We start from the raw sequence: 71,604 nt of genomic DNA, 5'->3' as shown, positions 1-71,604 counted from the left end.
TTTTATTAATGGTAAAAAGTTCCGCACAGCTGCTTTAATGCAGCAGTTGTGTTTTTTCTGAAAGGAGCCAATCAAGAGAGGTATGCTGTGTTCAAAATGACATACTAACACGTTATTCATGCTATCTATGGCATAAAACGAGGTGGCCTATGTAGTGCTTTCATACTGCATAGTATGTGAATGTTGTGTATAAGGTAAAATGCCTGTATTAAGCAAGAATTCCTGAGTACGAGACATGAGCTTACTGGACATATTCAACTGCCCCATGGTGCATTTTGAGCCAAGCAAAAGTCTATTAATACGTCACTTTCGTAAGTTTGAATATTATTTCAGGTGAGAGAGTAAGTTTTTAGATTCCCCAATATGTAGTTGAGTTATCCAAGTAATGTCTGTTTGGAAATTTGTTGCTCTTGGTCCACCCAGTCTCACGCCAAAGTCGTCCAAATCCAGCACCTGGGCAGTGACTTGCCGCATCACAGACTGACCAAAAAAGCCATCCATAATGTCAGCATGATATGTGGCAAGTCACCATTATAGTTTAACTATAACGCTCAGTGGTGTCAGGGGGAAATGCAGCAGGACAAGAGTGAAATTAAGGTGCTTAAAGTCTGGGTAAGATGGGCAGGGTGGATGGGTCCAATAAACACCGACTTTCACCCTGGAGTGCTGTGTTTGCTTCCCACAAGATTGTAAAGCCAAACCCTGTTCTTTCTTCCTAAATGTAACCTTGTGCTTTTGATACCTAAACCCAACCACATGCATTCATGTGATGTAGTGCTTTTTTTTTTTTTTTTTTTTTTTTTTTTAAAGGGAATGTATGTAAAGGTTAAATTTCCTGTGAAATGGAAGTGTATTTTAAAAGAAGACAATGCAGGTAACAGGCGGAACTTGACACAGCATCCCAGAACCTCAACAGCCAACCCCCCAGAGTACCTTTCACATCGTATGTGGAAAGTCCATGACCAAAAGTTTGATATGTGACAAGGTAGGAGTGAGAATGTGTTGTCTTTGTAGATGTGAGACCCACTGGCCGTCAGTCATATGACACGTAAGCATTCTTGAGTGTTAATAGTTTGTTGGTAATGGCACACATAATCATTTATTTAGTAGGCAGCATGCGCTACATACAGTCTGAGTGTGGTGGGCAGTGTATATTGGTATGCTACTTGAAACACAGTGTGAGTGTTAAATAAAAAACAAGACCACATGTTTTGAATGTTGGACTGTTGCTGCTGCAGCAAAATGGATTCCCGCCTGTGTAAATGTTGGAGCAAAGTAGTGAGTTCTTCTGTTCCAGCCAAACAACATTGAAACCATTATATCTCCATATGACATCACAGTATTTACATTTGGTCCATTTAGGAAAAATACACAAAAAATTCCAAGGTATATCTTTCTTAGCAGTTTTTAACAGTGTCCTGGGGATTTAAGTTGCATTCTTCCTTTGAAAGCATAATCCAAGATCAATATACAGTATTTATACCTTCTGTTTTTTATCTAAAGCATTTCCATAGCATATCACAAGAATGGGGCTCTAGCACAAAAAAGTTGTGGTTGAAATCCAATACATATGAAAAGAGGCATTTAGCCTTCCAGAAAATCTCCAACATTTGCTCTTTCCTTTGCATTTCTTCTCTTCCTCTGCAAACCTTTTCATCTTATGGAGGTTTCGCCGCATTACTACAGGGACCTTAAACCGCAGGACCAAATCCTCAAGGTACACAGTACACAGGCTCCGTTCCCACAGACCTCAAAAACCCATATCAGCCCATGTCTGCACATCCCTCCCTTACATCTCCCTTGCAGCCTGTAAATCACCAAAGCTCACTGGCGGCCCGTTGAATAAACATACTGGAGTCGCTGACTAATTGATAGCGTTACAATCTGAACTGGTTCATAGTGGCGCTAAATTGAAAACACCGGGGGAGGAAGACAGGGGGATGTTGGTAGCAAAGACAGGGAGGACAGGCTTGTGAGGAGAGAGATGGAGCACAGAGGGAGGGAGAGGAAGAGGTTTTGATGATAGAGAAACAGGAGGAGGAGGAGGAGAGAGAAGAGGGGGTAAATAGGATGCTGATATAGGAGCAAGGGAGGAAAGACTGCTGAGGAGGAAGTTCAAGGAGAAACAGAGTAAAAGAGAGGGAGATGGCCGGACAGAGAGGAGAAAAGGGAGGAGAGGAGGCACAGTATCATCAAGATAGAGCAGGAAAGGCCTCTGAGTTGTTTCGTAAACATCACTGCCTACACAAAAACCAAAGAGGTCCTTCATCTTCTTTCAGTCACCACAGTCACAGATCTGCGAAACAGATCTCAGCTGGTGAAACCTCCATTCTGTCCCTTCCTGATTCATGTGTGATCACCTACACTGCATTCAGTTGTTCTCATTTTTATACTTTTGACAATTTAAAGAGTACAGAGTTGTCTGTTTTTCTGTTGACCAGAAAAAACAAGTGCTTTAAAACAAACGGTTGTTTATAATTGCCCTCCAGAACATTTCAGAACAAGCGTTTTCAGATCTAATAGCCGTTACAGCAGCTTTTTGTCAAACATGGTAGACCTGAGTCAGATGATTTACTCAAGTCAGACTTGAGTCCCAAATTTGAGGACTTGAAACTTGCTTGACTAGACTTTAGCTTGGTATTCATGACTTAAGACTTGAGACAGATGACTCGAAAGGCCTTGACTTTGTTTTATCAAATATTTGCATTTTTCTAGATTTTGAGAAGTTACATTTTATTTTTAAAACGTGGTTTGGTGATTTCTAGTGCAAGGGCCATAAACTTGACAACCTATTAAATGTATCCTCATACAGTGGTTTGTATGACAAAAATCTACACACAACGGTTCATATGATATGCTCCGAATTAGCACCCCATGAATGATGTTAACTCCTTAACATATAAAGTAATTAATGTAAAGTTATGGAAGTTTGCTTAACGCAAGTAAAATTTTTGTGGTCTTATCAAAGACTGACACATGGTGAGTACGTACATTAAAATGGCTTAAAGTTCACCCAAAGTTCATACGGTTCCACACACTGGTCTCCTGGGCAAAGTCCTGGGAAAAGTATTTTGTGACCCAACCTGCCTCCTAACTAGACATAGTCATATGATTGCAGCCCTCCAACGTACGCATTATGCACGAATCAAGGGCTCAAGGGTGTGATATGTATGAATGTTCGTGCTATACTTTTTGTGGGAATATGTACAAACAGTGCATCAGAACAGCCTGACCTATTCGTTCGTGGCAGACCAGCTGATAAATCCTCATACAAGGGTTTGAAAATGTACAGCCAGGTCTAGCCAGGTAAAGTTACTTTGGCTAGGTCTAGGAAAAGCAATATTGTGACGATGTATCTTAAAATAACTCACTTGGGTTCACACAGTTCTGAACACCGGTCTCCTGGGGGAAAGTCCTGTGTCTGTTTGACCCATCCACCACCTCAACCTGCCATTAAGACTTTCAGTCTTTATACTGCTTCCTTCTTTACTCCTGTGAGTGAATTGGTCACGTAATTGCAGCCTTCCTGAATATGAGGCTTATACACAAATTACTGACTTATGATTACTTGGGTTATATATTAATTTTGGTACATTACTCTTCTTAGGTATACGTACATATGAACAGCGCATGAGAACAGCCTGGACCAGCAGAGGCCAATGCACAAGGCAGCTATCCTGGAGGGGGCTACTCCAAAACTAAGAAAATTTGGATTCAAAGATTGTTTCTTGATGGCAGTAGTAATGAGAAAGCAGCAGTGTCTGTGGCTTAAAATCAATGTTTGCCTTTTTTTGTGTTTCTCTTTTGGCTGTTTATATGTCCCCATACTTGTCTTCATTTGTCCTGTTATGAATGTCCTGTCAGAATTTCATATGACTCGACTTGAGTCTCACCACAGTAATTTGGGACTTGCTTGAGACTTGAGGGTTAAGACTTGAGCCTTGCAGAAATACACCTCCAAAAGAAAAGCCCACATTTCTGGTTGGAAGAATCAACACACCGACCTTTAAACACTAAGAAGGACTTGGATGACAACAGGTTTGGAAATGCGATAATATCGCAACACTGACCTTTTTTGAGACAGCGTTTGAATGAAAGAGGGAGGCAGTCCAACAACTCTGCAACTGTTAGGAAACTTTGAAAAAAATCTATTTTGATGCAAACACGCAAAATAAAAAGCGACTCCAGCTGTTCCGCCTAAACGCTATGTTAGAGCATGTTAATCAGAGTATGTACAGTTGCATGTAAACAGCCACGTAAACAGCTATGTAGGAATATTGTAGTTACTGTTGCCAATTTCAGTATTGATCCACTCTTGGCAACTCTGCCATATGTTATTCCCTTTTCTTGCTCTTTCTCTCAGTCTTCATTTCCAGTTGTCTCTGTGATGTCGACTCTCGAATAAACACATGAAAAAAGGACTGATCCTCTCTGTAGACTATTTTTCTAAAGGTCAGTTTCCTTGTGAGGAACAACGTGGGCTCAGTGTGGACAGAGGGCAAAAACAGAGAGAAATAGATACACTTGCAAATTTAAAGTGTAGGCATTCCCTTAGAGGATGTAGACAGAGAGCAAGGAAGAGATAGAGAGACAGAGAGCTGGATGTAGAGACGGAGAGGGGAGGGGGGGAGCTGTCTTTGATCTTAGTGCATGTTTGCCATGCTGTTTTCCTTCAAGGCTTCCTGGTAAGTTTCAGTAGACACCAGCGGGTCCACTCTCAGGGATCGGAGGCTAATGGATCAGTTAAAGGGGCCTATGCTTTATGGCCGGGCTAAGTGTTATCATCTGGGGTTAAAGACACTGACCATGGAGCAAACTCCTGCCAGATAGCCACTCCTCTGGGGGATTACAGTAGGCCCTTTGCCAAAGTAAGGAGGCAATTGAGGGAAAGTGGTGCTCATTCTTTGTTTTGTTTTGGTTCATTTATCTCACTTAGATCTCTTTCTTCTATCTCATTTTCCCTTCTATCTCTCTCTCTACCTCTGTTTCTTTCCACTTCTTCTCTTGTTCTCTCTACAGACACACATCAGGGAATACCTCTCTAAAGCTTCCTGAATGCTGTTTGAAACCATTTGTCAGTTGCGCAAGACAGAAAGCTGACGATGGATTCCAGAGGTTGAGGTGACCCCTTTCATACAGCAGTTTATCCGTGGGACCTGTCAGGGCCGACTGCTTCAAATACGACGCAGGACCCGTCAGATAAGGATCACAGAGACAGAGACATGCCTCCTAAAGTGATCGTTCTCCGTCTGTGTTTTTGTTTAACGAGCGCGCCGAGGGCTGGATTGACAGCTCATAGACTCGCTCTAATTGAATGTGATAGATTCAGTCATTAAGTTAATTGGCAGCTGGTTTTGATCAGAACCTGTCACACTCACTCAGAGATTTTATGGCATAATTTTTGTAGTCAATTGGGAAAGTGAATACCAGGTCTGTGAGAACGCACCGGACCTTTCAGTTGTGGCTTTTCATCACGTCATGTTAACAGCATGTGCTGTGGCAATGTGTCGCTACTGATGCACAGGCAGCATGGATCAGTGGGCCAGGTACTGCCTTAATGTTAACACACAAAAAAATGTGTTAGTTTCTCAAATCTAGTCATTATTAGTGCCCTTTTTTTAAGTAAAATATCATCAAACTTTTTGTCCTGCTCTAATTTCTCAAATATGGAGATGAAAAAACTAGAGAGTAATGCAGCAGCATGGTCTTAAAAGATAAGTCTAGTGATATTTCTCTTATTGACAACAAGACTGTTCAACAACAATTAACTGATCTTACTAACACGTGGCACCTGTAGACAAAGACTGATATATCTTATTCCTCTGTGCTACAGACATTTTCTGTTGTCCAGAACTATTAAAAAATGGTTAATGAGCCACACTGGTTCATTGAGTGCCATCATCCCTCATTAGGATGAACATGGTGACTGTGGTTTATTTTGAATCAGTCCCACATAAGCCCTCCTGCTGCTAAAAATACTAACTAAATCACCAAATGTGTATTAATCAGAAGCTAAAAACACTTCCCAATAAATGTACTACTTCCTCCTGTTTGGGTAACATTCGATAAAAACTGTAGTATCCAGCTGTTTTAGGAAATTACTGAGCGTTTTTTTTAAAGTGGAACTATTTTTCGTGTCCCATTTTTGACATATGAATGTCTTCACTACGAACAAATGGTCTTCGGGCTGATTGCAGGACAGAAAAGTCAGAAATCATTCAGAGGTAAGAGAGACTTTAAAAAATAGTTGATATTGATCTGTCAATGGCATTTGTTAACAATAGCAAAAATATTAAATATCACCAGCCCTGTGGTGTGTTTGAATGCACGTTGAATTTTTTGTGCTGACTGAGATTGTACAACTAGGAAAGGGGGACAAACTTTGTCTCCTCTTGGCACACACATATCTACAACTCAACGTCAGGACAAAGACGAACAGGACAAAGATCGCAGAGGGCTTGGAGAAAAGTGAGCAAAGCCATAGGACCGCATAGTAACTTCTGAAAAATATTGATTTGTTACCTAATTCCAGCTATCAGTTGTATTTTGTTATGAAGCTAGTTAGCAATAATGTTAGCATTAGCTGCCCTCCCCAGTTATTTAGCACAACTGTTAGCACAGCTGGCTTTCCCAACATACTTGTCTGGCTTAATAGTGATGCATGTTTACATGTGTTTCCTTTAAAGGCAAATATTTCTGAGTTGCAAAATCTCCAAAAAACACTCCAATAGTCAATTCATAAAAGAAACTTGAGGCAAAATTTTGTTTTGCATTTGGTCTAAACACAACTTAATCCTTCAAATGAGGAAAACAACTGTGTCGCAAAATGTCTTTGAAACACTGATCCACAACCCTAAGCTATATTACTGATTCGAAAGAGTGAACAAACTAAGGAGATAAGCCTACTTTCAAAAAGGAACCCTTTTTTTTTTTTTCTTAAAGAGCATATTTTCTGACTTACCTACGTAGACTTCATTGTTGCACCTCTTCCTAACTGAACACGATGAACAAGCAAACATCAGATTGTTTCAGTTTTTCCCAATGAAGATGTCCTAACCTGCTCAGTGCATCAGCGAACAGGCTAAGTGATGTGTTCCCTGCTTGAAATGCTCGCCCAGGTTCTGTTTTAGCAAAGCTTCATGCACCTCCAACCTATTTCAGAGCAACAACCGCTATTCCTTAAACTGGATTAATAGGCTACTTGTGTTGTATGCAGAGCCTATGCACGTGGCCTACGGTGTAGCCTATGTACGTGGCCTATGCCGTTATGAGCATTTATACATGCTATACGTGCTGGGGTGTGTCTGCGTCACTCTGCAGCTACATCTCCAAAACGCTAGTTGCCGATGAGGTTTCTGTGAAGTGCTGTAAAGTTTAGTTGAGTCAAAACACACATTAAACACACAAATCAGCTTCACTATAACTCGCAGACAAAGCACTTGTTTTTTCCTGGATAGATTTTCCCCACAAAAACAACATGCTAACGTTTTTAGCTCAAACATTTTATATTGTATAAATTAGCCTAGCGCCTAGTGGACTTTTCCTCTGCTCATATAGAGCCAGGGACAACAGCAACATTTAACAAATGTAAGGTAATAGAATTGGCTCCATTACAACTCACAAGGTTCACTGACAAAACAACTGCTTTATTCTAAACACGTTTTTCAAACAAATACAACATGCTAACATTATTAGCACAAGCCTATGGGATTTTATATGGTATAAATTAGCCTAGCCACAAGCAGAGCATTCCTCTACTATAAAGCTAGGATAAATCACTCACAAGGCTAAAAAAGCTATTTTGTGGAAGCTTTATTGTCTTCACAATTCTGTGAAAGTAAATAAAAATGTTGTTTCCACTGAGGGAAATGGTTTCAGCTTACAAAAATAGACAGGAGGTCTGCGTCGTTGTGACGTGAAGTTACAGTTCTGGGGAGGTGCATGTCAGGCTACGGCGTAGGCTCTACGTCAACGCAGTGCCTACATTGTAGGTATGGCATCAATTTGATGCAGAAGTATAAATCTCTCATTAGGCTTGATGGAGGCTTGATCAGGCTCCCAGGCTTTAAAGCCAGTTTTCGCAGTGGCCAAACAGTGTAATTACACCATCACGTGACACTATGTAGCCTCATATGATTTTTTTCCATTGACTTACATTGTGAAATTTATGTCTGTAAATCAGTGGATACGTTTGTTTCAGTGTCACAACCTTCATGCACCACTGAGGAACTGTGAGCACCACAACAAAAGTTCTGTTAATTCAAATTGTATTATACAGCTAGGTCATGGACTAGGGATATGTGAGAGAAATATGTATAATTCTGAATTTGGATTTACCAGCCCTTTTAGGTAAAAAGGTAAAACAACTTATTACTTTTTAGCATATATTTCTCAGATGAAATACACTGAAGACTCATTAAAAAAAAATAAACACTCTTACACCAACTTTGAACCACCGTTTCTTAATTACTAAAACTGTCACCCAGGAAATGTTTCTGTCTAAACCTTAAAAGGTCTCTGTAACACGCCAAAACATCTCAGTCAAGTAGACGAGGGGACCTGTTGTAAAATAGGCAATAACACGTGTTTCAAATTGGCCATTGGTTATAGATTGGTTTACAAGGCTGGCTGGTTATCGGCCCAGTGGCATTTCCCCGTGTTGATAAAGCACCAGGGAGTTGTGGGTCAATTAGTTTGCCACAGCAGAAATTCCTGCAGACAGCCAATTAAAGCTCTCGGCCTGCAGTCATGAAGCGCGCTCTTCCTGTTGACGGCTCACGCAGTTATTCTGAGCCCCCAGCAGCTCCTCGCTCCTGCCAGGTTAAAATCTTATTCTAAGTCCAGTGCTATTAAGAGAGCGCTTTAGGAAATCTCCATAGATAGCTGAAAATTACTTTGAAAAAAAAAACAAAAAACGCTGAAGCATGTGTGTTTGTGGGGTTATTCATTGCAACGTAGTGATTGAGTTCCCTATTTTCTGCTTTTAAGTCTCTGGAAAGCGTATATGCAAGAAGATAAACACAACATATAGGGAAATAAACAAAATCAAAAAGGGTTAAAAGGAGTTCATCTGTTCAAAGGAGCAGTCAGTGCTCAGGGATGATTGGAGTGTAGGCCAAAGTGGTGCAGAGTAGACAAAAGACGACAGGAGATGATTGCAGGGAATCAATTTTCCATTCTGCTCGGTCTGCCATCGTCACAATGGCCTCCGAGAGCAAACCTATCCTCTGCAACGAGGAGGATCAACTTTTATCTTTTTCCCTTTGCTTCTGAGTGAAAAAAGTGCTCGCTGTCACAAGCTTTTATTATGAAGTCTTTTGTTCGCGTACGGGCTGCAAATTGTTGTTTTTGTGACGTGACGCAAGCGGAGCATAACAGTAAACACTGGTCCATTGTGGGAAGTCGGCGGAGAGGATTTTTTGTTTCTTTGTGAAGAGCAGCGGCTGAGTCATAAGCTGACGTGTGTGTGTGTGTGTGTGTGTGTGTGTGTATGTGTGTGTGATGTATAAAAATGACCACTGAGCTCTTGTTCTCCAGCGATCATTATCATCATCCTGATAAAAACCCAAATAACGACAGAGCTTTCCACCACACAGGTACCTCTGCACTTTTTATTTCTTAACATCTTGATCACTGTCACAACCATCCATTTTACAGGAAGTGTAAAACATCAAAGATGAACCATATAATTTCATCAAATTCAGTTGCAAACTGAAGAGCAGCCTATCTGTCTGAGTGCCAGGGGCCCTCAAATCAAACAGAGCTGCTTCCTGGGGATCGCTGTCATCCTCGCAGCTACGACTACATGCACAACCACTTATGATCACTTATAACAAGTCGACAGACACGCCGGGCGTCAGCTGATCCACGCCGACAGGCACAAGGAGCGGCACCCCGGGAGAATCCCCCTTTAAAGCCCAATTATCCCGTGGAGCCCGTGTCGTTTCAAAAGGCCAACAGTAGAAGATGTTGGCCCCTGATAAGCGACACATGTGTTCCATCACACTTAATTGAAGCAGCGTTTCCTGAAAAAGAAACAACCCTGGAGCGAAATGACAAAACAAACAGATTTAAGGACATAACAACTGTATTTGTAATAGGAACGTTTTTCATGGTGCATGGAAATTGCTTTTCGTGGGGCACATTTCCTTATGAAAAAGTCATAGTTCAACACAGCGTGGTGAATGTGTTTGAGTATTTCTCCTTTTTTTTTTTTTTTTTTTACTGGACATCATTCTGTCTTGGAGAGCGCACCATGACGATAGGTTTCCAAACCTTCCCAAATTTGATTACAGGTCTGCAAAAACCTCAAACAATGCCGTGGCAAGCATGTCACTTACGGTCACAAGCCAAACTCCTTCTCTGTTTTTTTCCCAGTCTCCTCTCTTTTCTTTTCATCCTTATGATCTGAAGTTAAGAATAAAGACATAAGTCATGTGTTTTAACAGGAAACACGCAGAACAAATTTACAGTAAGGAAAAAAAACGAGCCGAACTGCATGGAGGAAAAAGATAAAACTTGATTTGTGAGTAATGTAAACCAAAAAAAGCAGCATATAGTGGCTTTAATTTTGGGAAGAGTTCATCAAATCCTGGCTTAGCAATTACATCATCTTTTGTGTTTGGATGCACATATAAAAGTTTGCCTTTAAATTGTTTTAAGGAGATAAAATAAGAAAAAGAAGGCTGAGATATGTAGTTATGCTGATGCAGCTTTACTCAAACGCATGAGCCTGAGTATCTCAAAGCACAGTGTTGCTCCCAGCCTCTTCCCAGGATCTGTAGGACGTATTTAGCATTTACAATTTCTCATTTACGGGGATATTATTACCTCTCTGGCACCAAGCCCCGTTTTTGGAATCCCTCCCTTTAATGTTAAATCATGTGGACATTAAAGTCTTTCCTTGACTTACAAGACATGACATCTCTGGAAACATACAACCCAGGTCAAAGATGGAGCTCGTTAAAGGATTGCACACGACCACAAATTCACAGAGAGAAAAAGGGGATAAAGAGAAAAAAAAATTGTTTAGTTAACTCAGACTTCAGTCGTCGGGGGGAAGCACGGCTTTGTAACTGGCCCGCTGGAGATGAGAGACAAAGACAGTTTTGTGCAGACTGCTCAATAAGGCTCCCCTGTCGTACTCAGTTTATCACGGGAAAATTGTGTTTGTTATCGACAATGGCTTTTAACAAGCACCACAAGCAAGGAGGGGATATGACTGTAAGGAGATAAAACCTCAGAATAACGCACACTGTACTTTTCTCCCTCTGATGTTAAATTAAGACCACGTTTTTTAAAAAGGTCAGATATGATTAAAAGCCGCTGCGTGCAGCTATTTGATCACAAACTGTTTCCCCTGTTTTCAGTGGCACCTAAGTGATGCAATATTGGCTCTTTTCTTTTTTCTTTCTTTTTTTTTATCAAGCAAATCATCCTCCTTCCTCATGCCTTAGGTATTCATACTCCACCTTTAATCATCACTAAACAAACTAATCTAAAACACACTTTATACACATCATTCAGCCAACGATTCTCACCTACAGAGTACAAAGTAATCTCAAATTGACTCGTTCAGTCTTCACAGAGTCCACAGCCAAGAGTCAGCCAGGCGTAACTACAGCTAACTATTTGTCTCATTAACTGCAGTTTGTATCCCATTAAACCAAGCCAGGGGGACACTTAATGACCCCACAGGCAAGCAAATTACAGAGTTTATATTGTGATCTTTAATTAGACTTTACTAGCAGCTTCAGATTTGGAAAAAGTTATTTTAAAGTCTTATTTTTCCGTAGAAATCCAATAGACGAGGCTACAGCTCCACGAGACGAGTTTACGCATCCCATAACCGCTCAATAATCTCATTCGCGTCGTTTGGAGTGCTTTATTTCCCCCCTCTCTCTCTCTCTGCTAAATTGCCCAACATCATGATGCAATTTGGGTTTTTTAATCACCGTTTTAGCAGTTACAGCGCGGCTGTCCGATTTCCTGCAACAAAAGTGTGTAGCGCCATTAGCGCGAGTAATTCCACACAGCAGGCCTCCAGTTGTGCATGCGATTGGACGAGAAGAAAACAACAAGGTTCACAATGGAAAACCTGAGCTAATGTCCTCGACCGTCCCACCTTGTTGTGGTTGCTCTCTGGGGCAATTACATTCTGTAGACATTACGGGGGAGAAATAACCGCAGATGGGATGCAATCCCTCGGTTGTGTTGTTCTGTGGGGTGTGTGTGTGTTTGTGTGAGCTCACACTGGATTTCAGGTGTGTTTAAAGTCATGCCGTCGCATGTGGAATACTGAGATATGTGACAGTCCCATAAGATTTGTCTAAATGGGTCTGGAAGAGTTATTGCAAGGTCAGTGGTGAGTCATGGAGCTGATGGCAGACCACTGGGGAGTGTGGTGCAGCGCTGGGATAGTTTGCTACTGTGTCATCGTTGCATTAAGGGATGTCAAGGTCGGGCTTTTTAAGTGTTTCCACAAAGGATCCCCTCTTCTCAATGCGCTGGCCTGCACAAGTCATTTTGTGGACAACCATGCACCTATAGTAAAGTGTATTTTTACATACACCCAGGGCCATATGCCTGACAACACGGAGGCTAACCTCACCATTTTTGGCTCGCTCCACCTTTCAGTCCGACGCAGAAGTCAAATAAGCAAAGCCACGCAGCGGGTCAGATATTGAAAATTGTGCACTTATAGAGTGAAAAGCAAAACAGAGAGAAATTCTTGTCCTGTTTTAAACTTTGTCTTGTATAAACCTAGCCAGGGCCGGGGTGATATCTGATAAAATAGATCAAAATTACATTATTGGCTTTTATAGCCCACTGAAAACATAGCCCAAAGGTATGCTATTTGGCAGAGAGCAGCTCGTAATATGTCTAAGAATTGTTACCATCTGGCTTGACTGCAGGGAATGCTTCTCTCTTAAAAACCTCAAAGTCAAAATGATACAAGTAAAACGCAGCATTCATAACCAGGTTGGCTTTTTATGGACGCCTGTCCACATCGATTTGGCTCCACAGTGTCTTGAAGATAACTCATGCTATTTAGAAGTAATCTTTTTTTTTCCTTCTAAAAGTGGGTTTCACCATTTCTCCGTGATGCTACGGCATCCAAATACAGTATCATATTTGAAGCCTGGGGTTTCCTGTCGTTAAGAGGAGGTGTTTTGGGGGAAATTTGTTCCCTTTTTGTCCTAAAAAGCAGTCCTTACACATGAAGAGTGCTGTAGAGACAAAGAATAAAACAGATATCAGTTGTAAATTTTGCCTGGCTGGTTTCATAACCTCCCAAAAACACAAACAATACAATGTGCAATCCCAATGTCTGGACAAGAAAATGTTATCCCCTGACATTTTAACCCCTTTTTTCAGAGCTACACCCTTCTAATCGCACTCCTGTACACAGTTTCAGCCCCCATTACCTTATTATGAGATTACAATGTCAATGTGCTCAGAATTGTGACAATTACAGTAAGTGGTGGAGTAATTTTCGGCATTAAATGGGGTCTTTGTGCGCTATGTTGCTGTATATTTCCGCAGACTGTCATAGGTTGAAAGAGGGCATGCTGGCGTCGAGTCAAGTACATTCTCATATGTTCAGTACGGTAAGCAGGTACGCAGATGCATGTGTATTATATAGGAGGATTATGCCCACATAAGTGCAGATATTCATATTAGCAAACACACTCAGAGTCACACTGACAAGCTGCCATGGAGCAGGAATCCCAGTGTGTGTGTGTGTGTGTGTGTGTGTGTGCGTGTGTGAGCGCTGAGGCCTGTGGCATATGAAACATGAGTCCCTGTTTAGCAGTGTGAACCGTGGGGGAGAGGGAAGGGGGAGGCTGTTTTCTCAATGCCTCCTTGACCTGTCACTATTGATGATGTGTGTATGTGCGCGGATCTGTGTGTGCACACGCGTGCACGTGAGTGTGTGAGAATCCGGCAGACATCTACAGGGGGACAGCCACCCCCCTCACCCTCCTCTCCCTCTGCCGATATCCTCTCATGCCACCACCACCACCCCCCAACCCACCCCTCCTCCCCCTCCCAACCTCTCTGCCTCCTCTCCTCCCCTCTCCTGGCGCCCCGGTATGAGAGAGAAAGCTGTTGTTAATAAAAAGTTTTCAAAGAATGGGATGAAAAGGGAGGTGAAATTGAGCGGCCCTGGCCGTATTATTTCTTCTCCGTATGGGAGCTGGCCTCTCGCGGTCTCTCCGACGCTCTCGGACCGGGAGGGGGTCGCTGGCTCGGTGACCATTACTGCCCCGGGGCCAAAGCAAATGATTTGCCTCTCTGAGGCTTCAAAGGGGAGCAATTACACTTAAGTAACCAAATGAAAAGATAGCCCAGCTTGGCAGCAGTTTGGGGGAAACAGTGGAGGCCTTTGAGGGAAGAGGCACCACACCTCAGGAGTAATATGTAACAGCTCGCATCACAGAGAGAGAAAAAAAAGAGAGGAGAAGAAAATAAACAACAGAATATTCTGCCACTGAATTCAGAGGAGAAAGGGTGCTGAAACCTGCCCAAACCAAAACAACAACATCATTTAGAGCGGTTTACCAATCCAGCCGATAGCTTTTAAAGTAATTGTGGAGATACAGAAACACACCCAACCACTGGCCACTTCGGCGAGCATATCACATAAACACACACTGTATGCAACATTATGTCGTGGCAAATTTGAGAGAAATCAGATATGAATATTGTTTTATTGTTCCTCAAATGTGCTGTACTATATTTTCACTGTTTTGCTTTTGTTGGTTGATGACGAGATAAGCCTCAGAAAAGGCCCAGTCTCCTCGTTTGTTTCTGTGATGCTTGTGCGTGCTTGTTTGTGGATATTGTAATGACTGTATACACAAATCTGAAAAAGGTAACGTGAACATCTTGCATCCCATTGAGGAGATGACGCTAAAACAAGATATAAATCACCCCCGCGCTGATTTAAACTGCTTGCATGACACAATGAATAACATTAATTGCAATCTTGAGAGCCGTGAATTGCGGTTCTGTGAGTGGCACACATAAAGTCAGCCTCTCCCCACTGATAAAAGACTTGGAAAAAGGCCCTATTGAGTGAAGTGGAGACTGGGAGTTTGGTAGGGGAGCTCACCTGTGGAGAGGAGTCTATAGCTGCATAGAAGGCCCAACAGCTGCCAGGGTTGTAAGTCTAGGCACCTAGCAGAGCCGCAGAATGGGAAATGCAAGGCACTCTTTCAATGCACTGCCACTTAGTAACAGAAGGCATGTGCCAAACTTGCAGAATGAGAATGAAAACTCCCCCTTTGGAGTTCACTAAATATCAGCAGCGACTCTCTTTTTATCCCCTCCCCTCCTCTCTCCCCCCCCCCCCCCCTCTCTTTCTCTTTTCTCCCTCTCCTTTAGTCTATTATAATTCCTCCATAAAAGAACAATGGTTGACTGAAAGACCCCCAAACCACAGAGATATACCAACAATCGGCAGGGAGAAGGAAAAAGGGGGGACTCAGCTGAAGTGTGGAAGCCATCAATTACTGAGGGCCTAAAGTTAACATCCCAGCAGGATATGTGCATTAGAATGCAGATATGGGCAGGCTATGGGCAGCAGATGCCTAGCGGAGCGGTCAAAAGAGCACTCTGAGCTCATGAGAGGACATATGCAATGTGGGAGACTCTCGCCTCTCGCCTCTCGCCTCGCAATCTACAGAAGAATAGAAAATTAAATTGAATGATGATTGTAGTAGTGACTGAAAAGAGCCATTGTGTGGAACTAACTGGAATTATGGGGTTGAAATGTGACAAACAACTGACATCTCACATAATGGATGCCAGTGCACATGGCTGTGGTGCAGCCTCAATAAATCTCACACATCAGCAGCGAGATTGCCATGGATGTGGAGTTTATCGCTGCAACAAGTGGCCCTCCAGTCGGGTCCTTAAACGCACCGTGATTCCTCCACATGCACTGCCCTAACAGGATTTTCCCCACTCACCGCATCTCTCTATTCTGGCCACTCAGCAAGACTAAGCCCTCTGGGCTTCCTCGCGCTGCTAATTTACACTAGCCTGCAGGCTACCTTCACAGTCAGAACACTGCAATTGTATTTTCAGGCTCATTAAGCAATAGCACAAAAAAGGGGGAGCTCCTACCCCCCGTCTACTTTCCCGTCCACGCTCTGTTCAGCAGGAGAGAAAGGGGAGTACAGCAGAGATAAAAGGTGGGATAAAGACATGGAGCAAAGAGCTAAATTATAGTTGTGAGGCTCTATCAGGTTGTTTGTGTTTACTACATCAGTCAGTTTGGGAGCCGAGGATGAGAAGGAGGAGGGGGAGGAGGAGGAGGAGGAGAGCCTGCACAGTCGCTGCTCTCGATCTTCTGAGAACCAATCCGGCTGCTCGGTAGCAGCCCCATTCAGGATCAACCCATGCTTGTTTATTGAAAGAGACCCCGCTTTTTAAACTTCCCACCCTCTCCATTGTCCCACTTCTCACGGGGAGGACTTTGAAATTGTAATCTCAGGATATTCAAACACACACATTTGTTCTGACCTTTGGTGACTGCAATAACATTATTACTATCAAGACAGGCATCGCCAATTTGGATCTACGCCACATTCAGACACTTGGGCTCAAACGCTTTTGTCGACTTATAAAAGATTTATATGGTGAGTTAGATTAAGAAACGAGGGCTGAAACATGTGACAAACTTTTTTTTGTCATTAAAACTAAATTACAGGAAGCTGAGCAAATTTAAATTAACCTACATGTGTTTGAAATGCGTGAGTCCTGCGACAATTATTTCCAGTTTATTTAGTGAGTTTTTCAGTGTTACATTTTATGAAGCACTAATATAAAAACCAGGGAACTGAAAACAATTGTCAAAATAAAACACTTTTTTTTAACATGCACACATTTTACCTTGTGAGAGGACACAGTTTCAACAACTTTCTGACATAAAGTTCTTTTATCAGTTTCTCTCATTATTGCTGTGATGATAATTGTTTTCATTTCTTTTCCAGAGCAATAAAATGATACATCTGCAACTTATCAATGTAATTTATCTCCCTTTAGGTGGAATTTGACTGTGTGAAAACTTTGAATTTGCCTGCATTCAACTTTATAAAGAGAATTATCATCTCAGTTATTAAATTTAATGATGAAAAGAAAATTGGTTGCAACAAATTTCACATTTTCTTCTCACTCACTTTAAATACCAGCTAATGCATTTTTATGACCTGCAAAAGAAAAGATTTCATACAGTATATACCAAATTGCTGTAATTTATACAATAGTTGCTGGTTTTGGCCTCACTGGGATTCGAGGCCAGCAGTAAAAGAGAAAATTGATGCTGCTGCCTTGGTATTTTTTTTCTTCTTTCCTCAAATCTACTGCATCACAGCTTTGGCTGCTAAGAGCGTATGAGATTGTGGCGACATTCTTCGGTTTGTGAATGAGACCACAGAGTAGCCACACAAAGTTCCTCGTCCCCAGTCCTCAACCTAACTCGCCCACTCGTATTGTCTCTAGACTTTCCTCAAGAATGTGGATTTCTATGGCCGACGGCAAGCCAGACAAAATTGCCAATTGCATTGTCACCTCTTGTGGTTTTTCTCCTTAACAATCTCTATTGGCAGTAGAGTTCAGGAGGAACCCTCTCAACGAAAACATCTGTTTTTGAAGATGCTAGAGGGGAAAACGGTGTTCAAGATGTTTTTGTTTTTTTTAATTTAAAAATGAAGCCATCAGTGTATGAGAAACATTAATTTCAGCTTGAGTTCAAAATGTAAATTTCAACAGCTGAAAGAAATAAACCCTGTTGTGTTTAGGTTTGAGTTAAAAACAGCAGCTATAACACCGCAGGACACTCCATGCCCTGATTGCTTTTTTTACAGTCCAAAAAACAACGCCATGATGAAGGCAGCTTGCTTCCTTTGCTTCAGCACGGCAAGACTTATTTCCCTCATTACCCTGCATTCAAACACAGGGCGCTCTGATGCCACAAGAGGAAGTGGCTTTGGCAGAAAATGTCAAACCAGCGTTTAAGTGCAGGATTGAAGCGGGTCTGATGTGGACTGGATCAACTTGTTAAGTCAAATGAAAGGTCAAGATATTTTTCCACAGCGTCAAGCAGCTCTAGGAACAGCTATTTAAACTGCCGTTAAATGGAGAGTGCTGTGCTGGTCACCTTATGTGAGGAAAGCACGAGTTGAGTTGTTGACAGAGGCAGGAAATTAAAACAATACACAGAAAGATAAATAGTTACCTCTTGCTTTCATGCGGAAATGAAGACTAAATGCCCTCACAGAAATGCCCCTCTCTTACAGGAAAGTGACAATGACGTGTTGGGATGATGTTGAGAGTAGCGCTCTCGCTTGTCCCCGTCCACTCTGCGCTGTCATGTCAGCAAAGTGTCCATCTCGTTGAGGCCTGTAGCTACAGGTCTTTGTGCCACTGTCGACACATCTCACAGGGATTGGGTTCCACAGCTTGCTCGCTCCTCTAAATGATCTGTTTGTTTGTCAGAGGGCCTCGCTACAGCAGGGAATTCACACACTGTTGATGGAGGACAGACACCAGCTCACCTGGACTCCCACAAAGTGTGAGTTCATCAGCTGGTTCACCTGAAGAGCACAATCCTGACTGGACTGTCTTTTCAAAGACAACTAATGTGCGTTAAGAGAATCGAGTTGTAAGCATATCAAATTGTTTTTCACTTGGCCCTTTGCTCTATTCGAACTGGCTGAGCAGTTTCATCGAGTATTGAAAACGGCCCCCTCACGTACACGAGAAGAAGTTTTCATTTCTGGTGCCAGCTGAGGGGAAAGTGCTTCCCATTGAGCTCGCACCGACCTTGAAGGACAGATCTGCTTTCAAACTCACTAACACCTTTTGACACAGCTCACTCGCCTGCATGCTGTTACAGAAATGTCTTTTGGGGTAGGGGTGAAGGGGCTCCGAAGCTAAATACACTGGGCCAAACACCAGGGGAGGAGAGGGAACTGTACTTCTTGCGTAGATTTATCTCTGGGTGTACCTGTATCGGATGAATCACCGTATGAGTCCATGTGCTCCGCGGGGCCGAATCTCATCCCCTTTTTGCACGACACTGCTGAGATGAGATAGAGGGAAGGGTACATGGTCGCTGGGATTTAAACCCAAACCAGCTGGGTGACGAGAGGCCCCGGTGTGTGAGGAGAGGGCCGGCTTTGTCAGATAGAAAATGAAGGAGCGGACTCCACATCAGGATTTACTCAAGCTGAATCATCAACCAAAGTTGCGCCACTTGCCTGATGAGAGGTTAACTGTTCTTTGCACCTGAGGGCTTTGATCATTCGGGATTTCAATAAAGTATTCTTTTGTTGTCAGTCATTTTTATGACAGCAGCTAATTTCAATAATTCCAGTTACACGAGAGTCATTTCAGGCTGCAAAACACGACCAACTGCTTGTGTCAAACAGGCTAATTAATCATTGTTACATACAATTAAGCAATTAAGCACACAAGAACTAATACAGTAATTTGATGGAGTGATAGAGAGTGGAAAAGTGAAGTTCTCAGATTAACCATTGGCACAGATCAATCCATCTTCTCACTTAACCACCTTTTAATCGTATATTTGATAGTGTTGATGAGTGTGGAGCTCTCAGTGGGGTGTTGTGTTGGGCTGATGATGTCCAGGAGGCCGCAGAGTGCCGCTGACACGTTTAATGTGATATCAGCTCAGTGAAAGGGAAGAATTTAGATGACAGACATTATGAAGTTTGAGAGAGTTTACGTCTCCTGTTGCAAAACAATTAGCTTCTTAAGAATTATTATGTGATAAAGAAGAACTAAATGGACTTACATGAACTTTATATGTCTACATCACTAAGCCTTACAGGCAAATATTGCACTTTCAGTCCACTGCATCTGACTTAGCAGTTGCTTTGCAGATTTTGTTTAGGGTGCAGGGTGGCCCACTGACCATTTTGTATTTACAATTAAAATATATTTTTTCTACTTTGAATTAAAAAAAATAAGCCACAGTGTACTGAAAAGCATCAAAATGATTTGTTTATTCAAAAAAGACAAAAAAAAAAAAAAAGTGTCAGGGGAGGATTCCCAGACCCCCTGACAGAGGTCTGGGCTGAGCCCCAAATGTCCTCAAATCCCAGAAACGCCCCTGAATACATGTGCACAGCTGCTGTGACTGGATTTGCCCGGTTTATTCATTTTATCAGATAATTATTAGTAATATTTGTTTATTAATTGGCTCCTGGCCTGCTGTCATTTTGCAAAAGTGGCTCTCGGGCAAAGCAAGTTGAGTATCCCTGGTGTATAAAGTATTAGCACATCAACCAACAAGTGAAATACTATAATGTTCATGTAACTGTAATAATTATCATATAATGTCATAAATATGACACAGATGGGGCTATTCTGCCTGATGAGTACTTTTACTTTACAAGTACATTTTGCTGATTAGCTTTGGTAGCTTTTTACTCAAGAGAAATTTTGAGTGCAGGACTTTAATAACTTGTAATAAACTGATTTTACACTGTGGTATAGAGACTTCAGCTAAAGCAAAATTATATAAAAACTGACTTAATGAACTTTTATTCATCAGTTATTGTCAGGAAAGTGACCTGTGGCCAATATAGCGGATTTAGCTCTGCAAAAACTGACAGCTGAGCACAATAATTGCACTTCTATAAAGACGTTTGTCAAATAAATTCACCTTAACTTGATTTAATCACCTTTCAGACTTAACAAAATGTATTTTTCTACCTGTTTCGAAGTCAGTGTGCTGATCCTGATGATTTGCAGTAAACACCATAATTTAAATAAAATAAACTGAAAAGAAAAATGTCCATATGAATTAAATTCCGCCCTCGTCACTCTCAGCCTAGACGTGAAACAGTTAACTGTCAGCGCCTGCTTCCTCCCAGCTCCATGCAGTGGACTATGAAATATTTGGAGGACAATTGGTTAAGTGGAGTTAACCGTTGCCTCTTTCTCCCCGAGGTATCTTCCTTTTTGATCCCGCCGAGCCTGGCGCCTCGCAAAACACAACTTGTCTGGCTTATTAAATAGTATGACCTGGAGAAAGAAAAACGCCTGTTGCTTCTCAACTGAGGCCATTGTGAAGCGAGAAGAGCTCATGACAGGCCTTAAATTGCTGTAACGCTGTGTGACCAACAGTCATACCTAATCAATTTCTGACGTGGCTGCGCACCTTTTCTTATTTGGCTGAATTGTTTCACTCTTTGTTTTTATTTTCACTCATCTGATTACTTTATGCAGCATGCTTGTTCGTTTAATTTAATTGCTGAATATAATTTACGCGTATTGAGATTGTTTAATCTGTTGAATTGAGAGAGTTTGCTGGGTTTTTTTTTTCTGCGTCTTCTGCTTCGATTACTTTGATATTGGCATGTGACTCCTTCCTGCCTACAGAGGGGGAATAATTCATGGGATAGCACCGATGAAGTGCCCGGTTAATGGATGTAAATGGTCAGGAGAGTCCACCCCACTGGTTAATTGCGCTAAAATTGGTCTAAGCTACTTTGTGAGGGCCATCAATGGCCCCGCACCGCATGGGGTCTGTATGATTAACTTCTCCTTCCTTTCAAAGGCCTCTTGATGTTCCCTTGGAAGGCGACGGGCCAATCAAACCCGCACTCGCTGACGTCACGAGGCCAACGTGCCGAGCTGATTGGTGGGAGCGGGGAGGGGGGAACAGCCCTTGTCCTTTTATAGACGACCCCGTACAGCGCGTAAAAGCTACTGGGCACCGCTGACAGCGCCGGAGACGCACATTGGACACAGTACACCTCAGCGACTCCATTCCTCTGAACGGGCCACACGGAGGTGCATGGCCCCATCCCCTTGTGTCATGATGAATCCTGTGCAGGGGTCGCCGTCCCAGGACGCCAAACAGCTTCATCAAAAAGAGGAGACGGACACGGAGGGCGAGGAGCTCCAGCCTAAAGACATGACCACAGAGAAAGGATACAAACTGCAGCGGAGCAGCCTTCCGTTTAGCGTCGAGTCGTTGATTTCAAAGAAGACCACCTGTCGGACTTCTTATTCCCCCACAGATTTAGCTCTGGCCCTGCCGAAGCCCGTGGCCGGACAGGGCGTGCAGTTCTCTCCAAGGACTCTTTACGCGGAGAGCAAGGTTTCCTCCGCGGAGAGCTCGCAGGGTGTTTCCAGCAGCTCCAGCGAGGACAGTCCACAGTTTTGTGAGAAGGATCAGAGCACTTGGTTCCAGACGTCCTCCTTTTCTACTCCGCCTCGTAAGTCCGTCCCTCTGCTGCTCTCAGAGTTTTGCACGGATACTTTTTCCATCTTAATTCATCTTTTACTGTCGATCAAAGCTGCAAGAAAAGCGTAATTACGCAGCAGATGCACAAAATAACAATGTCCTTGTTGTGTCACAGTCACGTTAATAATGCCCCGAGCTGCAAAGACTGTGCGTAAAGTTCTTTCTTGCATTTTCCTTTTTGTTATGTACAAACTGGAGATATATGATGGTCTCACTGAGCATGTGAGCACATATCTGGCTGCTGAATTTGGTCTTTATACATTTATTAACATATTTGATATTTACCTAAAGATGCAAGTGTTCTATGAAAGAATATATGCAGCACCTGAGGATGATTGAACCAGACAATGCATGTGCGCACGACTAAATGTGATCAGTTTGTGATGCATATACAGGCTTTATTTATCATCTTAAAATATAGTGTTTAGTTTAGTTTTTATTGATATCAGTATCAGAAATACTTTATTGATCCCCGGTGGATGTGTGTTTACTTGCAGTCTTTGCATCAATATTGGTGCCTCACACGTTCACCTGCTGTGATGATCAACAGTTAAGCTTAAACAGAATCTAACCTCAGGTATTTCTCTGTGTAATTTCTCTCTAACAGGGAGCTCAAGTCCAACTCAGTGTACTTTAAGGAAACACAAAAACAACAGGAAACCTCGCACGCCCTTCACTACCTCGCAGCTGCTGGCGCTGGAGCGCAAGTTTCGCCAGAAGCAGTACCTCTCCATCGCCGAGAGAGCCGAGTTCTCCAACTCTCTCAACCTGACGGAGACTCAGGTCAAAATTTGGTTTCAGAACAGGAGGGCCAAAGCCAAGAGACTGCAGGAGGCCGAGCTGGAAAAGTTTAAACTGGCCTCCAAGCCCATCCTGCCCGCCTTCGCGCTGCCGCTTCCCCTCGGTGCGCACATGGGGTCTCCGACATGGGGCCCGTCAAACGCCTTCCCGCGGCCCAGTCTGCCGGTCCCAGGACTCTTCAGCGGACCCGTCACTTATGGGATGTACTATTTGTCTTAGTATTACCGTGTGTGTGTGTGTGTGTGTGTGTGTGTGTGTGTGTGTGTGTGGTTTTTAGAGAAATTTGTCCTCTGTCATGCAATACACTTATAAAACAAGGACGGTGCGTTGTGTACACCTCGGAAACATTTTTTTGTATTTTCAGTTTGGAGTTTAGAGAAATTTTCTACCCTCCAGAATAAAAAATAATTAATTCTGGGACACATTTTCATGTATAATTGTGTGCGTAATTGGACTGAGTGAGGTCACTTGCTCTCCTCATTTTCAGACAGCTCTGTGGATTGTGGATTCACAGGCCTAAATTACAGAGGCAATACTCCAAAAGTAAATGTCAGGTTTTTAAACGACATGCCTTAAATATGTGCTTCCAGTCCACGCACCGTGCTCCGCAGCAGTCTGTGAAAAGCGGACATCTAAAGTGTGTCCAGACATGAAGGCGATCATCTACTGAAGCAGAGGTTTTAAAAAAGCAACAGAAAAGTACTTAAACGGTGTCAGTGCCTTAAGACCAGTGTTTCACTTGAACTATATTTCTCCTCATTCAGCCTTGACTGTTTCTGGTTTAACTGCAGTTTTCCTCCGAGTTGCTGTTTGAATGTTTGTATTTCCTCACAGCAGCTCCACTCACGATTTCTACATTTTGTAAACATGGAGCAAAATGATATTTTAGGGAAAAAAAACACATGTATTAGATATGTTTTTACTCTCACAACATGGCTTGTACGGGAGTGATCATAGATTTTCTTTGAGGATTTTTTGCTGTACATGTAAATAAAATGTGTAGTGTTCATAAAGTCCTGCAGCCTCGCTCGAGGAGCAGCAGGGAATGTGGTATTTATTGAATATCTTTGTATCTGTACTGTGTACATACATCACTCTATCTAAATGTTCAGTTACTTGTAAAAACTGATTTTAGTAAATAAACATTATACAAGACCTGCAAGTGTTTTACAGCTTTTCTCACTGTTTTTTTTTTTTTTTAATTATTATTTACATGAATTATTTGGCTTCTTATAGTAGAGTTTGATCAATCAGTGGAGCAGGAGTCCATACAGAGTGTTCCTTCAAGAAATATGACTTTATCAAAGGTGGCACAGACTTAGATATTTATTTCTTTAAATGCATTTTTAGCAATCAAATAATTCTCAAGCAAGGTAAGCACGCCAAACCTCCACCGCTGCTGCCAAAAACCTTGTGTCCTCCCACGTAGTTATCTAATTTGAAAATGCTCCAATAATTATGCGATTTTTCCAATTTTGTGCAATGTACCTTGCACAACTTAAATTAAAAATAGCATACAGACTTTAATGTACTCATTAAACACTTTGGAAATAAATTGTCGAGGAGATTTCAATATGAACACAATGCGAAGACGATGCAACATCAGTTAAACCCCTGTTCTGATAAAAAGGATTTGTAATATTTTTGCAAAGCTTTTTCTTTTCACATCACACATTTGTTTTACTGTTCAACACAGCCTTTATAAAAGTCAACAGGCCTACATTTTAATCCAGCACGTGTTGTCATGTCTAAAAGATACACAAATGCGTTTAACGGGCAATTGAAGGAGTATACACACATACCTCCTGTCCAGTACAAATATTTCCATCAAGACAGCTCCAGTGCAAATGTGGTAGTATGCTACACGTCGGTGCTGCGCACACCTGCGTACACTGCCCATAATCATTCACAGATAATACCAAATAAGCACAAATGATCAGCTCTGTACAGTTGGTGGAAATCATTTTTAAAAAATGGCACATCTGGTGTTTAACGTGGTGCGTTTTATTGATTCAAATTCGGGTGTTGTTTGGTTCACTTGTAACACACTGATGTAGTATGTTGCACTGCAGCCCAGCTCTAGGCCTTCATAAACAAATTTATAACACAGATTATATTTAAAGTAAAGAAAAAACTTTTCTCGTTTTGATTTTGACGCTCTTTTGCTCTCGTCACACCACGTCTCCAACAAAAAGCGATCCTGTGTCACGTTTATAAGCTAAATATAATCACAAAGAAAACGACGTGCAGTTTAATTTGATGTGTTTTTGGAATTTTCCCCATTAAAGCATTTAAGTGCAGATATTCAGTAAATCATAAAGTTGCAGATGCAACCTTGTATCGACGAGTAAATGAAGGCAGAACAACTCGCTGTGGGTCCTCGGCTCGTCCAGCAGAGGGCGGTGGCGGGACTCGCTGCTGCTCCTGGTGCAGATGAAGAAAAGGGACTTCCGGTGTTCCACTCTGTCCCGGATTACACTTTGTACAGCGAGGTGAGTACGTTAGCGGGCCGGTTTGCTGAATGAAAAACATCTATTGAAAACCTGTTAGAATAATTATCTGTGCAGCTTATACATTTACCGGTGTGCACGATATTAAATAGCAAACTTAACGTTCATCTGGTGTTTTCGTGAACACCTTGGCGATACGGAGAGACTTCTCTGACCTTGGCTATCAAGCTAACACAGCTAGCTCTCGTTAGCTAGCTTTGCAGCGGTCTTGGACAAAATGTCAAGGGCCCGGTGTCATTGATTGCCTCTTGTCAAAAACGTATTATTGCCGTCTTACCTTCTCCTTTAGTTATTAAAAACATGTTTTTACCATGTAGCACCTGCAGTCATGCGTACGATATTTATTGGTGACGTTATTTACTATAGGCCGAGGGCACTAAAACTTAATTTCTAACATCACCTGTCTGTGCGATATAACACAAACTTAAGTGTTTCATCTTGAGACATAGCTAGAGGCTGCAGTCGGTCGTTAAAAGTGAACTTGCCACACTAAATTGAGTGACTGCATTATGACATAATGTCGCAGTATGAACATTTAACTAAAGGTGAACATGTTTTTATCTGGCTAGGCTACAAATATGCTTTACTTGTTAATCCATTACATAACCTTTGTGTCAGCAGCATGGAAATCTTTTTCCTCATATATCTCCACATAATATAAATAGCATGCTATAATACCGCTGTATACTTCTAGTATTACACTTGCCACACGTGCATTACACGCACAGAAATAAAGTAATTGTAATGCTAAAGAAAATTGTGCCACATAACCTGACCACACACACTCAGTATACAGTTAATTAGGGTAACCTTATTTAAACTAATGCAGTCAAATACACGACCATACAGTAAATCCCACCTTCATGAAGGTTAAACTGCTTAACCTTTGTTGAAAGGGACTTTAGAGAGGTGTTGGTTCACCTTGTGGTCCTATTGGAAGCTTTATTTGTACTTTTTGTATTGCATTGAACTGAAATGTGTTTTTAATTTTTACTCTACCCTCACTGATATAAATGGTACAACAAGATATTGGTATCTCGCAACTCAATTCAACAATGCATCATCCAAAATCACTTAAAAAAAAAAAAAAAAAAAAACTTTCTAAAACACGAGCAAAAGTTAAGCCTAGTTCACAAAACTCACGCTAACTCCAAAAACATGTAAGTGAACCTTGAGTTCAGTTTTATGTCAAACTCTCAAATAGCTTCAGCATAAACTGGACATTAACATTTTCTCTCAGCTGCATGTGTCCTGGATTATTTTGATGTTTTTGTTGAGGTTTGGTTGGCCTAAACGAGATTCCTTTACCTTTCAGACCGGCAGAATGGCAGGCCGCCGTGTAGCCCTGAAGGCCATTGACTGGCTGGCGTTTGCCGAGCGGGTCCCACCCAACCAGAGGAGCATGTTCAATGCACTGAAGACTCGCAGTGATGCTATCGCTGCCAAGTTAGTTTTACACAGACAACAGGCTTTAGAAAGTCATGCTCAGTCAGTCACATTATTTTTGGGTTATGCACTGTGAGAGATGTATTTTATTGCTGATTTGCATGTAAATGCTGTAATCCTACCTTTCATGCAGTGAGAGAGTGACACATAAAATAAAAGTGTCCACCTGGCTGAGAAGTTTTGCACGGTGCTGGAGGGACGTTCATGTGTTAATAAATAAAAGACCATCTGCACACTAGAATCTGTTTTTATACAGTTCCTCCCGTGTTGATGGTCTTCCTTTGTATTCGCACACCAGGGCTTAATTCAGTATTTCATTTTTGGCAGTTTGCTTGAAAACTAAAAGAAATAGCTTGGTCAAACTAATGAAGTGCTCAACCTACAGAAGTACCTGTACCCATTATGAGATGTTTGAGAGGAAGAAATTGAAGCTGCACACAAAGCTGTTAAATTAGTGAACCTGTCATTTTATTTATGTTTTGCTTCTTTCGTACATCTTATCAGGTCCTCACCAGTAAGTTGGATTTGTGGTTATTAATTGGTCTCCTGGAAGAACTGCCATCTTCCCACAGTATTGGTTCTTCTCACTCTATTAAACAGAAACAGCAGCTAAGTTCAGAATTCTAGTATGTCTTTACCATGGCCTCGGAAGGTTCAATCAGTATTTGTGAGCATGACCTACTCTCTGTCAAAGCTAGAAACCAGAGAAGCAAGTTTTGAACTTGTGATGCCATTAGATATAAAGTAGCCATATACTCTGGATATTTCCCAGGGTGCTCTGACTGTCATATAGAGCATCTTTCACCATTCATTGTCTTTGGAGCAGCTCCACACTTTCTACTCTATGACATCAGTAGTTTGACTTTTGGCACTCTAGTTTTTGGATTTGAAAGAGTGTTGTTCATATTCACAAAAAAAATATTGTTTGACTGTTTTAGAGCATAAGAATAAAATGTAGGAACTTTGGAAATGGGTATAATTTCCCTCTTTGTTGCTTTTTGTAGTCCACCGAATTATTTTTATCAACTCGTGATCACTTTTGCTCACTCATTAGCTTTTTGCACTGGTTTAATTATTTGATGTCATTTTTTAGTTTGCTCCCTGTACTCACCTTCATTTTCATCTGTCTGTTCTTTTTCTTCCAGACTCTCTGCCCTGCCAGAGACTCCTGCAGCCATTGACTGGAGTTACTACAAGACTGCAGTGGCTAAAGCTGGGATGGTTGATGACTTTGAGAAGAAGGTGAGTTACTGTTTAAACAGCTTTGAGGGTTACAGTGCTGGTGAATAATAGTTGTAGGCATGCAACAGCTTAAATTCCCTTATGGTCCATCTCTGTAAAAATAATCACTTAAGCTGGTGGTTGTGCAGCTTAAAGGTCCAGTGTGAAGGATTTATGGGGATAAATGAACAGAAATGGATATAATACAAAAGGAATGTTTTCTTTAGTATATAATCACCCGAAATTAGTTAATCGCTATGTTGTCATTACCTTATAATGAGACCTTTATAGCTACATCAAGAGTCGCTCCTTGTCCATGGTGTGTGCCATGTTACACTGCCATGTTTCTACAGTAGCTCAGATTGGACAAACCAAACACTGGCTTTAGATAGGGCCATTTAGCCACCATAGTCAGCAGCCCCTTCACAATGTGCCGAACAGCATTAGAAAAGGGATTGTGTTTATCACTCGAAACTGCTTTATTCAGTATTTCTACTGATGTAACTCACCGAGTCTGTTAGTTTTGGAGTTTCGGAAATTTTTGAGAACCCAAGCCAATTCAAGCCCGGGGGCAGTAATGAGAAATTACAGCCTGACCCAGATGGGCCCATTCGGGTTCGGGCAGAGAATCAGAGCTCTACTTTGCAGATAATTTGGCTCCTGGTAAAAACCTGAACAGTGAACACTGAAGGCATCCTAACCGGGAGTTCACACTTGGCACATGGCAGAAGTTTCAGCTGGTTGCAGTCTGCAGTCCTCGCCACTGGATGCCACTAAATTCTATACACTGCTGCATTTAGTCTTAATTTCATTAGTTTGTTTAGCATTTGTTGGTTTGCATCACAGTGGTAAATGATAACTGTTCCTCTTCCAGTTCAAAGCCCTGCAGATCCCTGAGCCTACTGACACACAGACAAGCGTCATCAATGCCCAGGAAGCTGAAGCTGTGAGTGATGATATAAAACAGACCCATCTACTGCCTGAATTACACCTTTGCTGTACTGTTTTAAAATTTCAATTTTAATTAGAAAACTGATACAGTTAAACCAAAACTGGCAGTTATATGTATATTTTTGTAACTACTGAGAGAAACTGAATATGCACAAATAGTTAAACATCAGTACAGCAATCATAAAAATCACCCAACACTAACACAGACTTTGCAAAGTGAAGCAAAGGGAGACAGAAACCACAACTGAAATTAATTGAAATTAATAGGAACTGTGATATGATTTGTGTTGTCATTTTGCATTGTCAATTGTAATTGTTTCACTTTTTCCCCAACAGAGTAAAAATGCATTAGCCTACATTGAAGAATCTAAGGCCCGCGTCTCTGAGTATGAGCAAAGGGTGAGACAGTAGTTGCATTTGTTGCTAAAACACCTCATGGACTTCTGTAGCAAACCTGTATTTATAACCTCACTGTTTTTTTTCTGCTTCTTTTTCCCTTCTTTCATATTTTTTCACAGCTGGAACAGCTGAAGAGCATGATCCCCTTCGACCAGATGACCATCGAAGATCTCAACGAAGCCTTCCCTGAGACCAAGTTGGACAAGGCTAAATATCCCTGGTGGCCCCACAAGCCCATTGCAGATTTGTAATCCTGTCACTGGACACTCAACTCACAATAAAGTTTATGTATGTCAAAGAGAACTATTTAATGACCTCATTATTTGGTACACGCTTTCTTTTCAAGTGTTTAACTGAGTTGTTTTCAAAAATGCACCAAATACAAAAAGGCAGCCTATGATATTGTAGGTAGAGCCCATGAGGGGGCGATGTTGCTTTAAGTATGCTTTGACAGGTAAACTAATGGGTTAAAAACCATTTTCTATTATTTTGACATGCATTACATTGTTATCAATAATCTGTTCTCCTTTTTGATTGATATCTGTGACCACTGTGAGATAATAGGTATGGGTTAATGAGATGTATGTGCTTCTATGGGCATTAAATCAATCGTAGTGATGTCAGAGATGTTTCCTGATTCAATTAGCATTGTGTTTGAAGTACAGATATCTTGTCCAATGGCCTTAACCTAATCACTCTATTCACTATAATCAGTAATAAAGCTGTAACTACATATTAACATACAATACATTCAGAATCAGAGATACTTAATGGATGCCCGGGGGGAATTGTGATTCACTACAGTCGTTTTGATGTTAGGAATAGAGAATTACAGGAATAGAGCAAAAATAAGTGTAAAATAAGTAAAATATGTGCACTATGCTTCAGTTTTCATGCCAGTATTTAAATATTTAGAAATATATAATGTGAAATATGCTGACAGAGTAAAAGTGTGTAAAAGAAAATATGTGCCTTTTGCTGCGTCACTATGTGTAAGACTTGTATGTAAAATCTAGAAATATAAAAATTTTGTGCATTATGCTACAATGCACAACACAATATAAACATAATACAAAAATGAAGAACAGATATATAAAATATGTGCACCAATGTTAGATATACATGTAAGAGCGGTTTTGGAAATTTTATTTTAAATCAAATACATGTCAGTGTCCCATTTTGAAATCCTACAGAAATGCTCTACAGTTTATCTACAGTCACACGTCAATCATCCTGGTATTATCCAATCATGAACAGACTGGTTGTGCTCCTCAATAGTGATTGGGCACCGGTTATTTATTTACATATATATGGGCGGGATATGGACTATTCGCACCTGCTTTGCATTTTCATTGGTCCGTCGTTACAGAGTCTCTGTTGTTGATTGGCTAAAGTTCCGGGGGAAGTAAAAGAGGAGGGACAACTGGGAGGGGCTTCATCAGAGATGATTTCCGTTGTATGTTATTTGACAGTCAGTGACGATTGACGGGAGTCCATCAGCTCAGGTAAATGCCTTATTCATCCACCTATGTCTAATTTACCGACACGGTTTCATGTGTGATAGGGTTCAGCTCTCGGTCTGTGATTTACCGAGAGTTTTCATTTAACGTTGGTCAGTAACCAGTGGGAAAAACAGAGGCCATCCATTCAACTGTGTCAATACCGGTGGAGCTCAGTTAGATATGTGCTGTGGAGGTCAAATAGGCAAAACACAAACGCATCAGAAAACATTTTCGTTTCAGCATCAATGATGGTTTGTTTTATTCCCACGTCAGCGATGATGAGCACAGCAAACCGCCATCAGTAGCATAGGAAGCTAAGTTAGCTACCGTTATCCAGCAGGGATTACGTTATGCATGTGATAGTCAGCCAGGTGCCCTCTGTCCTGGATGGTGGGAAGATGTATGATACTGCTGTTTTCACCTCCACGAATATAACCCCAGACTGATAATAATATACACTAAATGTTAAATGTTTCACCAAGTGGAAATCACTGATTCCACTCACTCCTTATCGGCTTGTTGTGAGTGTTAGCTAGCTGAGCTAACGGTACACCACTGCGTCAAAACAGCCACTGTCTGTGCACTAGCTCCATTTCCTACGAGCCTGAGGAAGAAAACTTTTCAGTATTCTGTTAAGCAGACCCCCGTCTCCTCGACGTGTTTACAACACAGCCGGTCAGTCATGCCAAGAGATCTACGAGGGTTCAGTAAGGCAACCCCTCTGTGGGTGCAAATTGTGCAAAACTATTTTGGCTGGAGGGAAATCTGAGCTGATGTCGACCTCTGTGTTCACCTTGGTCAGTGCTTTGCTGCCATTGGCAATAGGATTTATGTTGTGTTTACTTGTTAGCGCCCATTTGTTTAACTTTTAGACATGTTTCTATAAAGGTATAGTGTGAAGTGGAATTTAGCAGTTTGGCTTGACTTCCAGGGTCAAAGGTGACAGAGCAGCAAGTTTGTGTTGACAGTGCAATATTAAACCAGAGGCAGCTGTCTTTTTTTAACCATGCATCAGATATTTTCCAGATATATATCTTCTAAATGTATGTTACGTCATGTTGTATGTGTTTCAACCATGTGTTGATTATAGAGAATGGGGGAAAAACAGAATAGTATATTTTGATATTTTGTAGCCTACTACAATAATAACATAAATTGCTTTTTCACTCCAATAGATACATGTTGCTGCAATAAAAGCGCTTGTAATGAGATGAACAGACTGAAAACTTTACCTCGGTAGATAAAAACAGATTTTGACAAAGTTTTTTCCTTTATTTGCAGTTGAAAAAAGGTACTGCTTTGTAGTATAGTGCAATATATGTCATCAAAATACTCAGCATATCACAAAACATTTAAAATTACAATGGTATTGTAGCATGATAGCATCGTATTGGGGGACCTCTGGTGAATCCCACCCCTAGCCCCTGACAAAATCATAACTCAGTGCAGAAAAGACACAGATTGGTGCATAAAAGTTCCTCACAATGCAGGAAGTTAAGTGTTTGGCGCTCAAAATTTTCCAGCGGAGGACCCCCTATGTCATACATTTGCCCCCCAGTGTTGAAACTAAACCTACACCCTTGGTTCAAACACATCATCCTACATGCATTGTCATTCTGAATCTCATGGCCCAGAGGGTGTATTGTGTTAGGTGAAAACAGACATGGTTGTGTTAGTAGTCAGCTCAGGTCTGCCCCTGGACAGTAGAGTCAACACTAGCCTCATTGTTCGTAGGAACAATGGGAATAGGCCTGCGTGGAGGGAGGCACTGCTAGGAGGCTAGAGGTTGCCTACGGTCTCATCAGTAGAGGAGAGCAGGCCTGTGCTTTTCTTACAGTGTTATTGCCACACACGATGCTGTGAAGACACAATGTGAAGCAAAGTGTGATGTGTAGCAACAAGTTTCAACTTGGAATGACAAAAGATTTGTTACAGAGGCTGCTGCACAGGAGACAGCGCAAGAAATGTCTTACAGCACTACAGAGGACAGTACCATCCCAGAATCCACAAGCTAGGTTTCGTTTTTGAACAGGCAGTTTTCAGAATAGCAAAGGATTTGCATGTTATGGCTGGCTACCAAAGAAAAATAAATGAAGTTTCTAACTGCAGCCAAAATTTGCTGACATTTGGCAGGTGTTGATATTCCACTCCTTCCCACATTTCCCACATATTTCATTTTTTTTGCAAGCAGCATTACGAGATCACTTAAAAATGTCATTCACAATTCTGTTGAAATTAAAGCCTTGTTATTACATAAGAATAAATAGCCTATAAATATCTGGAGGATTAGGACACATGGTGTAATTATAATATACACATCTTTTAATGTTCAAAAAAGGTGCTGAATCCAGAATTATTAATGCTGAAGATTCTCTTTGGAGAGATCATGGCCTTGATACTGTGTGTCCCTCACGGCAGCATCCTGTTCTGTGGTTTGTTTATGACTTCATGTAACACGACACCGCATCCTCAACCTTTCACTGATTGAATTTCATCCATGCAGCAGTTCAGCCACCCTCTTCCAGCCACTGGTGTGATAGATTAAGCAGGAAATACATCAGACGAAAGATGCAGCTGGTGCCAGCCTGTGTTCTTGCTTCACATGTAGGCAAACAATGTTGGGACATTGCGGGTATCATTGGCACATATGCTCTGCAAACTTGAGCAGTCAAAACAAAACAGTCATTATTATTAATAACCAAATGTCAGATCAGAGCTAAATGATTAGTCGATTAATAGATTACTCGATTGACAGAAAAAATAATTGACAGTTCTTTTGATTATTGATGAATCGTTGTAGAAATAGTGAAAAAAAACACCAAACACTGTCAGGATGAGATGTTCGCTGCTTTTCTTTGTTTTTGTTTTTTTTTTGTGGTCTAACAAAACAATACCTTTAAATATTCTTGGAAGTTGTGATGTACATTTTTGAAAAGTCTTTAATAGACTAAACAGTTGGCATGCTGCAACGTCATTATCAGCTAATTTGAAGACTATTGAAGAAGCTGAAGCCAGATAATGTTTGGATATTTGTGCTTTTAAAATAACTGAAACCATAGCTGACTCAGTTCAAGTGGATTATTTGTCATTTGTCATTCGACTAATCGATTAAATGCCTAAAAGTAAGTTGCTTCTAAGGCTGGGCAATATATCGATATTATGTTGATATCATTATATGACACTAGATCTGGTGTTAAATTTTGGATGTTGTAATATCGTAAATGCTATCCTTTCCTGGTTTTAGGGGCTGCATTACAGTAAAGTCACCTGACCGTTCTAGCTGTTCTGTTATTTGTTTTTACCCTCTTAGTCGTTATATTCACATTACTGATGATTATTTATCAAAAATCCATCCATCCATTTTCATCCGCTTATCCGGGCCAGGTTGCAGTGGCAGCAGGCCAAGCAAAGCACCCCAGACATCCTTCTCCCCGGCAACACTTTCCAGCTCCTTCTGAGGGACCCCAAGGCATTCCCAGGCCACATGAGATATGTAATCCCTCCAGCATGTTCTGGGTCTGCCCCGGGGCCATTGGGACGTGCCCGGAACACCTCCAGCAGGAGGTGCCCAGGAGGCATCCTGATCAGATGCCCGAGCCACCTCAACTGACCCCTTTCCACGTAAAGGAGCAGCGGCTCTACTCCGAGCTCCCTCCAGATGTCCGGGCTCTTCACCGTATCTCTAAGGCCGAGCCCAGCCACCCCACAGAGGAAACTCATTTTCACCGCTTGTATCCGCGGTCTCATTCTTACAGTCACTACCTAGAGTTTATGACCATAGGTGAGGGTTGGGACGTAGATGGACCAGCAAATTGAAAGCTTTGCTTTCTGGCTCAGCTCCCTCTTCACCACGACGGACTGGAGCAGCGCCCTCATCATTGCAGAAGCTGCACCGACCCGCCGATCCATCTCACGCTCCATTCTACCCTCACTCGTGAACAAGACCCCAAGATACTTGAACTCCCTCGCTTGAGGCAGTTCAAAAATCTCATTGTGTAAATACTTGTTAAAAGCATAATAGCCAACCCTGCAATATAATCGCCATATCGATTTTAAGGTATTTAGTCAAAAATGTCATGATATTTGGTTTTCTTCATATCGCCCAGCTCTAGTCAGTCTTACAGTATCATCCCAATATTGAAATTGAGATATTTGGTCCAAAAATTGTGATATTTGACTGCCTCCATATCACCCAACGCCAGCTGCAGCCCATCCCCATATTCTGTCGGCTGCCGATATTAGCAAAAAACGGGCATCGGCATCGGATCGGACTGCATGGAAAAATGCTGATCCATGAACTCCGATCCAGTTTTTCAGGGAATCCATGTCAGGTTTTCCGGCCAGCCCAGCGCTCCGCGATTCAAGCAGTCCATTCAAGTGATCCCCCTCCAGCTCTTACTATTAATCCACCCGGCCAGCATGCAGATGGCAGATACACAGAGGGTAGGAAGAGTAGCGGTCAATTTAGTTAAGTGACTATTTGTTTTCTGCTCTGGTTTTTTGAGAGTGATATTTTTATTTGGTTTACACTCTTACTGTTTAAGTTAAGAGCACTGATGGCACTGTTTTGGGCACAATTAGTGAAATTGGAGCCATGGATGGACTACAAAAACACTACTAAAATAACTGAAAAGGAAAGGCTGCATTGTTTGTTAAATGCATTGTAATGTATTACAATGTATTTAACAAATGTATGTATGTATTCTGGTGTTAATCTTTTTTTTATTTATTAGGGGGCCAAAGCACAAGTGTGTGGAGTCTTGCTGCTATTTTAATTTCATTGTTAGACATTTTAAAGATTTCTTGTATTGATTCATTTTCTATTTATTAAGGGGCCAAAGCAGCCAAAGCAAACCAGCTATATTTTTTATTTAATGTTAATGTTCAAGTTTAAAGTTTGTTTATTTAACCCTGTTAACAATAAACAGGTCAGTTTCTCATACCAACTGTTGTGGATCATTCTAACTAACCTGATTAAGTAGTTGTTCTTTGCTTGATCAAACCTTTTCTGACATGACTGACAACAAGTGAATATGTATAATACGTGCTTGGATCGGATCGGTATCGGTATTGGCCAAAACTCAAGGCTGTAATATTGGTATCAGATCGGAAGTGAAAAAGCTGGATTGGGACATCCCTAATATTCTGATTAAAAAAAAAGGTTTCTTTATTAGTTTTCATTTGCAGTCTTCATGAAGAAATCCTCATCCACCAATATTAGCATGCATTCAAACATCCTTTAGATGAATACCTAGACCACAGGACAAGAGGCCTGTCTGTTCTACAGCTATGGTAATGTCTTTTCTCAATTGGTCTTGAAGTTTTGGCAATCAGCCTTGAGACTCCTGCTTGTTTATAGACTTCTTCATGCTAGTGCTGTAGCCTACTTTGTATGCCCTCAGCAAACACAGTGTGTTGTTCAGACAGTCTGTTTTCCCTCCAGCCTCACTCTCTGCTGGAGTCGTCAGAGTAGGAGTGAGAAACCAGTGGACCTCAGCGAGCAGCTAGCATTGCTGTTTATTTGTCCATAGACAGTGAATGAAGCTTGTTGTCCCAGCGACAGCAAATACGCCTGTGTCAGCTGAATCAGTCTGAACTGGCAGATGTGGGTAGAGAGGTGGTATGTGACCGGCCTGGATGAACTTTGGGAAGTGTTGCTTCAGTAGTGCAGTAGCTCAGTGATCAAAGAATTCAGGTCATACTGGGCTACTCCCAGTAAATGTGCATGCTTATATGACTGTAGAAAGGAGCAACGTGGGTGGGAAAGATTTACAGTATGTAGAAGTGTCTGCTTCTATGCAGAATTAGAATATTTTATTGATACAGCAGCTAATTACTCTAAGGGACAGGTATGTATTCTGCTTTGAGACATAGAGTTGTAAGCTGATAAAAAACCTTCCCATCACCACTGCAATCATTTGCATTTAATAATGTATTGACTGACATGTTCACAAATTTTTAAAAAAAGAACAAACTGTATAGAAAAACTACGCCCACAAACAGTTCACTTTTTTGCATGCTGCCTTAAATGATCTGTCCAAATCCCCAATAGAAGTGGTACCAAATTAATTGGAACAGTAAGCAGATCATCCCATAGGGCGGTGAATGGAGAGGGATGGATGGATAAAAAGAGGGGAAGGGGTTACCATCTGGATCGTTTTTTTATCTGTTATCTAGATAGCCTGCTGTGTGTGTGTGTGTGTGTGTGTGTGTGTGTGTGTGTGTGTGTGTGTATGATGGAGACAAAGCTTGGCCCAGTGTCCTCAGCAGTAGGATGCAATAATTTGATCCTTCTCTCGATTCTAGTCCTCTGTTAAAGCGATTTTAAGGAGAGATTAAGTATGACTGTTACAGACAGACCAGACAGTTAAGAATACAAACAGGGACTTCCAAATCTGCTGCCCCAAGGAAAAGGCTTGTGCTAACAGCTTTGTATTCCCTCATTTGTTAAACAGCATTTCCTGTTGTGTCTTTACTAGTTTGCAGGAGCTTGGAGCAATTTAGCGTTTGTTTGTGTGCATGCATCTCCATAGTTGCAGTAAAGCATTTTGCTTAATAGGAGTACAAACTGTGCTGAGGTAATTTTGTAGTTCACAGGAAATGAGAAAGGCCTCAAATAGCCAGACAATGGGCAGCAGCCTCAAAGAAACTCTGCTGCATCCTGAGGTGTGAGTGGATATTTGTGGATGTCGAGTTTTTACAAGTGAGGTGGCGCCTCTGTCCGTGGATGCAGCTGAAAAGCCAGGAAAAAGATTTTAATTTCTCTAGGTGTTTGCGTGCATGAATTAACATTGGCATGTTTTCCCCTTCAATAGACCATCTTTACAGCAGACATTCAACTATTCACTGCGTTCTTTTTCTGCTGTGACATGTCAGATTGTCTTTCATGAAGAAGTCCTGCTTAGTGCATGTCTGTGTTTTTTCCAGTGGCCGTTGATGGACCATCCCTATGAAGAAACAGGGTTACAATGGGACAGAGTACCTCGGAGCAAGAGGTCCAGGCAGAGAACCCAGAGGTCGGTATGCTCACTGGATGTATTTGCATGATGATAAAACACATTGGGGTAAAGCAACAAAACCTGGGTATACACGTAAATGCACTGGATGCCATCGGAAATTGGAAAGGGGGCTCACAGAAGGGGAAGCCTAATTTGTACTGCCAGATTTCATCCATTAGAGGGAAAGAGAAGGCCTGTTTTAGACAAAGAGTCTGTCACAAATAATACATAAATGATCTGTAAACAGTCATATTGGTCTTACACAACAGTATCTTATATTAGCTAATGAGAAAATACACTATATGGTTAGTGGTGATAACACTAGCAGCACAGGACACCATAGCAGCTCATAACAGCAAATTGCCATACTGGCATCAATCTCAAAGTGACCTTATTAAACTCAGAACTTCTTTCCCAGCTGAACTTGAGAGTTCAAAACGCCACAATCGCAGGTCATAATATTCCCACAATGAAGCAGCCTTCCCCAAGTCATTGGGGATTTTGAGTTTCCCCTTGAAATAAAGGTTTTGCAACATTTTCCCCGTTGCTGACTGTTAGCTTGCCAGTCTAATACATTGCGCAGACTATGCCTTTTGTCTTTTTTTCCTACGTTGCTTCTCCTATTTTCCAGATCCAGACCTTAGCCCGAAGCTGTACATGACAAAATGTCTTGAACTCGACCCAAAACCCAGTACAGTGTCCAGACCTGCCAGGCTCATCCTGAAATTTACATGGGAAAGAGTTTCTCTGAATTATGATAAATATAATGACTAAAGAGTAGAGATACAACACAGTCGATTTTTTTCTGATATATGTTAACCCATCATTTTTTATGTGAGTCCTTGTGTGTGTGAGGCACTTTGAAACTGTAGTTTTGAAAGGTGCTGTGCAAATAAAGTTATTATTGTTATACGACAATGTACTCATATGCATAGCAGCATGTGAAACATGACTCTCAGCCTTCTAGCACTGCACAAACTGTAGAGACTTCTGCTTGTTTTTTAGCCAACACCTTTACTACACTTTCCACACGTACAGTTTGATTTCCAAACTCTATTGCGCCTACTTGAAGCCTCCAGCTAAAGTGTATTCCTGTGTGCACATCCAGCCTGTGCACTCACCCATCTGTCAGCCCTCACTGACAATGTCCCTAGTGTCTAGCCTGGGCCTTTTACTGCCAAATAACTCTTAGCTCCTCACACACTAATCAATAACCACTGATAACAGACATGTAGTCTGACTGGCTGTCAGCCAGAACACTAAAAACATGTTACTCTTTCTCTTGTGATGCTTTATCTGATGGCTACACACATATACACACAGAGTAAACAAGCTTATCTTGGCCACACAATCTCCACTCCCTGCACTGACAGTCTCATTTTGATGTGTAAAAAAAGTGCTTAGTTTGATGTTCGATGGACTTTAGTTAGCCTGTAAAAGTCTCCTTAATCAAGCCAAAAGGAAAACTACTCTGCTTTCTCTTCTCTCTGTGTAGCTGCTTGTTTATGGAAGGCAATGCACTATATTACAAACAAGCCACTTCCTTGTTGTTCTTATGTTTTCCTCTTATCTTTTCTTTCTTGGTTTCTGTCATTCTTAGTTGCCTTTTGTCTCCCCTCTGCCTCGCCCAGAGTCCAGCTCCCATCAGTTTTCATTACGTCTTGCTGTCAGCCCCGGGCCTTGTCTGTATGTAGGGAAGCAACACTGTCTCATAGCAGCAGCAGACCATATTATTCCCTACATCAATGTGTGACTGACATGGACACAGCCATACCACACAAGGGTGGAAATCAGTTACGACGAGGTCATACTACATAATTTTTTATGCCTATTCAAAGCCAGATCAGACTGTCCCAACCACTTAAGTAAGTTAGGAAGGGGGGGTTATCTTGTAGAGTGATCTGTGGACTGTGGCCTCTCCTGCAGAACACTCAGAGCCTGATAGGCTTTTTTTGAGCATCTTCTTTTGTTATTTTCTGAGCACAGTCTCTCTTTTTTTTGAGGCTCAGTCTGCCCGTTTTTCAGTTCACTGCCATCTGCATTCTTTGGATCGGTTGCCTGCAAAACAAACAAACTAATCTTGGCTTCAGGACCTGTGCACTCCCTGCAGGTACAGGTTTGTTAAGGTATTATCATGGAAAATCTTTGCTCCCCTGGGCTACACTGTGCCATACAGCCCTGGTTTTTCCCTCTTTACGCTTTGGGAAATGTAGTTGTAAGACACATGTAAGGGCAGAAGGGTGGAGAAGGTCAGATGTCCATCCCCTTCTCCTCTTGTGTCTTGGCACTGATTGTCAGACATTCCTGTCTCCGGGGCAAATGCCTTATTCCCACATTCCAGTACACTTCAGTGGAATTTAAACCTGCAGGCCCACACAGTGTTTCAGTCTCAGCGTACTGCAGGAGGTTGCAACCGCTGGGTATGCTACTGAGCAACTCGCTGCCAGAAGAAGTTTAGGTTTGTTTGATTGAGTGTTTTCTGTGTATTTCTGTGTTTATTAGGACGGGTTTGAAAACATCAAGATATTAGTGGAGGAGGAACTACAGACGAGCATGGTGAGTGCAGGGAGCTGTATTACTACCATACTGTACATGTTTCGCGATGAGAAGAGAGAAATAAAGTGTAGCCCATTAATACTTGTAGATAAAAATGTAGTTGAAATACTGCAGTTATATTTTTAATACATTAAAACATCCAGGTCAATATAATTTAAGTGCTGCAGCTATTACATTTTGTCATAATGTAACATTTGACCCTGTGCACATATCAGCTAAAACAGGGACTAAATTGCAATGCATGAGATGACAGAGCCTTTTTTTCCCCTTTCTCCTCAGATGGTGGGGATGGTGATTGGTGCTGGCATCGCCATAGTCCTCATCGCCATCCTCATCTTCTTCATCTTAAGGAGGATCCAGCTTCGAAGTCAGTAATTGCTGAAAACCCCATCTCACCATGCACATCTCACATGACATCATAGTTACGGAAAATGTGAACTTATATGTATTTCTGTGGTAATTTGTCATGTCTTATATTTTGCAGACCGAGAAGCTCAGGAGGCACCCAAGTACCGCTTTCGCAAGAGAGACAAAGTCATGTTCTACGGGCGAAAGATAATGCGTAAAGTGAGTGTGTGGCTGGCATAACAGCCAGTATGCAAACTAGTGTTGTAGTTATCACTGGTTAGCTTTGACCCTCAGTTATGTCATTCCTCAGCTCTTTAGTCTACTACTACGGCAAAAATAATGGCACTTTTTAAACCTATGTGTTTCCCAACAGGTCTCGCAGTCTACCTCTTCCCTGGTGGGTACATCCTCTTCCTCTCGGCCGCGCCTAAAGAAGAAGCAGAAGATGCTCAACATTGCCAAAAAGTACACAAAAGAAGCTCACCTTACCCAACAATAAAACTTCAATGACCAGTACACTGTGACTGGTGCACACACTTTACTATCTCTTCATCTCATGCCTCTGTTTTTGTGTCTTTCTGACGTGCAGGATCCTGCGCTTTAAGAAGGAGGTGCCCACCCTGCAGGCCAAGGAGCCCCCTCCCTCGGTGCTGGAGGCTGACCTCACCGAGTTTGACGTGGCCAACTCCCACCTCCCCTCCGAGGTGCTCTACATGCTCAAAAATGTCCGGTAGGTTTGTCGTCTTTGTCACGTCTGCGTAATTGTGTTATAGTTACCTGTGTGAAACACAGTGTTCTAAATGCCCAAACATGTCTGTACATCACAGAGTTCATTTGCATGATTTATAAGCGACTCCTGTGAGACATGACCTTTGCTTTTGCAAACATGCCAGATGAGATGTGTGATTTTGTTGTGCAGTGGTTGCCAAGCAAACTGCTCTCATAAAACTCAGTTAATAGCATTCCACACAACTTAACACAGATTAAAAAAAGCTCCACATTTTCGAATATACAAACTGTGTACAAACCTCCTAACCTCTGTGTCATCCTTCACTGCAGTGTGCTGGGTCACTTTGAGAAGCCCCTCTTCCTGGAGCTGTGTAAACACATGGTGTTCGTGCAGTTCCAACAAGGGGAGTACGTCTTCAGGCCGGGCCAGCCCGACAGCAGCATCTACGTGGTTCAGGATGGGAAACTAGAATTGTGCCTTACTGGAACGGTACGCAGGCTTGTGTGTACAGTGCACGCATGCCCGTTTATCCTCATTACCTGGTTGTTTCATGCATGCCATCGTTGTTTATGTGTTTGAGGATTATATTACCTAATGTGTAAAAAGTTACAGCACATGGGAGAAAATCCAGTAAGGGGCTTAACCACGGGAGCTCTGACTCTAACAGCACATTAGCATCTATTAGCATTTGACTCATGATAATCTCATCAGGGAAGAAGGCCGATATGGCTGTTAGCAAAGGTTGCTTTTTTAATAACAAATACGTATCCTGCAGCCAGTTTCAGTGGCATTTAACCTCTTCTATTCCACCCCTCCCTATAGTAGACCAGTTTTATCTTTTTTAAGGGGGGCAGGGGGTCTTTAGGGGGAGCTAGCAGGTCACCAGTATATGCCTCTTAGAAGTGATATACATCAGCTGAAAGCAGGGGACCTGAGGATTAATTTGAGATGCAGCTCAGCACTGTGTGTCAAGTATTTCTAGTCATAAAGATGTTATAAACTCTGTGTCTGTGTAAGGCACTTAGAAGGGACAGTATGATGGCCATTCTCATGATTTACAATGTTAACCTGTTTTTTCCAACGTGGGTTCAACAAACAAAAGTGATTCTGCCACACACTATCGCACGTTATTTTGATATATCCCTCCTCTGATGGATTTAAGTTTGCTCTTTCTGCGAACGGGTCTCCATGCTGTGTAGCAAGATGAGCCTCCTGCACCCACACTGCTGTCAAAACTTTTGTTTGTAATCGTAAACGCAACCTCCATGATTCCTGACTGAGAAAGAGGCCGAACAGAGGTGCAGGGTGAACAAAATATGTAAATGCGACCCCAAATCACAGAGATGCGAATTCACACTGGACTAATATTATCACACGTCTGTGTTTGGCGAATTATGGTAGGTAATTTGTGGTGGAATATATACCTTAGACAATACTGACATGGCAGATTCACACAGGATCAAGTTCACAGACGACCTCCGCTGTCCCCAGGTTTTACTCTCATGCAAATAGGGTTTTTGATGGGATATTTGTCCTTGCAGAGATTTCAGTCCAGGCTTTATCTCTATCTGTAAACCTATGTATATCTGCTAAGTTCCTAGAACAGCTCATGAATGTAGGTTACATGATGTGCATGTCTTCTCCTCTTCATCTTTCAGGATGGCAAAGAAAGTGTGGTGAAGGAAGTTTACCCAGGAGACAGTGTCCACAGCCTCCTCAGCATCCTGGATGTCATCACAGTAGGTCACACCCACACAAATCTGCACAGACAAGTGTGCTGCGTCACACCTGTACACACAGGCTTTCTCCAAACATGCAAAAATTATTTACACTCCTGAAAGACATGCAGCCCTGGCTATCAGTGTGTTGGACCCCACCCACTTCTTTCCTCCCTCACATCATTCACATTCACCGGCTGACTCATCTAACCCTCTCCGTCTGGCATACGCGTGACTCATACATTGATCTGTATATCCTGTAATAGACTGAATAGAGGCAGTGGGATGTAAATGCCCATCTTAATAAAGACGGTTAAATTGATTTTCATTTTTTTTAAATACATTAAAATCAACATCACTGTAAGAACTGTCCAAAAGAAGCAACCCCTCACATCATAGCTTCTTAAAATGTGAACATTTTCTGAAGTGTTCTGTAAAATCTTTGTGTCCAGGGCCACCAGAAGCCTTACAAAACGGTGTCGGCACGGGCTGCAGAGGTTTCAACTGTTCTCCGTTTACCTGTAGAGGCCTTCCTCTCTATATTTGAGAAGTACCCTGAGAGCCTGGTGCGGGTCGTACAGGTGAGCTGTGTGTGTTAATCTGTTGATTTTTCTTCCAGGTTTCCCACAGATCCTTAAAAAGTCGAAAAAGGCATTAAATTCAGTAATCTAAAAATAAGGTCTTAACTGCAATTAAAATATCTTAAAGTCTTAAAAATGTTTAGGACAAGGAGAGTAGGATTTTATGATTGTTTTTTGACATTGCATTGCAAAATCTTAAAATAGTAGGTAAGAAATTTCCTCTTGCCTAAACATTAGGCAGATAAAGATAGTGGAATGAACAACATTCTTATTTTGTTTCTGGCTAAAGATCCAGTGTCTGCTAGCTAACTATCACTGCATCCTGAATGACAGGGGCAAGTGCAGATTCAAGATTTCGCAGCTCAGTACATTTAAAAAGGTTTTCAAACTCAGTATGATGGGAATTGAGTCTGTGGAATCAGACATGCCGAGTGAGAAACATAGAGTCGCCCAGAGAGCATGCCAACAGACTGCAGTTACTTCTAGTTCTACCCTCGTCTCCACCATGCCAATAAACTGTTTTTTTTTGTTTTTGTTTTTTTGTTTTTTTGTTTTTTCAACATTTAAGGTAGATAATCTAACTTTTTCATTAGAACAAAAGTAATCATGTTTTATGTAACAATAAATATTTGGGCAAAATTGTCCCCAACCCAAAGTAATTGATGTCGGTTCACATTTGTTTTTCAAATCTTGGTTGTCGTAAAATTGGTCTTAAATTTCATTCCAAGTGGCTTGAAGAAAAGTCTTAAATCTAAATTGCCTTAAGCTGAAGGAACCCTGTTTTTCTCTCTCTGTCTCTCTCCTGTTTTGTTTCCCACTCCTGTCAGCAATAAATGTATGCTCGCTCGTAAAACTGAAGTGGTTTTGATAAAATCATCTGTCGGTTTCTATGTGTGGAAAATGACTCACTTCCTGTTTTATTCTGCTCAGATTATCATGGTTCGTCTCCAAAGAGTTACAGTCCTAGCCCTGCACAACTATCTGGGCCTCACCAATGAGCTCTTCAGCCATGTGAGTTTATCATGCACACGCACATGCAGACATATACACACTCAGTACACCAGACGGTCCCATGCAAACATCTGTTGGTGATGTGGTTTGGCATTTATCAGGAATTCTACATCATTAGCTCAGTACACATGCTGCTTTTATTATGATTTGAGTCGCTAAATGCTAATGTTGTGTCTCTGTTTCCACTCTCCCCCATCACACATACACACACACACACACACAAACACACACACACACACACACACACGATACCACATACCATTTGCACTTGTCCTATAGGAAATGCAGCCCTCGCGCCTGCCACCTCCGTCTCCCCACCCAACTCGCACCAGTCCCATACGACATGGCAAGCGCTTTGGCAGCCTGACCGTGACAGAGGAGCACCGGGAAGCTGCCATTAAGGGTGAAGCTTCAGGTAGGGAGAAGACTGTAACAGGACGATAAAATTTTCTTTGGAAATGATTAACTCTGTGAGATACTACTAAAGTCACTCTGAGAGGTTGAGTCAGTTAATTTTAATTATATAAATATCTCGACTCTCCATTTTCCTCCCTTGTTTTGTGTTTGGCTGCTTGTTAAGTGTTTCATCTTTGGGTTTTCTTTATGTACAGGAGGGGAACAAGGGAAGGATGGAGCAACAGTGCCAACTCTTAGCAGGACCATCTCCATGCCTGTGGACATCGCTGGTGAGGGACTTCTCTCCTGTTCATGTGCTATTTTGAGAAAGTACTTGTGTGTAAACATTACTGAGGTGCTTGGGACCTACTTGAGAAGAAGATGAGGAAGAGTTGTTGAATGATGCAACTACACCACAGAAGGGTTTGGCACACATATCCTTAAACCTACTGACTCAGCTCCATTGATGTCATACCTAATTGCATTACATAACACGTACCTGGTCTTTTGGGCATATTCACACACGTCATATCAGACTATTCACCCCTCTACCCAGCTTCTTAAGCACAGGTATAAACAGTTATTTACCTCGCTGTACCTGCTTGAAAAGACAGGTTCTCCATTCTCTGTCAGATGAAGCACAGTGCTGTTACAAAGGTTAAAAAAAGGCTACCTAAACCATCTGCAGGTAACGGCACATTGGCATTGAGAAATTTAAGGCATGAAGACACAGATGTTGAAACATGATAGACAGCTGTGAAGGCAAACACTCCCACTGCCCACATTTTCTCACTGATGCCTTCATGGCAATAGAAGCGGACAGGTCCATCATGTTGAATTTGCAGAGATTGAGATTTGATTTGTTTTGAGCCCGTCAAACTCCTTGCCCCTCTGCAAACCTGTCTAGTATGAGAATGAAAGGCTTACTCAAGCTGTCCAATGTGTTTAAAAAAACAGAAAAAAAGATTTTTGAGCTATCTGATGTTTCAAACTTTTGGTACAGGCATTTGTTTAAAAAAAATGTACTTTTGTTCATCGTGTTTATACCAAAACAACATATGATGCATTATAAGCTGTGCCAATAGTATGAAATGGTATACACTTCCTGTCTTCTTAGTGTGTTCAGCCCTACTCGTTTTATCTGCAGGCTTAATATCTCATGCCAGCCGAGTAGAAGCCATACTGTGAGAGTGTGGTACTTTTGTCTGCCTGAAAAATACCATCTTAGTGTCAGAATGTTCTGAATATATGTGACAGCGGGGCAGTGGTGAAACCCACATGACCCAGGTACAGGAAATTACCCTGAAGTGCACCATCTTGTTTCTGAACCACCAATGTTTATACTCAGGAAAAGGGAACACAGTTATACAAATCATCTGATTGTTCTCATAAAGGTTTATAGGATAATCGCCTCACTGACTTAAAAAAGGCTGTTCTTAATTTAAAAGCATTGTGTAGCCAACATGTTTCTGGTTTGTGAAACCTGCTGTAGCTTATAGATTCATGATCCTTTTTTTTATTCAAGCCAAATATTTTGCCTCTTCTTCTATTTGGATTATTAAGCTTTTCATTTGTTCTATTCAAACACAGTGACTGCCGAAGTTAAGATGTATGTTTTTACTTAACAAAAGCAGAATGTTGATGAAAGACTGAAGGTCTGAATTTTGTTTGTGCAGGTATACAGAAAAGTCTGAGATCGGACTTTGACATGGCGTACGAACGGGGACGGATCTCTGTCTCTGCAGAGGATGGCAACACTCCTCCTACGTTTACTCGGGTCAGTAAACTGCAGACTCTTGGGACATAAATGAGATAAGGTTGATTGATCTCCTGAAATAGAACTGGGTAATTACACCAGCAGGTACAGTGTTTTAGAGCAAAGACTGAAAATCCACTACCTGGCATGAATAACAACAAAATATATCCCATATAAATGCCCCAAATATTAAAAATTAAGTGTCTCTGATGCTTCAAAAATGTTTTTTCCTGAGAAATAACAATTTTTAACAAACAAAGTTTTACTAGGAATGCTCTCCGCTGTGTGGTATTGAAATATTCGTGTTATTCCAAAGCATAACATCTCATCATAGTAATTAATAGATTCTAGTTGTGTAGGGGTAGATCTTCGTATTTTTAACAGTAGGAAGTCCTATTTAAGAGTGAAACCCGTCAAACATTTTCCTCTGTTTGTACCATCACAGTCTGTATCCCAGGACCAGCGGGAGAGGAGGGTGACAGTAGACGAGGTTCCCTCAGGGATCTATCTGTATCCAGAGGAAGAGTCGGGAGTGGACAATATCTTCACACCCGTGTCCAGTCGGTCCTGTGCTGCTTTGTTTGAGGAAGCTCAGAAAGAGATCCTCAAACTCATGAAGATTGAGGTTTGTTTTCTTGTTTGGTTCCTGTTAGCATCTTTACGTTATTATGTAATGGCATCACATGACACTAATAAAGTAGCCACAGACATTGTTTTAAAGGAAACATAAAGCAGAACTTCTTGTCAAGTATTTTTCACACACTATTTAACACAAACTGAGGTGTATACATTTTTAGTATTTTAATCAGATGGATTTTTCAGCTGAAACAGTCAAACCTGTGCAAGTAAAGCTGGATATAAACATGCAGTTCCAATCATCATGTATACTGTAGGACCAAATTCTCGTGGGTTAACTAAAAAAATAATATGCTCATTATTCTGTTTCTGCATGAATGAGCACATTGTCGCAAATCACTGTGGAGCATCTGCTGACAGATTATGATGTGGAAAGGGGGTCAGTCAGAGGAGCAGGCGGCTAGGGCGGGCTGCAGATTCAAGACACAATCTCTCATATGTGTTTGGTAATATACAGTGGTGGAAAAAAGTTTTCGGACACCCTTAAAATTTTACACAATCTCAAATATTATCATGAAATATTTGTGGAAAAATCTTTTTTGTGTTTCGAAAGGTGTGGCTGCATTAGACAGATACAAACAAATACAAATTATATTTTTTTGTTTATTGTTTACAAGAAAAACTAACAAAACTAAATTCTTGACAGTTTCAATATGTCAGTTCTCAACATTGTTGGTATCAAAGTCAACAAATAACAGAGAATGTGTTCAAAACTGAACAGAAAATAAATAAACCATCACATCATCAAATTAATATTTAGTAGTCCTGCCATTGGCACGTAGTAGAGCTCTAATCCTGGCTGACATGTTCCCCACGAGCCTTTCACACTGTTGAGGGGTAATCTTGTCCCATTCTTCTTGAATTACTGCTTTTAATTCTTCTAAATTCTTTGGTTTATTCTTTGAAACAGACCTTTTGATAATCCACCACAGATTTTCAATGGGGCTCATGTCCGGGGATTGAGCTGGCCACTCTAAGACCTGGATACTGTGCTCCTGCAGCCAAGTTCTACTGGCCCTGGATGTGTGGCAAGGGGCATTATCTTGTTGAAACATCCAGTTTTTACCTCGACGGAACAGTGCACGCAGAAGGGAGCATGTGGGTTTCAAGAATGGTACAATACTTGGTAGAGTTCAATGTGCCATCACAGACAGTGAGATGACCAACACCAGCAGCACTCATGCATCCCCAAACCATGATACTGCCTCCACCATGCTTGACAGTAGGTACTGTACATGCTGGAGATAATGCTTCGCCTGGTCTTCTGCGTGCACTCACATTAGTAGGAGGAAGATAAAGCTGGAAACTGGACTCATCTGACCACAAAATCTTCTTCCAATTCCTGGCTGTCCAGTTCTTGTGTGCCTGGGCCCAACGACACCGGGCTAACCTCTGTCTCTCATTGATCAGGGGCTTCTTGATAGCCTTGTAGGACCTTAAGCCATGATCTAAAAATCGGCCACGTACAGTGCGGGTGGAACACTGGACACCAGTTTGGTTTGACCAATGCTGCTGAAGCTCCTGTGATGTCATTCGGCGGTTTTGCCTGCACATGCGGATCAGGATGCGGCCATTTCTTGCTGAAGAAACCCTTGGACGCCCAGATCTTGGTTTGTCTTCCAAGCTGTTGGTTCGTCTGTATTTCTGCAGAGTGTATCCAACTGCTGAAGGACTGCATCTGCACTTCCTGGCTATCTGGCGGCAGCTGTACCCTTCCTGTCTGAGAATCTTTATCTTCAGGCGTGTTTCCTGCGTTAGGTTCCTTGTTTTAGCCATTTTTGTGTCTGAAGAACTTTCAAATGTGCTGGCTTTATGTAGACACGAAGCTTGGCAGCAAAAATTGTGTCTTTTAACAAAAAGAACGACCTTCATCACTGGTACCAAAATGACCCAATACTCAAAATTTCTTATGTATTTTTATGGAACCAATCAATTTTAAGTTTTTAATGGCTTTTTTAGGATTTATTTAGTAGTTTAGCTGTGACTGTACTAAAAGAAATTGCACTTGAAGACCTAAGAGTGATTCTTAATGCAATATTTCACAAATGCATGGGGTGTCCGAAAACTTTTTTCCCCCACTGTATATTAGCAATGATGACAAACCAGAGTTCAGCTGGACTTGAGACCACTAACAGATTGCGTTGGTAGGTAAGACAATCCAGAACGCTCAACGGGTCTTGGCCACATCTATACAGATTAAATTCAGATGCAGTTTTCAACTCAAGACGAAATCTGGTGGGAAGTTGTATACATGTGTTTGATGCAACATGTGGTAAACTCTCTCTGTGCGCCTCTGAAGAGGTATTGCTGCACCTAATATTTCAAAAGATCATGTTGGTGTAACTGGATGATAGATTTAGTGAATGTTGCAGAATGATCCGTCAGATTTTCATCCAATGGTGAACAAAGGATACATTTTCTCTCACTCCTCTTTGACTCACTCTTTTATTACTAAGTGTTTGACTCTTATTCTGTCTTTCTCCTTAAATCCAGGAGCCATCCTTGATAAATGGGAAAGTGACTCTGCACCATGCAAAAGCTGGAGCCGTCTTAGCCAGACAGGGAGACCAGGTACTTATCATAAAAGATACCGAACCCATCTGTCTGCCTTTAGCTGTATATTGCCGTACAAAGGCAGAGTGCAGCAACTACAGAAGCAGTTGAGGGAAAAAAGGATTTTAATTTAATGCTATGTCTTTTAAGGTCAATTATTTGATTATTTCTAACAGACTTAAGGGGAAAATGTTTTAAAAATTTAAATATAAATGTACGACTCTCATCACTACCTGTCTGTCCATAGTTACTTTATTTTATTTATTTTTGTGTATATTTTTTGATATTGTAAAACAGATCTTTAAAAAAAGTTTCAAAAAGATTCATGTCTTTCCTCGATTTTGACCAAATATATAGCCACTGTGCTTTACTTTTGTAGGGCAGTATAGTAGTTCTAGTAGTAGTAGCAAGTATATTATCTAATATGGTGACTGAGTCATTGCAACAAAAACTTGAATGTGTCACATAACAGCAACATTATTTTTCCCATCCCCTGTTTCTGTTTCTCATTTCCCTCTTTTAGGACGTGAGTCTGCACTTTGTCCTCTCTGGCTGTTTGCATGTCTACCAACGTATGATTGACAAGCAGGAAGCCGTCTGCTTGTTCGTGACCCACCCGGGGGAGATGGTGGGTCAGCTCGCCGTGCTCACCGGAGAGCCCCTCATCTTCACCATCAAGGCCGTCCGAGACTGCACTTACCTGAAGATCTCAAAGTCTGATTTCTACGAGTGAGTGGATCGCCTCTGATGTGAACAAACGAGAACAAGGAGTGTTTATAAAAGATTTACAGTCCATTTTCAGCAGGCATGAGTGTGATATTATTTATGTCCTCTCATTAATAAAATAACAGTGTGCCATTTAATGTCCTATAATGCAATTAAACATTCCAAAGTCTTTGAAATATCAATTTCAAATTAACTCTTGTTACACAGACTGATTGATCTTCCATAATTGCTGTATCCATTCAGTTCTACTATAAATCATCTGCTTACAAACCATATATATATATATACTGTATAGCTGCTATTGCTCATGTCTGTATGTGTACTGTATTCTGCCCCCTGCAGGATCATGAGGGAGCAGCCCAGTGTGGTGCTGAGTGCTGCTCACACGGTGGCCATCCGCATGTCCCCTTTTGTCAGACAGATGGACTTTGCTATTGACTGGATGGCTGTGGAGGCCGGCAGAGCCCTCTACAGGTATGACAAATATTTCTCTTCTTAATGCAAGCTGTACTTTGTCACTGTCCTCTTGTAACATCATATCTTTGTTCATTTGCTCAGTTTACTGTTAAGTTGTAATGGCTACTGTAATATCTGTTTTATTTTCTCTTCATACACACACGCACACACAGACAAGATGACCAGTCAGACTGCACCTACATTGTTCTGAATGGACGTCTGCGTTCAGTCATCCGCAAGGCAAATGGCAAGAAAGAACTAGTTGGGGAATACGGCAGAGGAGATCTCATCGGAGTGGTGAGGCAAATCTTTTCCCCTCAGTCACAGCATCATTCTGCCTGCATGTTAAAGACACCTCAGTTATCAAAATGAAATGTAGAGTTGAGAATGATTAATTTAAAAAGGATTATTTTGATACATTGCTGAATTGCTGTTGTGAGTAGCACAGTGATTTCTGTACTAGATCAGTATTTTAAAATGAAATTTACTGTATGTCTTTAAATATTTTTACACTATTCCATCTAAAATGACAAGCCCAATCATGTTGCTTGAAATATTGATCCATTATTTATCATTGCTATTACCTTTTTACTCTAATTATGGTTTTTACATCTCATGATCTTGCCTTATACTTCAGGTGGAAGCCTTGACCAGACAGCCAAGAGCCACCACCGTCCACGCTGTGAGAGACACAGAGCTGGTCAAACTGCCAGAGGGAACACTCAACAACATCAAAAGACGATATCCCCAGGTCAGTGTCTTGTCTTGATCTGGTTTCGGTTATGGTTGTGTGTACGGCTGAAATGGTTCTGATGCTTGATGTCTTTTTAGGTGGTGACGAGGTTGATCCACTTGTTAGGCCAGAAGATTCTGGGGAACCTGCAGCAGGGTCGTGGACCCTTTTCAGGTAAGGTGATGATACGGAGCATTTTATGCTACATATGTACTTTAACGTACTCCGTTTACATAATCTGGTCCTGTCCTCCAGGTTCAGCCCTGAATCTGCCCAGTATGACAGCCAGTGCTGATGTCACCAACCCAGCCAGCAACCTCTCCACTGTGGCTGTCCTGCCTGTATGCGATGAGGTGCCGATCAATGCGTTCAACCTGGAGCTCAGCCATGCCCTCAATGCCATTGGTAGGTCCACAGATTTTTCAGCTGTCCGCAACAGGATTGGTGGATTTCTGTTTAGTTCCTGGTTATACCTGAAGTATATTTTAATTCTGTTTTTTGTATTCATACATTTTACCTCTGTTGTCTGTCTCTTTGCAGGGCCCACTCTGCTGTTAACCAGCGAAATAATCAGAGAGCGACTGGGCGCCTCTGCTTTGGACAGGTCAGTCTATCTGAAAAATATCTCAATAGATTTCACACATACAAATAAACAGTAACAGTTATAATGATTAAATGAATGATTAAACTGGTAGATATCGTTTTAATGGACTATAACATAACCTCATCCCCGCTTTTCTCCTGTATCCAACAGTATCCATGAGTACCGTCTCTCCGGCTGGCTGGCCCAGCAGGAGGACATCAACCGGATTGTTCTCTACCAGACTGACAACAGCATGACGCCATGGACTCAGCGCTGCATCCGCCAGGCTGACTGCATCCTCATCGTGGGCCTGGGGGACCAGGAGCCTGCCCTGGGAGAGGTATGAGTGTTTCCAGGAGAGGAAAATTCCGTTAACAAACAAACCTTTCAAGTAAACATCATAACATTTTCTTTCCCTTTCTCTTTCCTAACTCTTGTCTCCATCCTCTACTCTTCCCCTCCAGTTGGAGCAGATGCTGGAAAACACAGCAGTCCGGGCTCTGAAGCAGCTGGTTCTTTTGCACAGAGAGGATGGGCCGGGCCCCTCCAGGACGGTTGAGTGGCTCAACATGCGTAGCTGGTGCTCCGGGCACCTGCACCTCAAGTGTCCCCGCAGGGTTTTCTCCAGACGCAGCCCCAGCAAACTAGTACGAAACAAACCATACCGCTATTTCTAGCTGCTTTTATGAACTAGTTATTTTTAGTAGACATATATATTGTATTATGGTACGTTACAGTGGCTAGAATCAGGCAACCTATTGGACTGTAAAAATTGATTAGGCATTCCTTCATAACTGTAAACAAAGAGTGCAGTCATGAAATGATGGTCTGGTAGATCAGTGGTGCTTCAGCATGAAATAAGTGCAAGAACGCTGTTCATGGAAAGCAGCTGCTTTTACTGTATTTTAATCTTAACTTTCTACGTTTGTGCAGAGGGAGGTGTATGAGAAGGTGTTTGAGAAAACCGCAGACAGACACAGTGACTTCTCTCGGCTGGCCCGAGTCCTGACTGGAAACAGCATCGCTGTGGTGCTGGGAGGAGGCGGAGCCAGGTGAGCAGGGCTGTCTAAAGAGGGCTAAGCCACAAGCATCTGTACAGACATGCGGAGAACAGGTTGTGTCTTACATTAGGGTTGAAATGGTGTGAAAATTTCACGGTATGATAACCGTCTCAGAAAATATCAAGCCATTTGGTACTGCGCAATCATTGTTATCAGTTACAATGATCGTTAAAGGAATTTAAACAGAAGGAGTTTTTTTTTATTGGTTGAACAAATGTTATGTTATACTTCAAACTCTAAGACATTTTTAAAATGAAGGTATGATAACACTGTCAATTTTTATACTACGGTACAACGTATGAAGTCATCGAGTGTAGGTGACTGTTGTCGAACATGATTGTTTTCCCTCATGCAGAGGCTGCTCGCATGTGGGTGTGATCAAAGCTATGGAGGAAGCGGGGATTCCTATTGACATAGTGGGTGGGACCTCAATCGGCTCATTCATCGGCGCGCTGTATGCTGAGGAGAGGAGTGCCGTCAGAACCAAACAGAGAGCCAGAGAGTGGTCCAAGGTACAGCGCACGTCTACATCCATTAATCAGTTATTCTGTCATGCTCGTATGATCTGAGATGACATTTTGCTCGTGAAGTAAACAAGGTTAACTCACCCAGAAGCCTTCAATTTAGTGTCTTTCTGTGTATTTAAAGGGGAGTGCTTAGCAGCTGTTGAGAAGCAAAACCATTTTGGTTTTAGACAAGAATAGGTAATAATTATTAGACTTGTATTCCTCTGTAATTTGTTGTTCAATAGGCAATGAACTCAGTCTTCAAAACAGTCCTGGACCTGACCTATCCCATCACGTCCATGTTCTCCGGTTCTGCCTTCAACACCAGCATCTATAAAGTGTTCCAGGACAAGCAAGCTGAGGTGAGGGACAGTGATACAAAGTCATTTTTCAAAGTTCGCAGCAAATTTATTTAGTGCGGCAGAACAAAACAGCGTCTTGTTTTTGATGCAGTCACTGGGAAAATAATAACAAGATTAAGACACTGAAATACTCTCTGTAACCCCAGGACCTGTGGCTGCCATACTTTAACGTCACCACCGACATCACGGCCTCAGCCATGCGTGTTCACCAGGATGGTAAGTGACAGCTGAGCTGACTGCATCGGGTCACCACCCCTCTTTTTTACATCACTATACGGTGATTGGCTAAATGTGTATTATAAGCTTCTCAAGACAGTACTTGTTTGTTAGCAGAGTTCATCATGTAATAGCTTTAGATGAGCACAAATAAACACAAACACACAAACAAGTACACAATAAAGGGCATGAGTAATTGCTTAAGTCAACATTTAACACAGCTCAATCAATAATACTGCTCTGAATGACCGAAAACTAATGTGTGAAATTGGCACTGTCATCAATTTATGTTTCAAAAGTAATTTAGCAGTGAATAATGCTTGCAGCAGTCAGTCACAAGTAAAATGGCAAAGCAACTAGAGCTGTTGCCTAAGTGAATATATTGGCTTGCTGTTGCACTCAGTTGATGTCAGAAGTGACTTTAGGCACTGTAGCATTTTTTATCCTTTATACATCAAGTCTATAAATAATATAGTATTAGTAGGCACAACTTGGGGCAATACATTAATTTGATTGCCTTATGCATCATCTAGAGTGACAGGACTGCATGGCCCTAGATTTATGGTTTGGGGGGGGGGGGGTATACTCCAAACTAAACTGAAGTCGGTTTGTTTTCAAATGGCTGTTGAATATGGCACCTTGAGCCAAAAAAATACCCACTGCAACTGTAGGTGTGTTTGTGCAACAGTGTTCACCCCAGCTGGGGGAACTTGTGGATCTCTTTGGAAGAAGACACGTTGTAGTTCCTCACAACAAGATGTAAACATGTTTAAACTTGTAAAATGTGATGAATATAATCCAGGAACATGAGGCTCAGAGAACATTTTTGAACAACTGTAGCCATTTACATCACATCGTGGATGAACTGCAAGCAGGAGTATGTTACCGAGTGGTGTAACAACCCAAATCAGTTTGAGTGGCCAGCCTGCATACATTGCTGCCACTAAAAGCCAAATGCATTGCTTCATTTTAGTAGCAATCACACTATTTTGCCCACATAAACATGCCAGTTTCAATCATGTTTGGAGTGTGCCACAGCCCAGGGCTTAGACAACATGTACAAAAGAATATGTATTTAAGAAAACACTGTGCAGAGGGTATTATGCTTGTGTATGGAATAATTGCAAATTTGTTCTGTTTGACTTGCGTAAAAAAAAAAAAAAAATTGCACCATCACTAACATTAGCTTATGTAGAGCTAGCCTGAAAGGACCCCCAACCAACCCCACAACTCCAGATGGCCATGTAACTTTTTAGCATCATCACTGTAATGCAACAGTGTTGTGCATGAAATCAAGACATTGCACTGTCACTGTGAAGGCAGTGTTTTGAATTATTATAATTCAGGCTGATTACTGGATTTGAGGGGTTTGCTTATGTTTGCATCCTGGCATGTGTCTGAATTAACTGCTGGAGCAAAGCCTTTTCCTCTCTCTGTCTAATTGTTCCCATCATCTGGCTATCTCACTTTTACTACTCTTCCCTTTTCAGTTCCGTCCTTCATTTCTTTCTCTTTTGTCTTCATTTTTACAGTCTCTTTCCATCTTAACAACTGTTTCTATATCTTTATTTTCTTTTCTGTCTCCTCTTTTCACATGCTAAATTGATAAAGCTGTAGATTTTTCATGTCTTTTATCCATCATATTTGTGTCTAAACTCCCAGATTATGCCTTATATACAGTATACAGTGTATACATGTCCCTTACGTCAGGTCTCTTTGCACATAGAGATGTCACAGAGCTGCCCATCTATAGGTTACGCCTTAGACAAAATAACCCGTGTAGTTGCTGATCCCAAAATGCTGTCTCCCGTCCCATGTCCGTGTCAACATGTAGGATCCAGAACACTCCACCCTGCTTCTCCCTAATTGCTCCTTAATGACATCCCATGTTGCTTCTCTCACTCATCACCATTCTGTGCTTTCTGTAGTTACTCTGGTGTGCTTTTGTCAAACGTCGCTAGCGTGGTGCTATTCTGAGTATGTCACTGTGGCTCCAGCCATTTGGGGAAAAGAAAAGAGTTATTGTACACTGTTATGAAGGGTGTAAGGTACACAGTGTCATGGATTTTAGGCTTCATCCTTTGGTTTTATCCAGTGAGAAAAACTAGACTGAGATTTGAGAAAAGTTGAGATGGCAAATCACAGATCTTTCCTGTAAATCCTTGTCCAGTTTCACTTGCAGTTTTCTCTTCACTCTACAGTTTGGAGAATTTAGTTCAACGCCAAACAGCACTTCTTGAAATGATGGACTCTATCTCCCCTCTCTTTCTCTGTCCTTCTTTATCTTTCTTTCTCCTTCTCTGTCTTTCTCTCTCTCTCTGCCTGTCTTTCTCCCACCTTGCTTGTCAGATCAGGCATCTAACAATGCTACTACTCGTGTTTTAATTTGCCTAATGAACATATCAAACATCACTTAAGCTGTATTTACATCTAGTGTCATTACGCCAACATATTTTTTTGTCATTTATATCACAGACTGGTTTTAGTTAGACTAAATTGTGTTGTTTGTTGTAAATGTTATTGGGTTATATCTTGTCTTCCTTCTAAACAAAGTCTGTTGTACTTCCTTAATCAGCCTTCCATTAGTTTGATTTAATAGGCTGAAGAGTTTGCTTTTTCTGAAATTGGCCTCAGACTAGAATTTACTGCGTTTGATGAGAGACTGTAAGCATAAGAAATAAATTTTGTTGACATTATGTTCCCCTTCCCCTCTGTCTTGCTCCTGGCAGCCTCTTGCACTCCTGCTGTCGATGTTGCAGGCATTTCTTTCTCTCCATTTCTTCCTCTCTCCTCTCTCTTTCAGCATTCTTCTCTCCCTCTGTCTCTCTAGCTCTCTTTTTTCCATCTGTGGCGTTAAGTCCGGCCCATATTTGATGTGTTCCTCCTTCTCCATCTCCATTTCCCGACAGGTTGCGTCTGGCGATATGTTAGAGCCAGCGCCTCCTACACCCCCTATTTACCTCCCCTGTGCGACCCCAAGGATGGCCACTTGCTTGTGGATGGTTGCTATGTTAACAATGTCCCAGGTCAGATTTTAAACACCCGCTCACCAAAACCTCCTCCCTCATCCCTCAGTCGACAACCAACCACTCGGCTACCCCTCCTCCTCTTTCTCGTCCTCCTCCCTCCCGAGTTGTCACTTGTAACTAACCCCACCCTGACCAGGTGGACATTGGGAGCCCATGGTTTGGAAGGAAAGACTTAATCCACTTTATATCTTAGGACTGATCAAATCAGTGCCTCATCTTTCACTGGCTGCTAGTATATATCTAAATCCAATTGGCTTTCTGATTCATACACACAGCACACTTTCTCCAGTTGGCTTGGCGCCACATCTAAATATAACCGCTGACTTTCACTTTCTTTGTAGATCTGAGGTTTTGCCTACGCATGTCTGGGCATCTATGAGAGATGCATGATGGTCTGGCTTCTTCTGGCCCTCTGTGTATATTTGCTAAACGTTCACCTTCTTTATAATTATGAAGTGTTGGATGTGGCTTGTAAACACTGATGTCTTTATGCACCATTGTACTTGCTTATTTTAATATATTTCTACACAAATGCAGTTACTAACATGCAGGTAGCTCAGCTTGGCCGATATAAATCAAACTTAAAGAAGCAGTGTGTAAGATTAAGGGGGATTTCGTGGCAGTGAGGATTATAGCCAGCTGAAATTTCTCCTGGTTAGAATTCCTTCAGTGTTCATTGTTTAGGAGGTTTGACCAGGAGCAGAATTAAAATGAGTAAAAACACTGTATAATTTAAATCTTAAATCTGTAAAACACTGAATAAAGCAGTTTCATGTAACAAGTAATTGTTTCCACAGCGCTGTTTGGTATGTCGGATATGGGCTGTTAGCCTAGCACCTGCTAATGCATGCTCATCTTGTTTTCTCTTATAATTTAAGATCCAGGCGCACAGGAGGTTTTTACTTTGAGCTTAATTACATGCAGAGGTCTCTTCCTCTCCAAAACAAATGGACCCGTTGATTTAAACCGTTAAAAATATTAAGTAAAGCAGTTTCACATTAAAAAATCTGGGTTGTTCCATTGCTGCTTGTTGCGGAGGGTCTGCTAACTACAGTGGCTGACATGGTGAAAACATGAATGGCCCTATCTGGAGCCAGTGTTTTGTTTGTTCCTTCTGGGCTACTGTAGAAACATGGCCGTGCAACATGGCGGACTCCATGGACAAGGACCCGCTCCCTATAAAGATGTAAACGACTCATTCTAAGGTAACAAAAACACGACTATTCTTGTTTTCTGGTGATTTACACTAAAGAAAACTGCCAATATATCCCCTTAAATCCTACACACTGGACCTTTTAGTGGTTTGAATTTAGTTGAATTTTCATTGTAACAAAAGATATAGAGACCCGACAGTACTGCGTGCTCTGATTAAAGGAAAGCTGATAGCATTGAAGGTGACACTTACTGGAGATAGAGGATGGCTGTATCATGTCAGCATCACATCTGTCTGTTGTTGTGGATCATTGTGCATTTCGGGGGGCCTCTGGACTGAACGGCAGCTTGTCCCCCTTTGTTTTCCATGAGGAGGTCCTTGTGAAATTACTTCTGTTTCATTTCAATCACCTCTACCTACAGGAACATGCCTGGCCAGTCTCTCCCCACACAGCACCTGTCCACTCCCCTGGCTTTGCTTGCTTCTCTGTGCATGCCAGTGCGAGCCAATCATATATTTCTCATAAATATATATTGATGGCATGTATTACCTTTTTTTTTGTCCTCTACATTTTTATTATAATTCAGGGATATGTGTTCTGGATCCTGCTGTTGCCCACTGTAGCTCCTGTACAAATGAAGTGAACCCCATTAGTTACATTAAAGCGTGAGCAAACAAATAGAAAGCTGTAGGTGGTAGTAATTCCCCTAAAGTCATATTTCAGTGAGATGACTCTTCCTCAGCATTCACATATACTCCATGCACAGATGCACCCCTCGCTTTTCTCTGCGGTGCTCCTTATCCTTCCAACCCATGCAGCACCCGTCCTGCTCCTGCCCCCTGCTGGCCCTCAGCTGGATTGCAGGACTGGGCAGGTTGGGTGCTCCCCTGCCATGTTCACGGTGAAGGATCTTCAAACACTGTCACAGCATCTGCCGCTGCTCCTTCTCTGAAATTTGAACAAGTAAAGTAGGCCCATTTCAATATTATCTACTTCTTCTTATTTTATCAAGATTTCATCTTAAATATACAGTATCTGTGGATTTTGCTTTAAAAAGGACAGCATTCCTATAATCAGAAACTGCAAAGTGCTATTGTTGGGACACTGATTGGAGATCCAAACAGCCTTGGTACTCTGTGATGGTTGCCATTTACTTTTTTACCTTACGCACAAGTCACACAGGGTCTCTGTGCAAGGTAATGAGGTTTGCGGTGGTGTGCAACAGAGTCTAAAGGTGGGCAGAACCACAGTCCTAGCCTTTGCAGGGATCGGCTATCTTCCTTTTGTCCGACCTCCCTCTGACGTTGGGATTGCATTCTGTGTCGACACTAACCTGAATCATACAGCAAACATGATTGAGATGTTATCCCCCTCCCCCCTTCCTCCTCCTCCTCCTCCTTCCCTTCCTCCCTGGTGTGCCAGGCTCTCTGTGGCGCTATGTGCGGGCGAGCATGACCCTCTCGGGGTACCTGCCGCCTCTCTGTGACCCCAAAGATGGCAACTTGCTAATGGACGGTGGCTACATCAACAACCTGCCAGGCAAGTAGAGGTGGTATCCCCTCCTCCCACCCCCACCCCCACCCCAACCCCCCAACACGCAATCCTCAGTGTCCCTCAGAGGAGGGTGGAGGTGGAGGGATGGGGGTGATTATTACGAGGGGTTTTAATCAAGGTGTTTATAGGCTGGGTAAGTATGTGGTTGTGGGCTTGTCTCACTGCTAATCAGGTGGTATGGAGGAGTGTGCTGAGTTTTCCTTGTCTGAATATAGAGCCAATTCCAAACCATCAATTAAGACAGATTTAATCTTAACAAACCACATTTTTTAAAGATAAAAACTGAGTGAGCTCAGTGAGGAAACAATTTTTATCAGACCCTGAAATATTCTGTATTACCAGATGGGGAAAAAGTCAGCACTTCAAGTTATTTTAGGAGTAAATTCAAGTGTATCAAGGTTTTATTGAAGTAAAAGAGGGAATGTGGCGTTTATCTTTCAAACAGCCTGGTGTCAGAAAAGTGTAGAATTGAAAATGGAGGTGGAGGGATTACCACGAGAGTCAAATTTGAAAGATAAAACCAAAACAAATACATTTCCTGACATTAAATCAAAGCTTGATTTTGCTATTTTTCTATGCCATAAGACACCGGTCTGCTTTGAGATTAAAGTTTGGTCCCCCTCAAGTTGAAATGAGCACTCTCTGTAGAGCTGGGCAATAATACTGTATTATCGTTCATTGACTTTCAGCAGAATCATATTGTGGTGAAATGATAATATCATGCTGTCATTCTGTTGTCCGGATTAATGGTGGATTAATGAATTTTTAGTTTTACTCTTATGAGGATTTCGGTCCCAAGTAAGATATAACAGTGGAACATAGAATTATACATACATTTGTCATGTTATGACATTATTGATATCTTAATGATTTCAACCACATTGCCAAGCCCTACATTTTGTGTTCATTGTATTGAAGCTCAGTTTTAAACTCGGTATTTGCTTCCATTTCAACCAGAGTTAAAATGAGTCTGTTTAGAAAGAGGAGAGAGGAGCTGTTTTTGTCTGCGGACCATTAAATACATCTTCATTACCTGAAAAGCATTTTAAAAATACACCAGACAGAAAGTACACTTTCCTGTAATGTTCACAGAAGTAAGACCCAAACTGTTTTTAGTTTTCATTATGGTGCGCAGACGAAAACTCTCCCAAGTCTGTCTGTGTAGTAATGATCAAGAATGTACTCTGTACTGATGAAACAGCCATATTTCCCAAAGCTCTGGACGGAGCTAGTGTAATTTTCTACTTGGTATGAGAATCATATCTTATTTTGTCCCAAGCGATACTCATTCTTGAGGTCTGTGAAATATGGTGCCCTCTGGGCCCAAAGATTGATCCAACTAAAGGGAGCCTTGTAAAATCATCATCTTCGCCATCTCCCTGAAGAGTTTGTGCTCGATCAGCTGCATTTATAGTTGTTCTTGGCACTCTGGATCAGTGTGTTGGGCTTGTGGGATGTCTTCCTGTTTTTCTGTCTTTGAATAGGCTCAACACCACAAAAATGCTCACTGCCCCAGTGCTCTTTTTAACACCAGCAAGTCAATGAGAAAGGTCATGACCTCCAGGAAAGTATAACACAGCAGTGTTTTCTGTCACTAATTGGCCACAGATTCTCTGGAGTGTGTCTGCCCACTTCAGAAACTGATATTTTTGTGGTGTAAGTCTGAACATTGTGGCTCCTAAAGTGATGGTTTAAGGATATTATCCTGAAACAAGCATAATAACACAGGATCCATTGTCTTACCATCTCTGCTGCTGGATTTTGTCGTGCTGTGTTTGTTCGTCTGTGTGCATGTGTGTGAACGCTGGTGTATGCGCTACGCATCAAACAGCGGACATTGCGAGGAACATGGGTGCCAGAACAGTCATTGCCATCGACGTGGGTAGCCAAGATGAAACCGACCTCTGTAACTATGGCGACTGCCTGTCTGGCTGGTGGTTGCTGTGGAAACGGATCAATCCCTGGGCAGAGAAAGTAAAGGTACAGTACGGGTTGGCGGCACAAGGCACTGGTAACTATTGGTGACTCAGCATCTTGAAATATGGAGTAGTGCATTTGAGTTTTTAATCGATATGTAGCAGTGCTGAGTTTGCAGACTGAGGAGTATTTCTGTGTTTGTGAGAATTCTGGTAGCATTCTTACATCACCCTCTTGTACAGGTCCCCGACATGGCAGAGATCCAGTCTCGGTTGGCCTACGTGTCTTGTGTGAGGCAGTTAGAAGTGGTGAAGAAGAGTGCCTACTGCGAGTACATCAGACCGCCCATCGATCGCTTCAAGACCATGGACTTCGGCAAGTTTGATGAGATCTATGTAAGTTACTTTATAGATACTACCTGTTTTGTTTTGTTTGGGGATATTTAGCATTTGCAGACATACAAGTTATTGTTATACTTTGATATATGTTCTGCAAAAAATAAGGGCAGAGTCAATATTGCCTCTTTATTACAAGGGTTTGATACATACTCAGTTGTGATTGGTCAGTTACAGCATTTTACAGTCTGTCCCTTAAGTGTCACACTAGTTGTATTGATGGTGGTTAGTATTTCTTCATTGTGCAAAGAGGATGTTGCTACTCTGGCATCATCCCTTGAGCATTTGTTGTGAAGTCTATGGCAGTGTTCAGACAGATATATAGCTATAACACCCCCTCATTTGATTCAATGAGGCCGCTGCATTGACACAGCACAATAGCTGATGTAGTGGGCTCCGGCAAATAAAGGCAGGATCATCCACCAAAAAACTCTTTTGCTTTAAAGCAGCGTGATTTCATCATACAAAGTACTGTGTTAGCCAATCATATACATGCAAACGCACATGTCAAAGCATACTTCTAATGTTAACACCACAATCATTGAGACAGAGGAAAAAAATAATAATGGATAAACCATGAAAATGTCCAAGAGTTGTAAAAACCCATCTCATTAATCATTATAAACCACTGTGCAGTGTTCTGGTGTCTGATAAGCCCTCAATCCCGTGTATTTCTCACTCAAACCTGGATCGTATAGTTTAGAGGCCGTTTACACGTACACTGTGATTTTGATAAACGGAGACATCTTCCTTCGTTTGTGCCCTTCGTTTATACGCAAACGGAGATTTCTCCTCTGAAAACGAGTCTTTCTAAAAACTCCAGCCAGAGTGGAGATTTTGGAAAACTCCGGTTGCGCGTTTGCATGTAAACTGAGATAAACGGAGATAGACGGAGTTATAGGCAGCCGACGTCACAGTATGCATCGGAACTTGCGCCTGTGTCAAAAGTGCGACCCATGAGTGCGACTTATGTTGCTATGGTGACAATGGATACATGGAAGGCTTGAGCTTCTCGTTACACTGCCACCTACAGGTTTGGCATGCTCTTGTGTATATATACACGGGTAAGTGTAAACAAAGAATTTTTTGAAAACGGAGACGGTGAAATGTCCGTTTATGAAAATAGCCGGCAACGTGTAAACGGCCTCATAGTCTCACTGGTGCCCTTAAACAGGGCCTTGTTGTTTCTTTTAAAGAGCCACAAGCAGGAATTATACATTAACTTAGCTGTGCTCCTATTGCACTGCCTTTTTCCTGTTCATGAAATAATGCATCTGATATTCACAAATTTCACCCTAGCAGCGCACCTGAAAGAGGATTTTGTAGATGTCTGTCCTCTTGTAGTATAGATGATTTATACTGTAAATGTTAAAACACCACAAGCTGCACATTTTAACATGAATGCCATGTTACCAAATAAATGAAAAAAACAACAACATTATAATCTCTTCAGAGTGACTGCTGCTCGCTTAAATAAAGGTGCCTTGTTTTTCTGTTTCGACTTTTTCAGGATGTGGGCTACCAGCACGGCAAGTTGCTGTTCACTGGCTGGGCCCGAGGTGACATTATCGAGAACATGCTGAGGGACCATCGCTCAGCCGACTACAACGACAGCAAGAGAACTGACGTGAGAACAGCACACACACACACCACAAATAATATGTGATACGCTTGATGTATAATTACACATGTTTATCATTAACGTGATGCTAATTTCTTGTCTGGTAGTCCTGCTCGTGTGTGGGAGCTGACTTCACTGACCTTGCAGAGATTGTATCCAGGATAGAGCCAGTCCAAAGCTACGTAGCTGCAGATGGTAAAAGATCATTTAATTATTATTGTCATCAAATAATTTCCTTTATAGTGGTTAAAATATTTTTTACACAGCTTGCACATACAGTATCATATTAAAAGTCACTGTTGCAGCAGTCTCCTTTTATAGATGTACAGTTCCCCTTGAAGATCATGTCTGATTTAATCAGTGTAATAAATAAGAAGTCGTAGCTTTGACCTGTCTGTTTTATTGAAATACAGTAGGAGATGTCCCTGATGTTTTATGGGTTCTATCTAAACCCGGTGGGTCAGTCACACAATAAATTATCTCTGTAATATCTCCTCTATATCTTTTCATTCAGCGGAGGAGTCAGACTGTCTGACAGAGTACGAGGAAGACGGGATGGACACTGTGAGAGAGGAGGAGGGGGAGGAAGAGGAGGAGGAGGCAGAGGACCCTGAGGATCACTCCCCTGGAGAGTGGGGCCAGAATGGCGTCTTTCAGACTGTAAGTACACACAGTAACAGAAAACATGATGTAAGCCATCCATGTTAAATACATTTTTTTCTTCACTGTCATTATGAAATTTAGTTAATATTTGTTCTATCATTTATATTTATGTAGTTATAGTGGGACGCATTTTCAGTGCCACAGTGATCCCTGGCCTCTTGTTTCTTTGCATAGAAATGATTCCAGTGAGTTCTATCTAGTGATGTTTACAGATTTTAAAGCTGTGATTGATAGCTTTTATAGATATAGAAATAACTTTTTGTCATATTTGCTGAAACTTTCACCACATTTACACAGACGTACATGAGACAGATAGTCTCTGAAAAAAAAACGTGTTCCTCCTCCTTCTCGTAATGCTGGTAGTGAAGGAAAACAACCAATTACAGCAGAATAGTCTCTACCATGTCTTCCTAACTGAGTACGATGTGAACATCAGATTATTTCGGTGTTTCCGAATGATGTCATAACCTGCTCCATTAATCAGCAAACAGGCTAAGCAACACGTCGCCTTTTGAAAAACCGCTCACCTTGGCTCTGTTTCGGTGAAGCTTCATGCCCCTCCAATCTGTTTTCAGATCAACTACAAGCCGTTGCTTAGGCTCGTTTAGAGCATAATAGGCTCCCTGAATGTTGTTGTTGTTCGTAGTATATCTGGACACTTTGTCGCGCTCCATCCGACACAGGTCGCTCACTCGCTGTAAGTTAGGAAGAGGTGTAACACAGCTGTCAGTCATGTCAGTCACCATGCACTGCGCTCAAACTGTCAAACTAGGCAGCGCTGATCAGATATAAATCAAGACTCTGTTACTATATAGCCCACTTCTTGTTTCAAATGTTTTCCGAAATATATTTTAGTGTACTGTAAAATGAGAAAGTTTACTCCAGCAGGTGGGTGGGGCTTCACTTAAGCTTGACTGCATGCGACGTCATTTGAAACGTCATCAGACGCGCCATCAAATCGCGCTAATGGCATTGCAGTATGGAGAAATGCTGTGTATTGACATAAGAGTGTGCACAGTGTTAAAATGCATACAATATGTGTTGAATGTATTAAAATGTTTACAGAAGATGTAGCTTACATGTTGTTTTACAGTCACATCGTCTGGTTTGAGAGCTACAATATTCACTACAATATAATATCACTATAATACAATATTCAGGATTTTTTGCAACATTATTGGAGTCCATGTTTTGAAACTAATTAAATTAAACTAAAGAAGAGAACTATAAAAAACATTTGCAGCTATATTTTTAATACCCAGTATGATTATTATAGCAAGTGTTTACGTGACTTATTTTTTTGGAGGTAGTAGTAGTTTAAAAAAAAATTACATTTTTTTTCTCCTGTTGTCATTAGTCGCAGTTTTTGACAGAATTGGCAAGGTTGTTTTTGCCACGAGATCCTGGAGGGACTGACTACTGTGTCGATGTAGTGACAGTTTAAGCAAATGTGGCCCAAAGTTAAATTTGGGAAAAAGAGAGCACTGGTATGAGGTCTGTTAAAAAGCAGATATCCTGAGTTCAGGTATTGGAATCAGGAGAGAAGTTGGATAATGTGTAACAATAAATGTGTCCAAGTGGAATGAAAGAGCACGTGTGACCTTTTTTTTGTCCTTTTGTTCTTAGAGCTTTACCACAAGCAGGGCCACAAATGTAAAATTGGTTCTTATGATTGTACTTGAGGAAGACTGATCATGATAACCAAAAGGTTTTATCCATGCAGAAATGATACCTGTGTATTATCTTGTGTGTAAAGATAACATTTTGGCACCTAAGGGTGATGCTAGAGAAACCTTTAGTTTCCAGCTACACCGAACAGACAAAAACTCTCCCCTCTCTCTCTCTGCAGGATGAGGAGAAATCTGTGAGACAGCGCAGGAAACTCACCAGTGACTCCAACACCTCCGAGGTCTCCGATTGCTGACAGAGGGCCATGGAGGAGTACAGGGAGACAAACCAGACCAAGGGCCAAAATACAGGTCCATAAGCTGTCAAGGCTAGAGACTTGAACGCCACACTCAGCTCCTGCAACTACTGAAACTCTGAAATACTGTTTTTGTTTTTTGTTGGGGTTTTTTTCTGCAGGAACTCACCATTCATGTTCTAAACTATTGAACCTTTTTGCATCAAGCGGCTTCCCCCTCACTCCGTAATTCACGTTTTGACCCCACAGTCGAAAATGAAAGTGTACGGTCTCAAATGAGAACGGCCTTTTTAAGATCTACCCCACCCAGCAGGCTCACTTTCACACCAAACTGACCCATTGCCAGAATACCTGCCTGCCAAAACTGGGACTCCCCCAGTAACCAACTAAACAAAACAGGGACGCTTAAAACTTTCAATTCAGTCTCCTGTTTCTCAGTTTCAAATGGCCAGAAGGACCGCCCGTCTGCATCTCTGAATCTTCATGTGCGTCTGTAATGTCGATACATTTTCATTGCACTCCATTAACATATGACACAGTCCTTTAATTTCTTGTGTGAGCTTGTTGGGATGCGTGTGTATATGTTGACTGTTTGCTGTGATTTGTTGAACAGTAGCAGGACACTGAAGAGAAGTGAGAAAAATATACAATAGAGCTGTAGTTAGTGAGAGTTAAAAGTTTAGCTTCAGATGTCAAGAGGCGGGAGCTGTAGGAGAAATAGATGCTCATGTAGACACCAAAGTAGACTTTATGTTGAATGAACAGAGTTGGACCAGTGTTGGGAAGCAGAATGAGGATGGGTAAAAAATCATGGATGGAAGAAAAGAGATGGACCAGTGCATAAACTTTTAATTTATTTTATTTAAAATTCACCTAGAATATAGCAGAGGAAGCTCGATGCGCTGTAGGTACACTGAACAGATGATGGCGAAAATGAGACGAGTGAATGAGATGATTTTACCGAGTGGATGACGTTGTGTCTGTGTGCTTGAAATTTAGTGTTTTGTTTGAAATTCATGCCAGAAAAAGACGTTGCCTTTTCAACCAGTGTTTGATCCACTCACGGTGACGGTAGAGAAGAGAGCAGTCGTTTTACTGACACTACACAACAAACCAGTGTGTGCCCACCTTTGCTTGCACAAGGTCACACATACAGTACTCAAGGTTCCTTCGTGTAGCAGACAATAATTCGTGTGTATGACAGAGTGTCTGAGACTGTACAGTAATGAAAATCTTTAAAAAACCTTGCCAACAATTTATTGTCGGATAATACGCAGAAACCTTGGGTACTTCTTTACTTCAAATGGGCAGAAATTCACCTCATGTAACTATTAACACTGAATTAACATGGACCTCTTGTAGATTGTAACAAGATTATATTATAAAATACACAATGTTGATATTCATATATGTATATGAGGTGGAAATTTGTAAGTTGATGCTTTGCTGCGAAACAAGGGAACCTTCACATAAAAATGGTTTCTTCTTTTAAAATTCATTTTGTTTTATTTATATATGTTAACCACTGGCTTTTTAAAAAGTATTTTCTTTTTTTTAATTTGTTGGGGTTAGGGGTGTCTTATTTCAATTAACTCGGCTTTAGCTGTTTTGCACTGAAATATTTGAAGTATTCCTTGCTCAGAAAATGTTTGGTTTAATAACAGCCAACCTTGAGATGCCAAGGGAATCTAAAGAATAAAAAACACTGAGATGATAATTTAATATGCATATTGGGAAATAAATATAATATGCAGTATGTCATGTGGCATTTGAGAGTTTTTTTTTCTTTCTTATATCTTTTAATGCATGTTGTGTGACAAAGCTGACAGCTGGAAACCTGCACACCAACCTAAAAATGTTTGACAGTGAGCATATCACTTTATCGGTATTTAAACACACGTGTCAGGACGCTGTTTACACCAGCAGTTGGTTCTCAGCACTGACACTCAATATCTGAGGCTCTCTCTTGGGTCATTTCATTTTGAAATCTGAATACTGGGCTGAAATTTGTCTTACTGTGAAACCACAAATTCCCATGTTGGTAGTGCTTTTAGAAGATCTAAATATTTTTAGACAAAAGAAAAACATCAAGTTCATAGTCATGATATCTCCTGTATTACTCTATGTTGGATCGTGGCTCCATAGTAACTCTATAAATGCGAAACTCTTGCGAGCTGCTTCAGAATAATCTTGCACCACTGTTATATGATGTGACAACATAGTGGTCAAGACCTGGTTAGGTTAGGCACAGAAAGCATTTGACTGGGGAAATATCATGATTTAGGCTAATGATCACTTGATACAAAATAATGAAATCTCTTGGGAGTTTTCAGGAATTTGGGTTACATCAAGCCAGGACCTCTAATTTGGATGATGTTATTGTCTCCTGCTTTGAAACAACCACATTTTGGTAACTGATACCCAAAACAGATTTTTGAAAAGACAAAGGAGGTCAGAGGTAAGGGGTAGGGAAGCATGGGGCACAACCTAATATGGGGTAAATTGTTCCTTTCGTGTTTCCAGCCAGTTGACCACAATACCGACAAACAACGACCCACAAAATTCCACAGATTGGACGTCTTTCAGCTGAGCTCAGTAACAGTATATCATCTGAACAACTGTCCTGTTGCCCAAAACATAGCACCATTTTTAACTATGTAACAAACTCCCAGCAAGTGGGTTAGGGTTAGAATATATAGATAGAACTGTATTGAATTAATTGCGTTAAACAGGCTTTTCCAGCAAGTGTTACAGCTAACCCTCTGCCTGTTACAATTAACCCCACCCATGGGGTATGTTGTAGCATTTCACTCCTGCCACTTCTAAGTGCAATTGTAGAAGAAAGCTAAGTTCTAGAAGAACTAGAACTAGAGAACAATAACTGTGTATTTGTAGCAGAGATGTGCATGTTGTTAAAATAAAACAAAAATAAATCCCAAATGGTTATAATAACATTCAGCCCAAACTGAAATGTGTTCGGTTGTGCCCCGCTCCCCTAACAAAATCTTGCTCAAGGGCACTTATATAGGTGAGGTTCTCACCGCAAAGCCCGACTCTAAGCATGTGTATTAGTACATATTTATGTTATGTTTGTTAATGGAGCTGCATTTTCTGTTTGGTTTCAAGAACTGCTAAATAATGACAGAAAACATATGATTTGCAAAAAACATAAACAAACAAACAAAAAAACACCTCAATATTTCAATTTAGGAAGCTGAAACTCACTTTTTTAAACAAACCACTCCATATTGCCCTCACAGGAAACTCACTTCATTGGAATACAAACTGTACATGAGCTAAGATTTTACTTTTTGATAGATTGTCATTTTCAAGAGTAGTAAAAGTAAGACAAGACAAGAGTCTACAGCCATGCTCAGCTCTGGTTGCGCTTTAGTGGCGAGTTTAGTTAAATGCTAACGTCAACATGCTAACATGCTCTGCTCGCATAACTGACCTCTGTAGGTCGAGATGGACAATACAAGATGACCCTCATCCATGACGTTTTTTAGTTATGTTTCTGTGTCCTCATTTGTTAAACTAAATGAAGTGAAAGTGGCTGAGCTTAGTGCACAAAAGCTAATGCTAATGTTAGAGGATGACCGGAGCGATGCCGCTGGAAATGAATGGAGCAAGGCTGAAAGCTAGCCAAGCTAACCTGGGTTTCAGGGAAGGTCTGCACCTCTTCTTATGTTGACAACAGAGGCATTTAGCAAATGTAGACCTAAAACTAATGATTTTAGTGTGCCGTGGCACCAGGGATGGGCAGTATTTCTATTACTTGTATTTCAAAATGTATGGAGAAATCTCAGCACACCCAAAAACAGCAGGTGCATAGGAGAGAGGCTGCAACCCCAAAATATATAAAAATCAAAAAAGGCTCCCGCACACTGTCTCACTCTCTTATTTTCATTTTATTTAAGCAACGTTTCGGTCGGTGTGACCTTCAGATTTCGGTCGGTGTGATCATCAGGCTAAAGGTCACACCGACCGAAACGTTGCTTAAATAAAATGAAAATATGAGAGTGAGACAGTGTGCGGGAGCCATTTTTGATTTTTATGTATTACTTGTATTTAAAATACATATTTCAATTACATTTGAGTATTTTGTAATTTGTATTTGATAAGGCTGATAAAAAGCAAATGTAATTTGTAACAAAATACCTTTGAGTGGAGTAATTTTGTATTTAAAATACTCAAAATACTTTCTCCATGAATCAAAAAACAAAAATAATAAACTACAAGTTCTTATAATAATAATAATAATAATAATTGGATGTAACAATATTTTTTACTTTTTTTT

At 41.4% G+C, this 71,604-nt stretch overlaps 3 protein-coding genes across 4 annotated transcripts; all 3 read left to right on the top strand.

Annotated features, from left to right (window-relative positions):
- Positions 1-21,446: 21,446 nt before the first annotated feature.
- Positions 21,447-24,240, top strand: LOC125885759 (homeobox protein MSH-C-like). The gene is made up of 2 exons (XM_049571521.1): positions 21,447-22,262; positions 22,899-24,240. Exons 1-2 carry the CDS (start codon positions 21,839-21,841, stop codon positions 23,309-23,311), a joined length of 837 nt encoding a protein of 278 aa, XP_049427478.1. The 5' UTR covers positions 21,447-21,838; the 3' UTR covers positions 23,312-24,240.
- A 1,257-nt stretch (positions 24,241-25,497) lies between these two features.
- On the top strand, positions 25,498-29,922 carry atp5pd (ATP synthase peripheral stalk subunit d). Its single transcript, XM_049572324.1, has 6 exons — positions 25,498-25,584; positions 26,918-27,048; positions 28,194-28,290; positions 29,144-29,215; positions 29,557-29,619; positions 29,739-29,922. Exons 2-6 carry the CDS (start codon positions 26,927-26,929, stop codon positions 29,868-29,870), a joined length of 486 nt encoding a protein of 161 aa, XP_049428281.1. The 5' UTR covers positions 25,498-25,584; positions 26,918-26,926; the 3' UTR covers positions 29,871-29,922.
- Positions 29,923-31,051: 1,129 nt separating this feature from the next.
- Positions 31,052-69,060, top strand: pnpla6 (patatin-like phospholipase domain containing 6). 2 transcript variants are annotated; one of them, XM_049571059.1, is made up of 36 exons: positions 31,052-31,124; positions 38,049-38,137; positions 40,622-40,675; positions 40,955-41,042; positions 41,160-41,242; positions 41,397-41,488; positions 41,613-41,753; positions 42,083-42,242; positions 43,412-43,492; positions 43,924-44,052; positions 44,983-45,063; positions 45,343-45,478; positions 45,675-45,749; positions 47,136-47,236; positions 47,661-47,840; positions 50,345-50,422; positions 50,928-51,133; positions 51,473-51,604; positions 51,760-51,883; positions 52,224-52,337; positions 52,418-52,493; positions 52,575-52,724; positions 52,860-52,923; positions 53,074-53,242; positions 53,367-53,549; positions 53,836-53,954; positions 54,319-54,475; positions 54,715-54,831; positions 54,978-55,047; positions 60,653-60,769; positions 62,616-62,764; positions 62,944-63,096; positions 64,607-64,723; positions 64,825-64,912; positions 65,232-65,377; positions 67,230-69,060. In XM_049571059.1, the coding sequence occupies exons 2-36, from the start codon at positions 38,090-38,092 to the stop codon at positions 67,302-67,304; spliced, it is 4,053 nt and encodes a 1,350-aa protein (XP_049427016.1). In that variant the 5' UTR covers positions 31,052-31,124; positions 38,049-38,089; the 3' UTR covers positions 67,305-69,060. The 2 variants fall into 2 exon arrangements, with proteins under 2 accessions (XP_049427016.1, XP_049427017.1); XM_049571060.1 differs by lacking the exon at positions 60,653-60,769 and adding an exon at positions 57,957-58,073.
- Positions 69,061-71,604: the final 2,544 nt, after the last annotated feature.

This window comes from Epinephelus fuscoguttatus, linkage group LG3 (genome assembly GCF_011397635.1).
Source record: "Epinephelus fuscoguttatus linkage group LG3, E.fuscoguttatus.final_Chr_v1".
Taxonomy (NCBI): Eukaryota; Metazoa; Chordata; class Actinopteri; order Perciformes; family Serranidae; genus Epinephelus; species Epinephelus fuscoguttatus.
Note: the sequence above shows the minus strand (reverse complement) of the source record. Positions and strands in the feature narration are given on the sequence as shown.

Bases quoted from the DNA above. Each gene is read 5' to 3' on its own strand.
- LOC125885759 (XM_049571521.1), top strand. From the start codon at position 21,839: ATGGCCCCATCCCCTTGTGTCATGATGAATCCTGTGCAGGGGTCGCCG. The intron at 22,263-22,898 runs GTAAGTCCGTCC...TCTCTCTAACAG, and splicing joins CTCCTTTTCTACTCCGCCTC to GGAGCTCAAGTCCAACTCAG.
- atp5pd (XM_049572324.1), top strand. From the start codon at position 26,927: ATGGCAGGCCGCCGTGTAGCCCTGAAGGCCATTGACTGGCTGGCGTTT. The intron at 28,291-29,143 runs GTGAGTTACTGT...TTCCTCTTCCAG, and splicing joins TTGATGACTTTGAGAAGAAG to TTCAAAGCCCTGCAGATCCC. The intron at 29,620-29,738 runs GTGAGACAGTAG...ATTTTTTCACAG, and splicing joins TCTCTGAGTATGAGCAAAGG to CTGGAACAGCTGAAGAGCAT.
- pnpla6 (XM_049571059.1), top strand. From the start codon at position 38,090: ATGGGACAGAGTACCTCGGAGCAAGAGGTCCAGGCAGAGAACCCAGAG. The intron at 51,134-51,472 runs GTGAGTGGATCG...TGCCCCCTGCAG, and splicing joins TCAAAGTCTGATTTCTACGA to GATCATGAGGGAGCAGCCCA. The intron at 63,097-64,606 runs GTAAGTTACTTT...CGACTTTTTCAG, and splicing joins GCAAGTTTGATGAGATCTAT to GATGTGGGCTACCAGCACGG.